Source organism: Cynocephalus volans, chromosome 13 (assembly GCF_027409185.1).
Source record: "Cynocephalus volans isolate mCynVol1 chromosome 13, mCynVol1.pri, whole genome shotgun sequence".
Taxonomy (NCBI): domain Eukaryota; kingdom Metazoa; phylum Chordata; class Mammalia; order Dermoptera; family Cynocephalidae; genus Cynocephalus; species Cynocephalus volans.
Genome location: NC_084472.1, coordinates 102,571,631 through 102,632,578, shown reverse-complemented (window position 1 = coordinate 102,632,578; position 60,948 = coordinate 102,571,631). Strand labels below are relative to the sequence as shown.

Genomic DNA, 60,948 nt, shown 5'->3' with positions numbered 1-60,948 from the left:
ACTGCAGGTGGTCTAGGGAACACACCTGAGGAACAAGAGCTCGCAAAGTAACACAGGGCAGCGTTCCCGTCCGCAAGCAACGGGCGCCAGCGGCCACGCCCGAGGCGACAGCTTGGGGAGCTACCGGGAAGGCGTCCGTCCGTCCTTCCCGCCCGCGGCCGCCCCGCCCTCTCCGCCCGCTCCCCTGCGGCGGCCTCTGCTTAGTCACGGTGAGGCTGCGCCCGCCCCTCGTCCCGCCCCCCCCCTCGTCCCGCCCCCTCCCGTGCGGCGGCCTCTGCTTAGTCACCGTGAGGCTGCGCTGGCCCCTCGCCCCGCCCCGCCCCCTCGCCCATCCCCGCCCCGCCCCCTCCCTTGTGGCGGCCGCTGCTTAGTCACCGTGAGGCCGCGCCCGCCCGTCCCGCCCCGCCCCCCACGCGCGCGCATGGCCCTGCTGCCCCGGGCCCTGATCGCGAGCGCGGGCGCGGGGCCGAGCTGGCGGCGGCTGTCGCGCGCCTCCCCCGGTCTCCCGCTGCCCGCGCCCGGGCCCGCCGGCGCCCCGCGCGCCCTCTCCCGCGCCATGGCCTGCAGGCTGGAGCCGCAGCCGCCGCGCCCGCTGCCCGCCGCCGCGGCCTCCTACGACTACTTGGTGATCGGGGGCGGCTCCGGAGGGCTGGCCAGCGCGCGCCGGGCAGCCGAGCTCGGCGCCAGGGCCGCCGTGGTGGAGAGCCACAAGCTGGGCGGCACTTGCGTGAGTACCGGGTCCGGCAGCCCCGACGGCTCACGGCCGCTGCCCTCTGAAGCGCTCCCGCCCGTCTCGGCGGGCGGCCCCCGGCCCCGCGGGGTCCCCTTCCCCACCCCGCGTCTGAGGCCAGGACCTCACCTGGTGCAGGTGAGACAAGCGCAGGGGTCTTGTCTGCGGCCCCCGGAGCTGCGCCGCGTCTGTCAGCGAAGGCCCTGGCTTGCTCCGTCTAACAGCTCTGCAGCCTGACTCCTCCAGAGGGGAGAGCGCTGCACCCGCAAACCTGCAGCTGGGGAGACGTCAGGCGGCCTGTGTGTAGGCGCGAGGGTGGGGGCGCGATGCATTCACGAAGAATGGAGATCCTGGAGATCTCCCTGCCATTTCAAGGGCAGAAGGATTGGCAGCAGTTGCTCCCATCCATCGCTGCGCTTTCGAAACCCCGAAGGAGTTAAAAATGCCGCTCCTGGGTTCAGCTGCCCGGGCTTCTGACTCAGTTGGTCCGAGGTGCAGCCTGGGCTTTGGGATTCCAGCAGCTCCGCAGGTGATCTGAATTGCAGCCAAGGTTGAGAACCACGGGCTATCTCGATAGAAGGTTTACTATTAGGTGATTCTCAGACCTTTTGCTTTTTTAGGGTTGTCTTGTTTTTGAGTGGATTTCAAAGCTACCAAAAAATGGGGCTGTGAATCCTGGTATTGAAAACTATTCATAATTTTTAAAAATAAGCTTTGTTACTAAGTTATTGGAGTGGCCTTTTCTATCACAAGATTTGGGTGAGGCACTTGCTGTTGATTATTAAAATGCTGTATCCAAGAGTAAGCTGGGTTTGGGGACGGGTTCTCTAAATTCCTTTGGAGACTGCTGTCTAAATTATACCGAGTTGAGAACTCCTTAAGGGCAGGGATGAGTTCCTATATTTGAGTATCTCTTATCATCTTAATAAAATGCCTTGGTCAATAACCGTTTGTGGAATGAATGAAACCAAGAATGGACAGCTATGAAAAAGGCCGATTGTATTGTTCAGTGCTCTTTTTTCAAATTCAAAATGTACGTGGGGATGAGGAGAAAGGAAAAATCCCTGTTAATTAACAACTTGAACTTTGCCACCTAGTCCAGTCAGACTACATTAGAAGTCTCTGCACAAGGCAGACTGAGGGTGCCACTCTGAGGTCCCCGGGGCTGCTGGTGAGAGTATTTGATGACTTCTCACCTCTATACCTCTCTGTACTTTTTTCTCTGTTTTCCTCTTTTCCCGTTTATGTCATAATTAGTTTGTGGCATCCACCGTCCTTGCCTGGTTCCCACTAGTATTAGTCAAGGAGGGACTGACCCGCTTTTAGGTTCCTGTTACGAATGTGAGTACACCGAGAGAAACTTCTGAGAACAAGGAGAGGGCAGCCCAGGACAGTCAGCCAATTACTGCTGCCTTATGGAGTGCCTGGCTTTGCTTATCTCATTCTGCAGCAAAACTTTTATTTTCATCTAAGCATTGATATCTTTGGGAAATCCTGTATTTAACATTTTAATGACATTCCATTAGGGCCCTTCTCAAACTGGTTTTTGGTTTTAAATTACAAGGAAGGGTGTAGGTATGCACTGAATATTGGAGAAGATATAACCAATTATATCTGGGTTTATATGAGACATAGGTTTATATTTGTTCAAGGATTCCAGATATGTGGGCTACCCACGGTTGCAGTAGTAAACGTGTGCAGTGATTTCCAAGCAGGTATAGGGAAAATTGAGGCTTTGTGGAATGTATCATTCCATTTGTTCATGTATTCATTTCTTGTATTCTAAGAGCTAAGTGCTTAGATTGGGGCAGGTAGAGAGAAAAGGGTAGGTATAAACATTTGTAAGACGAAAGTCCCTTCCCTCAAGGAATGTACAGTATGTTGGGGAGACAAAATGTAGACAACCCCAAAGTGGAGTGGTCTGTGTTGACTGCTGCAAGTAATAACACATCATAGTAGTTCAGAGAAGAGTTGGAATTATCACTTCTGCTTGGGCACCATGGGAAGATTTCATGAAGGAGACAGTATCTTTCTGAACCTCAAAAGATGAACACCACTCTTAGGGAGAATGGTCAGGGCAAAGGCATAGAAGCAGGTTATGTTGTATAATTGAATTTGGAGCAAAAGGTGTCTCTTTAGTAGAACTAAGATGGGAAGCTGATGGGTTGGTTTTGGTTTTTAAAAATGGAGATTCTGGAAGCACAGTGAACTGTTGAAGGTTTTTGAGCAGGGTAATGACACAAATAAAAGGGGTTTTGTGTTAAGCAATACTGTTGGAGATGTCCCTTGGGGAAGCCAAATAGAAGTTTTTGTAAGATTGACTCGCAAAGTAGTTTGAAATAAAATACATTAATTCTAAAGCTTGGTAAAGTTTTTAAGTTGCCAGGGATGAACTCATACAGAAGGTTCAAATAAGGGTCTTCTTCTAGCAGTGTTTATTTACAGGTAGTGGATTGTTTTATTTTTGTTCGTTCATTTATTTATTGAACTGTTAACAGAGTTTATGGGAGCCACTGTTTTGAGCCAGTGTATTAGTTCATTTTCTGTTGCTGATAAAAGAATACCTGAAACTGGATGATTTATAAAGAAACAAAATTTATTTCTTGGAGTTTTGGAGGCTGGGAAGTTCCAGGTCCAGAGAACACATCTGGTTAGGGCTTCTTTTTGGTGGTGACTCTCTATAGCAATGCAGGGTCCCATGGAGACCAGGGTATTACACGGTGAGAATGGCAAGAGCTAGAGAGCTAACCTTCTCCATTATTCTCATAAAGCTATCAGAACCACACCCATGACCACCATTAAACCATCAACCCATTACTCCATGAATGGATTGATACATTCACAAGGGCACCATCCTCGTGATCCAATCACCTCTGAAAGGTGCCACCTTTCACCACCATTTGGGGGTTAAGTTCCAACATGAGCTCGGGGGGACATTTAAATCACAGCAGCTAGCCTCCCACCCTAGGCCCCAGCAGACCCAGAGGTGTTCTTTAAAAACTCCATTTGTATTCTGGTGCATGAGCCAGACACAATGCTAGGGGCCTTGTGCAACACAGGGACTGTGTGAAGACTTCTACCCAGTGGAAGCATTAGAAGGAATCCAGTGAACCCTGAATAATTCTGAGGCTCAGACGACAATGAGTTTGGTCCTGGATTTGTTACATTTTTCTAATTTCATAATTTTGTGCTTTTGACGTAACCGGCCTAGAACACCTTCCAAGAGTGTTTATATGGTATGACTACTTGACTTGATTTTCTGACTCCACCTCTGTCTTCCTTTTCCAGGATGCTTTGTCTTCCTTCCTGTGATATGATGGAGACATGTATTTTCAAGATGAGTGACATGTGTTATTGCTATGGGCTGAATGTGTCCCCCCAAAATTCATATATTGAATTCCTAACCCCCAATGCAATGTATTTGGAGGTGGGGCCTTTGGGAAGTAATCAGGTTTAGATGAGGTCATGAGAGTGTGGCGCCTTGGAAGAGAGATCAGAGCTTGCTCTCTCTGTCATGTGACACAATGAGAAGGAAGAGAAGGTATTTGTCTGCAAGCCAGGAAGAGGGCCCTCACCAGGAATCCAGTCTGCGGGCACTTTGATCTTGGACTTTCCAGAAGTATGAGAAAGAAATGTCTGTTGTTTAAGCCACTTGAGTTAAGACGGTGCACCTGAGAGTTCACTTTTCTTTGATAGAATTTATCACTTTGAGACATTTGAAAGAAAAGAGGGGTAAGAAGCTCAGGTATGAGATGATCTTGCTTCATAATTGAAAGCAGCAGCAGGCTCCTGAACTTCTACAGGTTGAGCATTCCTAATTCCAAAATCTGAAATTCTCCCAAATCTGAAGTGCTGCCATGACTCCCCAAGTGGAAAATTCCACACCTGACTTCATGTGTTTTGTGTACAAAGTTATTATAAATATCACATAAATTACCTTCAGGCCATGTGCTTAAGGTATATATGAAACATAAGTGAAATTTGTGTTTAGACTTGGGTCTTATCCCTAAGATCTCTGATTATGTATGTGAAGATATTGCAAAATCTGAAAAAAATCCAAAATTGGAAACACTTCTGGTCCCAAGCATTTTGGACAAGGGATACTCAACCTGAATTAAACTTGTTAGATAAACTACAGAAAGAACATGTGTAGATCTAGCATACTGGGTTAGATGTTAAAAATGGGAAACAGAAAGAAATCATCTATTTTTCCCCAGAATTCCATTAAAAGTGAATAATCCCTTGCTGCTCACTGAGATTAAGTCATTTCTGATGGTAGAAAAGATATGAGTTGATAAACAATTTCAGCAAAGTTGCAAGATACAAAATCAACATGCAAAAATCAGTGGCACTTTTATACTCCAGTAATGAACTAGCAGAAAAAGAAATCAAGAAAACTAGCCCATTTACAATAGTCACCAGAAAAATAAAACACCTAAGAAAAAAGTTAACCAAGGAAAAAATCCCTACAACAAGAACTACAAATCCCTGAGAGAAATTAAAGAGGACACAAGAAGATGGAAAGATATTCCTGCTCTTGATTGGAAGAATTAACATTGTGAAAATGTCCATACTATCCAAAGCCATCTACAGATTCAATGCAATCTCCATCAAAATACCAATTATATTTTTCACAGAAATGGAAAAAACAATCCTAACATTCAGATGTAACAACAAAAGACCCCAAATAAAGTGATCTTGAGCAAAAAAATAGAGCTGGAGGCATAACTATCTCACTTCAAATTATACTACAAAGCTATAGTACCCAAAACAGCATGGTACTGGCATGAAAAGAGACACACAGACCAATGGAACAGAATAGAGAACCCAGAGATCAGCCCATATACCTACAGCTATCTGGTCTTCAACCAAGGCATCAAGAACAAACACTGGGGAAAAGACAGCCTCTTCAATAAATGGTGCTGGGAAAATTGGACATCTGTATGTAGAAGAATGAAACTAGACCCATACCTCTTGCCATATACCAAAATCAACTCAAGATGGATTAAAGAATTAAAGGTACATGCTGCAACCATAAAACTGGTAAAAGAAAACGTAGGGGAAACACTTCAGGAAGTAGGACTGGGCATAGACTTTATGAATATGACCCCAAAAGCACAGGCAACCAAAGGAAAAATAAACAAATGGGATTATATCAAACTAAAAAGCTTCTGTACAGTGAAAGAAATAATTAACAGAGCAAAAAGACAACCTACAGAGTCGGAGAAAATATTTGCAAAGTATGCATCTAACCAAGGATTAATATCCAGAATATACAAGGAACTCAAAACAACTTAACAGCAAAAAAAAAAAAAAAAAAAAAAGTAACCTGATTAAAAAATGGGCAAAGGAGCTGAATAGGCATTTCTTAAAGAAAGATATGAGAATGGCCAACAAACACATGAAAAAATGCTCAACATCATTTGGGAAATGCAAATCAAAACCTCCTTGAGATATCTCATTCCAGTTAGGCTGGCTGATATTGAAAAGACAGAGAATATCAGTTACTGGCGAGGATGCAGAGAAAAGGGAACCCTCCTACACTGATGGGACTGTAAAATGGTGCAGCCATTATGGAAAATGGTATGGAGCTTCCTCAAACAACTACAGATAGAACTACCATATGATCCAGTAATCCCACTGCTGGGTATATGTCCAAAGGAATGTAAATCATCATGTTGAATGGACAACTGTACTCCCATGTTTACTGCAGCTCTGTTTACAATAGCCAAGAGCTGGGACCAGCCTAAATGCCCATCAACAGATGAGTAGATAAGGAAAATGTGATATATTGATACAATGGAATACTATTCTGCTATGAAAAAGAATGAAATTCTGCCATTCGCAACAACATGGATGAACTTATAGAAAATTATGTTAAGTGAAATAAGCCAGGCACAGAAAGAAAAATCCCCATGTTCTCAGTAATATGTGGGAGCTAATAAAAATAAACAAACAAATAAATAAATAGAAAAAAAAGCCCAAAACAATCACAATAATTCTTTGAACTTGTTAAGAGAAGTGAACAGAAATGAAGTTGCCAGGGGGTAAGAAAGGGAGAGAGAGAGAGTGGGGACAAGGAGGAATTGGTAAAGGGCCATGAAAATTAATTACGTTGTATAACAATAAATTTTTTTAAAAGCAATAAAAAAATGGGAAACTGAAAGAAATCATCTATTTTTCCCTAGAATTCCATTAAAGATAAGTAATCCCTTGCTGCCCACTGAGATTAAGTCATTTCTGATGGTTGAAAAAATTCAAAGATCATCTTTGAGTTCAGTTTCTGAAGTCTCCAAAAAGCTAAATACAGTGCTTCTCTCATGATCACATGTAGATCGAGGAGAAGTACAAAGATTGCCAAGGTGAATTAGAACCTTCTGGGAGCTTTGTCTGTGCGGTTCACTTCTCTCCTACACAGTGGGTGGGAGGGGAGTCAGCTTGAAGTAAAGTGCTTTCTGACTGACTGCTCTCTTTGCCCCAGGGTGTGCAGGAGCTCATGTTCTAGTGTTCTTGCTGAGTGTACAGACTGTCGTAAAGAGAATCTGTGTTCCTGTGGTTTTGGCATGCCGTACACACCAGTGAGTGTTGGGTAGTAAGGGTTGATCATGTGGCAAGAGGCTTCTTGGCCACTAAGTCACTGTGAACTCTGCTGCACAGCGCCAACTGGAGAAGCCCGCAGGAGAGGTGGGGGTTTTGAAGGAGGCCTGAGAAACAGGCTGCTCTGTAGATTATTATCTAGAAAACAATTACTCAGCTACATGTAAATCATGCCCTAACTTGGAGGTGATAGTGTGTACCTTGATATTATGATGTCTGTGTCCCAATAAGGCTGAATGTACATTTTTAGATGTAATTTACTAAAAGAAGCTCAGTTAAAAGAAACTCATCAGTCTGTCAGTATTGACAAATGTCCCTCAAAACCCAGAAAATTACCTTAATTTGTTTTTTGGGTTTAGAATTTCATAAAATGGGGCCCACCTATATTCATAAGTGCCAAATAAAGGCATGGTCATAAGGGACGAGGTTATTTGAAGTAGGCAAACACTTTTGCTGAAATTTGGCTTTTGGTTTGCCTTGTGGATTGTTTAATTTTTTGCACAGGTATTAGTACAATATTGCTTTGCCATCCACCTCAAAACCCCCTAAATCTGCAGGGCCAGAAAAAAAAGGACTGCCTACGAACCCCTTAGTTTTTCTTTCTTTATAAAATGTACTTTGAAAAGTAGGGACAGAAAGTTTTCTTGTAGAGTGAAATTGAAGGAATCATTTGGAAATACTAATAACCTTTAGCATTTGTAAGTGGATTCCAGTCACAACTAATAACCATTTATTCTCTGGGTGTTGCAACATGAGAGATTAAATAGGATGTGGGATCCCAGATCCTTTTCGTTGTTGGGTACGGGGTAGGAAGTAGCCAGCCAAATATCACTGCAGTGGACATGAGGTAGTAGGGAGAGCTGACATTCCAGAAGAGTTTTGTCTCACAACACTCTTTCTAGGTCCCCCTGGATGCCCCAGAGTAACAATCCTTTCAAGTTTGATGATCCCAGGGACTGGGATGTTCAGGTTAATCTAGTGGGTTTAGCTTAAGTATTGAGCAAAAATAATTTTGGTTCAAACCTTTGTTAATACCTCTTGGAAATGTATTGGTTCATTTTCTCAATTGGCACAGAACACTTTAATTTTTTTCTCAAGCTTGATGTCTCCCTGAACTAACCTTTATCTAAGACGAAAAAGCCTTTGAAAATAGACACATGAATATTGAACATTTAATATGTGCCAGGGACAGAGCTAAATGTGTCCATACAGCAGCTTGTTTAGTCACTATTGATGTACGCTGAAATGCTACAGACAGGGACTTTTTATCTCTTTTGGTCACCAATTTTTTTTTTTAAGCTCCTAGAACAGTGTCTTCCACAAAATAGGTACTCAATGTATAGTTGCTAAAAGAATGAGGTGACAAATTGATGTTTTGCTTCGTGAATGATGACTCATTTGTTTTCTAAATGCTTTTTCATTCTGGTTTCAAAATAGATTTTAGGCTGAAAGAAGGAAGACAGAGGGAAGAAACTGGACAACTCTTTGGTGAGGGAAACCAGAGGAAGGAAGAAAGATAATCATACATCACTCTCATTTCAGAATTAAGTGTAACTCAGTGAAATAAAGCACCACAAAGTTAAACTTTCATTTATCTTGCTGAAATTCTGCTTTGCAAGGTGTATAGGAAAACTCCAGAATAAGCAGCATCGAATATATGATTAGGTGACATAGCACAGGTGACATTCTTGGCAGATACAGTTGCAAATTAACCAAGTTCTGTTTTTACTGCCAGCAATGTCAAGTTTTTACCTGTGTATTAGTCCATTTCTGTTGCTTATAACAATACCTGGAACTGGGTGATTTATAAGAAAACAAAATTTGTTGCTTATAGGTTCAGAGGCTGGAAAGTCCAAAGTCCAGAGAATGCATATGGTGAGGTGACTCTACAGCAGTGCAGAGTGTTATATGGCAAGAATGGCAGAGCAGAGAGGGCAGGGATAGTTCCTCATACACTCTACTTTTAAAGCGCTCAGAACCACGCCCCTGACCGCCATTACTAATCCCTTCACTACAGCACGGTCCTACAATCTAATCACCTCTTCTAGGCCCCACCTTTTAATTATCATGATAGGATTTCCCACCCTCTTAACAGTCACAGTAGGGGACCAAGCTACTAGTACATAAAACTTGGGAGACACAATCCATATCAACCTATCTAGGCAGAATTGAAAGAAAAGGGGCCAACCCTAGGAAAAAGGGTGAAACCCTAGAATTTTGCCACTTGTCTCACCAGACTCTGCACATGTTCTGTCCCTACACTGAACAGAAAGATTCTGAACACCAGTTTTGTTGGAATAGGAAGCTCTCGGAAATGGACTATTAGTCTGGAAGGGAGGCTGAGTTACAGGAGTCTCTCTGAGGATGGGTTTACTGACCAGTGCAAGCAACTTGTCTCTTCCTACAGCTTATTGTTGGTTAATGCCCACCTGGAGGACAGAGACCCTGTGAGGGAATCTCCCAGGTGGAAAGTATTGAATGCTTGGGGTCTTACCCACTGTGTGCACCTATGGGAAGCCAGAGCCCTGAGAACTCATCACACTAGGGCCCCAGTCTGGGAGGCACACTGCCTATGCTATAAGTTGATCCTGTTTCAGATAGGGAGCCCCCAGGTAATTTGTCTCCTTGCTTTTCCATATGCCTTGTGTGCACAGGGGAGCCAGCAGGCTGCAGCAATAATTCAGAGGTGTTAGTGTCATCAGATATATCATAAATTAGAGGGCTGGCTGGTTAGTTCAGTTGGTTAGAGCACAGCCTTGTAACAACAAAGTCATGGGTTCAGATCACTGTACCAGCCAGCCACCAGGAAGGAAAAAAATGTTACTGTAAATTAGAAATAGTGTTTTATATACATTATCTCTAACCTCCTCAAAATCTCTGTAATGGAAATATTATAATTCTCATTTTATGGAATAAGAAACTGAGCTTGGAAAGATTTGGAAACTTACCCACCTACAGCCATGAAGTGGGAGATCTGAGAGTCGCACTCCTACCTGGCTGAGCTGTGCTTCCTCTGACGACCTCACGCCCACGTCACTAGCTAGCAAAGGGGGAGAAGGGAGTGGCAGAGGGGAGGGCTGAGCACGACTGCACTGAGTTCTTCACTTCTAGCCTCCCAGCTTTGTAGGTAACTGCATGTGCTTTTCATCTCTTCCGAGTCAAAGAGGCATCTGATGTCATGTTGCGCTGGAGTGTAACTAGGTTTCCAAAAGCAGTGGGAACTCCTGGAGGCCTATTTCCAGGAGCTGCCGAAACAGGACAATAGTATTTCAGGGTCACAGGCTTTCTTTCCACCATTGTCCCAGGCCCTGAAGCACAGATTCTCCGGCCAGACACAAGCTCCCAATTTTCCACCACCCTCTTTCTCTGATTTCTGGCCCAAGGCTCCATGATTTTAGGGAATTGTAGTGCCCCTTGAGTTGGTATCTTGGATAGGGTCAGAGTCTCTCTCTGGCTAGGACTGTAGGCTCTGTGAGAGGAGGGACTATGTCCATTCAGTGCTTTGCCTTGCATAATACCTGGCACAAGTGGGTACTTAATCAGTACTTCTGAGTGAACAAATGACTGAAAGTTAAAATTTAGAAGCCAGAAAGCCATAACCTTCTAAAAAATAAACCAAAGTTAGTCATACACTCAGCATCAGTGTAAGAAATTCAGGCTATCTTGGCCCTTAGAAGAAGCATATTACAACATTTCTTTTAATTGCCTTAAATAACTTTAAAATAGCTTCAAATGTGTATCAGGAGTAAATTGATGATATGCAAGGGTGGTTCAGAACATGTAGTGCTTTATGACAGCTTGAATTGCTTTTATTGATTTTTTTTTTTCTATTTCTTTTTTGGCAGCTGGCTGGATGGTACCCTAGACCTTGGTGTTATCAGCACCATGCTCTAACCAACTGACCTAACTGGCCAGCCCTGAGCTGCTTTTAAAAGGTCCCTGGGAAGACTGAAGGATAGACAGAGTATATTTATTTAATATACTGAATCATCTCTACCTTTGGGGTAATTGGTTTTGGAGCCTGTCCTAGTTAACGTCTCTTAGTGAATTTAAGCAGTGAACTATAGGGCATAAAGGTGTGGTGTGAAGGGTCTGGGAAGCGCTTTGCCTGCCAAATGAACTTGAGAAGGCATGTCTGATGATAAAATGATCCCCCCAAGGGACTGGGATTCTTCTTCCCATAGGGATTCGACTGCTTCCTCCACCCTTACCACTTAAGAAGCACTTGTCTTCCTTTCTTAGAAATGGTTCATTCCATCTGTCCCCATAACTTTGTCAAGTACTTGGGGGTTGAGAAATAACATATCCTCAGCTTAGTCAAATGGAAGGGCAGTCTAGGTAGAAAGCCATAAATCATTCCAATTGTTAGTACAAAGTAATTTCTCTATAGTGTGCTTGTAGTGATGTTGTAGGTGTTGATTATTTTCTTAGGCTTGAATTCTGCACCCTTCCCTCAATCCCAGGAGTTCTGCTCCTGTTGCCTTTAGAATCCTTATTGTAGTATAACCTAATTTTTAAAAAATCTAAGTCCAAAACTAGACAGTATATGACCTGTCTCTTTCCAGGGGAAAAAAAAAAATCCCAAATAACCGATAACTTCAGACTAGAAACATAACTCATTCCTTTATAATTCCTGAGTGCAGAATAATAAATAGCAAATAATAGGATTATAATGAAATCATAGCAGGTATGCTGTTAACAGAATTTGGAACATCCAGAGGAACAGAAGATTAGTTTTCAATAAGAATGCCTCTTTCAAACTCTCATTAAGATTTTAAAAATTAAGATAATTTCAAAATCTCATTAAGATTAGAGATATTAATGAGATTTGGGCAGGTTTCTTTGAATCTAGCATGTCATATCGTGTGCCTTGGCAAGTACCTGCGTAGTTCAGATTTCACAACAGGATTCCCAGAAAACATTCTGTTTTAAGAGCTAGGCTTGTATTCTTGGAGCACATGGAAAGCCAATCTGTTTTCTTACAGTCAAGATCAGCAGAGCTACAATCACCTTATATGAATTATGTCTAGAAGCATTTGATTTCATAACAGAAAAAAAATGGTATTATAGACAAGAGGGATCGAAGAATCACTCATCTAAATTCCACTTCCCAAGTAAATCATTTTGGTTTATTTCTTTGTCTAAAAAAGTGAAACAAGTAATAAAAGACTACATTCCCATGATAAGGAACATGTACTCATATAGTAAAATATTAAAGTTTTCTCCCTCCGCAGAGAAACACTGTTGACTGAAGTAGAGCCAAACTGCGTTTAAATGCATATGTAGATATATACATATGTATATAAATACAAAGTGGATTGTGGAATATATTTTATTCTACAACTTTCGTTTTGTCATACAATATTGTATCTTAGAACTCTTTCCATAACAGTATGTAGAAATCTACCGTATCTTTTTGAATAGATGCAGAGTATTCCACAGGCTTAATGTACAGTAATTTATTTAATGCTTCCCTACTGATAGATAGTTAACTTGTCTCCAGTAATTATGATCATGCTTCAGGAAACACCCATACATGCATCTTTGGGCACGTGAGCATATGTGATTATTTCTCTAGGGTACATTCCTAGAAGTAGAATTGCTGGGCCAAACAGGACGTGCTTGCTAACACTGGTTATAATCAATCTTTTAAAATTTTACCAGTATGATAGATTAAAAATATTCCATTATTTAGATTATCTTTTATCTTTAATTCTTTAAAATGTAGTTTTCTACTGGGTCTTGTTTTCTTCACTTTTATTCCATAAGTATTTTTATATATACGAACAGTAGGAAATGATTATAGTCAAATATGTATTTTTACATAACACAATCATCTTTGCGCATTTAGCTTTTCTATATCTTGGTTACTTCTTTAAGCTAGATGCCTACAAGTAGTCATGAGTTTTATTAGTCCAGCTTCTGTTGCTGTAAGAGAATACCTGAGACTGGGTAATTTACAAAGTAAAGAGGGTTATTTAGCTCACGATTCTGGGGACTGGGAAGTCCAAGAGCATGGCATCAGCACCTGTTTGGCCCCTGGTGAGGGCCACATGCTGCATCACAACGTGGTAGAGAAGCAGAAGGGGAAGTGGACATGTGCAAGAAAGACCAAACACGAGAGGCAGCCTTGCTTTATAACAACCCGTGCTTGCAGTAACTAGTCCAGTGCCACGAGAACTAACCCAGTCTCCTGAGAAAGACATTAATCCATCTTAACAACGCATTCACCTCTAAAGATACCACCTCCTAACACTGCCACACTGCTACACTGGGGACCAAGCTTCAGCATGAGTTTTGGTGGGAACAACCCATACATATTCAAACCATAGCATAAGTCAACGTTATTTTTTAGAGATTTAAATGTATTTAGGTTTTCTCACATTTCTTTACTAATGGTTGCTCAGCATCCCAAGTTCTATGCCATATACCTCATACTGTCATGTGTTGCTTAACGACAAGGATATGTTCCAAGAAATGCATCTTTAGGCGATTTTGTCATTCTGTGAACATCATAGAGTATTACACAAACTGAGATGGTATAGCCTACTGCGTGGCTAGGCCATATGTCATAGCCACCGTGGTATATGACCTGTCGACTGAAAGGTGAGGCAGCGCATAACTGTGTTTATGGTTTTGGTGAGTATTCATTAGTGTCTAAGTGTTCAGTCTTTAGGCTGTGCCAATAGGGATGAGCAAATGTACTGATTTTTTAAGGATACACAGTTGATTAAGTGTGATAACTTCATTGTGGTGTCCAAGACACATCATTGGTGTCTTCCAGTCAGTATTTATAAGGTTAAAGGGTATCTGAAATACACATTAGATGGCAATAAGGGTTGATAATTTGCCCTTCAAAAAAGTGAGATAAATCTAGTTTTCCTTCTGCAAGCAGCTCCTCTGCTAGCATACACTGAATGGTTACCCATTCAGTCAAGTCTAAATTTCTTACCCTCAAGGCCTTGTAATGAGAGTCCTATTTAACTCAGCCTTTTTTTTTTTTTTTTTTTTAATTTTGGGAGTTGATCAAAAGGCAATAGATATGCACAAAAATGAGTATGTAAGGATGTACATTGCAGCTTGTTTATAAGGACCCTTGGGAGGAATTTCTAGCCTTACCAATATAAATAGTTATTTTCCTAAGTATCTGGTTAGTTTTTATTTGATGAAATCTTACAACTATTTGTGTTTTCCTTTGTGCATTGGCTGCTGAAAAGCTGGGTCAAATTTGTGGTCTGCCTCTAGAAAATATTTAAGACTTCATAGCACAGATGAATCTCACTGCTTGATCCATTGTCCTTTGCTCCTGAGGATAATGTAGATTTCCATTAGAGGTTTTGTTTAATGGGCCATCGTGGATGTTTATCCATGTACTTCATAGTAAGTTTCCCATAAATCTAACACAGCTGCTCAGATGGTCTGATTACCCTTTTTTTTTCTCTCTTTGGCTGCTTTTCTTGAGAAAATGCTGATTAGTAAAATTCTCTACCTCATCACATAAGGAAAACAATGTTCTTATCTTTTCCAACTCTATAACAGAAAATAGGAAGTAACTAAAGAATTTAGTTCACTGGGACTTAAAACTAGAGGGATTCTCCTTGCTTGATGCTTGCAAGTTTGTTTGATGGTTTGAGTTCAATATTCTTAAAGTATGCCCTTTTTTTTTTTTCCTAGGTGAATGTTGGTTGTGTACCCAAAAAGGTAAAATTTTTATTTTTCCTTCCTTCCACACTTATTTTTCTATGTGGTAAATCATGTTCAGAATAAGGATGTTTCTAAATATATCAGTTAATTCTTTCTGCAAAAAATAACTGAGAACCCAACTAAAAGTGGCTTTAGTGTCACTTATTAAGAAGTCTGGGAGGGCTGGCCATTAACTCACTTGGTTAGCGCACAGTGCTGTTAATAGCACCAAGGTCAGGAGTTGGGATCCCCATCCTGGCCAGCCACCGGGGCGGGGGAAGCCTGGAGATAGGCAGTTCCTGAGATTGGTGTAGCACTTAAGGAAGCGGAAGGGAGCCTGGCTTCTAACTCCTTGCCGTTCTGCCATCCTGGGTGTACAATCAACAGTGACCCTACCTGGTGGCCACAGACAGCTCCAGGCATGATGTTCTCATCCTGCAGTGTCTCTGCAGATTGCTTTATATCCTCCTGGTCAGGATTAAGCTACCCCTGCAGGAGAGACTGGGCAAATGGGTGGCATTTTCAGCTAGGAAGAAGTACAGGAAGGGCTGCTGGGGAGATAACCTCAGAAATACTAGCTCCTGGACACTAACTACATGACGCATGCAAAAGAAATTCATCCTGAACATTCACCATGTGGTAAGTTCTCACAGCGACCAAGTTCCTGTGATGGACACGTAACCAGGATTGGAAGCAGTGGTCCTGAACTTCTGACAGTCTAGCAGGAACAGAGACCGTCAGAATACCTCTGTAGTCTTGGCATGAAAGAAGAGCACCACCCATCTACACAGGATAACTTTTCCTCGGTGGGGAGGTCCAGACAGGAAATAAAGTTTGTATCCAACTCTCAGTGTTGATGTGACCAAGGTAGTAAGTAGATGAGGGCACCAGATGGATGTTTCTTCCATGCATGGCTCTGGTCACCTAGCCGGCGTCCTGGGTGACTGTGCAGAGTATAGGAGGTTTGCCGCAAGCCATTGGCTCTGTCACCTGCTCCAGTGCAATCTCTGAATCAGTTTTTCTCAGGGAGACTAGAACCATCTTTCTTCCGGAAAGATGTGTCAAGATTGCTGTGGGTTTTTGTTTTATTTTGTTGGTGGTAGTTTTTGGTTTTAAACACAGAAATATATCTCCCTATAAATAATTCATTTAAAAATTATGTATATAATTTGGGTGTCTCAGGGCCACTCTAAGGTTGAGTTTATCAAGTTGCTTGAATGGCATTTCTAGGTACAGTATATGGATACATTTGTGGGAAGTAGTCACCACCTTTGCTGGTCTAGAAATTCAAGTGTATTGGTTCACTCAGGAGTGATCAAACAGACCAGTGAATTGATTACCTGACATCACAAGGAATTGTTTTATGAAATGATACATTGGTTTATTAGTTCAGAGAGGGTGAGATTATATCTGGGCCTAGTAATTAAGACTGGTCATCTACACCACAGGATAGTTTTTTCTCAATAGGGAGACCCAGCCAGCAAACTAGATTGTTGAATGGAATCTTCTTAAGTATTCCCATTAAGTGCTGTAGCCTCATGGATTCTCTTTACCACATTATTGATTTTTTGGTCTTAGGAGCTGTGGCGCAGGTCACGTTGTCAAGGGTGAAGAATGAGTTTATTCGGGCCGAGCCCGTGGCGCACTTGGTAGAGTGCTGCGCTGGGAGCGCGGCGACGCTCCCGCCGCGGGTTCGGATCCTATATAGACTGACCGGTGTGCCGGTCACGAAAAAACGACAAAAAAAAAAAAAAAAAAAAAAAAGAATGAGTTTATTCAAAGAGAAAAAACCCCAGCAGCTCTTACTTCCAAAGCTGCCTTTTGCTTATAGTTGCAAATAATTTTACTCATTGTACTTTCAAAACATGTTACAATCCTAAGCTGATCAACTTTTGTTAGTGAGATTGAGTTTCAAATTGGCAGCTTTTTGGTATCTTGTAAGCAAATATCCTAAGCTTCTCAGTGATGCACACCTCAGATTAATTCTAGAAAGGGTTTCTGAATCTGTTCCCTAGTATAGGTAAATTTTTTTCTCTGTCTTAGGAAGATTTCTTTTTTCCTCTGGGAAATTTTTCCTCAAGTACTGTATTTCCTTTCCTTTTAGTCCTACTTTGTGGAATCTGTTCTGTTTGGAATTATGCAATTATGGATACATGAATTATGTAGATTAATTATAAAGTGGTTTTATGTCATTTAAACCAATTATGGTAGTAAATTCAGTGTTGATTGGTGCTACCTCATTATTTTAAAGATACCACTGAGCTAATTCTGCACAATAACCTGAATTTTTGATATTTTGTTCCCATATATTATGTTTCACTTACTCTTTCTGATCACATGTGATAGACATTTATCTTACATTTTTATGGAGCTCTATCGATTTCAAAGTGCTTTGCATTCTTGAGGATCAGTTGGTAATTGACTCTCAGTGGGTAGAACAGATGGAAGCCCAGAGTAACTCCCCCTGCCCCAGAGGCAGAGTGAAGCGGCAGTAGAGAAAGATCCAGAAGGATGGGCCTGCTTGGCCCCCACAACCCTGACTGGGTCTGAGCCTACAAGGTCAATGCAGTTCATGAAGACGTGCCCTCTCCAGAGGGTGTTTGGTGCTATAGAGTCACACATAATGTGAATTGGAAGTAAAATAAATAAGCTGCCTCATGATACAAGGTAATGCAATGTTTATTAACATAGCATAATTTATTTGTGGTATTGATAAATCTTCCATATGTATTATTTAAGATAGAGAATCTAGCGGATAAAATGGTTAATTCTGTTACATGAATTTCACCTTGATTAAAAAATCTAGCAGAGTCATCAATTTATTCACCTTTAAAAAGTACAAAGCAGACATCTAAGCCTTGTCAAAAATGGATCTAGAGTTCTGGATACCAATTTGAGTTGTTATCAGTTAGCATCAAGACCTTTACAGATTCTAGGCTACGTTCTGCAATAGATGCATTGAATCTTTGAGTCCCAGTTGTCGAGTAACATAATCCTTATCAAGAGCATGTTCTCAGTTACTGAATACCTAATAGGATTTCATTCTCATAAAAATTTCAGTCCTCAGCTTTATCTAATAGCTTTTTCTAAATCACTTTCCTGTAAAATTACAGATGTAATTCCATTTCCTGAAACTAAATCATAAAAGGGCAGGGCTTAAAGAAATCTAAAACTTCAAAAGAGAATGTATGCAATAATAAGTTTTAAAGGAAGGACTATGGGACCTATATCTGCTTTTACAGTGTTTGTAAGCTAGGTAATTTAACAGTACAAGTAAATATCCCCAACATTTCACAAGCCTCCCTATAAAATCTATCTGGTCATATTTCTGAACTTTCTCTTTTATTTTTATTTTATTTTGCCTTACCTTATTTAATTTTTGGTGGCTGGCTGGTACAGGGATGGAACGCTGGATTTTGGTGTTATCAGAACCATACTCTAACAAACATTCTCTTAAAATGTTTAGTTTTGTTTTTAATTTAAAGGTCAGTATTTGTACCTGCTATTACATAGTTACCATTCATTCATGATTTCTGTCTTCCCTCGGGACTCATGTACTACTGATTTGGGTACTTTTTTTTTTTTTTTTTTACAGGTAATGTGGAACACAGCTGTCCACTCTGAATTCATGCACGATCATGTTGATTATGGCTTTCAAAGTTGTGAGGGTAAATTTAATTGGAGGTAAGTGTGAATGCGGGAGGGTTTAATTTACAAATTAGATATTTTTCTTTCATAACCAAGTGAGCCATAAACTTTTTTTGGAGGAGGTATTGTGGTAAAATATACATAACATAAAATTTACCATTTTAACCATTTTTAAGTGTGCAATTTAGTGGCATTAAGTACATTTACATTGTTGTACAACCATCACTACTGTCCATTTCCAGAACTTTCCCACCATGCCAAACAGAAACTACCCATTAAACAGTAGTTCTTCATTCTCCTCTCCTTGAGCACATGGTACCTCTATTCTACTTTCTGTCTGTGTGAATTTGCCTAGTCTAGGTACTTCATGTAAGTCGAATCATACAATAATTATGCCTTTATGTCTGGTTTATTTCACTTAGCATAATAACATTTTTAAGGTTTGTCCATGTTGTAGCATGTATCAAAACTTCATTCCTTTTTAAAGTGGTATAATATTCCCTTGTGTGGATTCACCACATTTTCTTCGTCCATTCTTCTGTCAGTGAATTTTTGGGCTGTTTCCACCTTTTGGCTATTGTGAACAATGCTGCTTATGAACATTAGTATACAAGTATCTGTTCAAGTCTCTGTGTGCAGTTCTTTTGGGTCTATGTCTAGAAGTGGAATTGCTGGGTCTCATGGCAATTCTATGTTTAACTTTTCAAGAAGCTGCCATAAATTTTTTTTTTTTTTTTGTGACCGGTAAGGGGATCGTAACCCTTGGCTTGGTGTCGTCTGCACCACGCTCAGCCAGTGAGTGTACCGGCCATCCCTATAGAGGATCCGAACCCGCGATGGGAGCGCTGCTGTGCTCCCAGTGCCGCACTCTCCCGAGTGAGCCACGAGGTCAGCCCTGCCATAAATTTTTGAAGCCATCAAATTTGGAAAAAATTTAAGCAAATTCATTTATTTAAGAAATATTTAAGTGGCACTGGGCCAAAGCAGCAATCCTTGTCTTCTTTGCAGAAAGAGGATGCCACGTGAGCATTGTCCCTGGAGTGGAGTAAGGGTCTTAACTCAGGTGGAAGCAGATGGACACAGGGAAGGGACGGCTGTCTTCAGAGACACACACTCACTCGGACTCTTTTTGACAGTCTGTGATTCTGTGCTCCGAGGTGTTCGGGGACAGATGCCTTAGTTACTGAAAGAGGAAAATCGTGTTTCTGAGTACTGACTAAACTTTCATTGCAGTGTTATAAAGGAAAAGCGGGATGCCTATGTGAGCCGCCTAAACACCATCTATCAGAACAATCTAACCAAGGTGTGTATGCTGGGTTTTGAACTTTGAGAAGGAACCGTTCTCTGCTGGGACACGCAACCAAGCCTGGCCAGACTAAAATGTAGCCTTTGGATATTTCTCTTACTGTTTCTATTATTTTGTTTGTGATGAACAGTTATGAAGTCGACCTGTCAGAGCAGAAGCTTCTGGCCCGGTGGGCCAGTGGGCAGTGTGGGCCAGTGGGCAGTGTGTGCCAGCGTCGGAAGACCAGGTCTCCCCAATGGCGGCATCTTGAGTGGGGCTGGCCTCCACTTAGATTCAGAAACGAAACACATGCCAGACTGATTTGTGTGGCAGTGTGCCAGTTTATTAAATTCAGGAGCACTATCCGGTCGAAAACCTGCCATTGTTCACTCGCTCAGAACAATCTCATCCTTGGTAGCTAGATCCACTTAGGAGACCAAATTATGATTCAGAAGATTGTTTTTATGAATGAAGTTTGATCACAGAAATTGAGCAAAGGTGTGTTTGCCTCTAGCTGTGTTGTCCTTTGTTATCCTGAGGCCTTTTCTGCCTCAGTGCTCTGATGTCATGCCTCTTCCATTGGGGACCACACTGGTGACATTGACAAATTGTGTATCATGCACTTCTCCTTTTTCTTGACAGCAGATGTCGCACCACCCTTCACGTGTCTTTGTGGTCTCACTTTACAGTGTCTAAGATTCCCACATAGTTTAGGTTATATTCAGACCAGTAGATTCTTGATAATATTTGGTCCACTGTAGTTTCATCAGCAGCATGTTTATAAACCAGTTTTTAGGGTGAGTTACTTCTACAGATGGCTAACCTCATATACTTTTATGTTGATTCTTATTATTCATTGGATTTGTTTTTTGGAGTGTGATCTTTTCTGACCTTAAACCCCAATTCAGGGGGAAAATATTTAGGGGCCTGCAGTCCCCTATACAATAACTGCAGGAGATTTTGAGGCTCTAGAGGTGCATATAGAGACCACTTGCTATGCTAAAACACCCAAATCAATTTTCTTTAATGGAGCTAGCTAAAATACTTTTGCAAAAGAGATGGGAAAATTACTGAGGAATCAGCTTTTTGTTTGTTTGTTTTGGCAGCTGGCCAGTACAGGGATTGAACCCTGAACCTTGGTGTTATCAGCACAACACTATAACAGCACTATAACCAACTGAACTAACTGCCCAGCCCTCCCACCCCACCTTTTTTTTTTGGCAGTTGGGCAGTAAGGGGATCCGAACCCTTGACCTCGGTGCTATCAACATCGTGCTCCACCCAACTGGCCAGTCATGAGTCAGCATTTTTTAATACTTACAAATCTTGGTGTGTAGTAGAGCTTACTGTGACCTTATGGGGAAGGAATAACTTACAGTTGACCTGGAAATTCTGCGTAGGAAAAGAAACTCTTTGTCTAAGGTCCCAGGAAATGAAAATAAAAATCTCATCAGTTCCTCCCCCATACTGTTATCTGTGTCATCTCCACTCAACCCACACCTCTTTTTGTCAAGCACCTCACGGGAAGTTATTACCTCCTCAAGGAAGGTTGTTGTGGAGGCTTGTGGGTTTTGGCATTGATCTTGCTTCATCTTGTGTAAGCCAGGCACCTGCAGGAACAGGCCTCAGGGGGTGGTTGGAAAGAAGAAGATAACTCAGTTCAGAACCAAGCATGTTCCAAGATGTTAAACTGTTCCATTCTGTAATTATGCTTCTGTGATTCCATTATCTCTGTAAGTTGCCCACATTTGCATGCCAGTACATGGCATGGCTGGCAGAGCTTGCCAGCAGTCCCCAGGTTGAGGCTCTGGTACAGAGGATGCTGGTAAGAGCAGATCAGGATCTGTGTTCAGTATGCTTAGCATAGAACTTCATCGTCCTGTAATTTTGTGGTATTCTTCCTATTTTGTTTAAGAATACAGAAGCCTTGCATTTTCTTCTCGTGGCCAGAGTGTTTTTCTCTTGCCACTGCTCTCGTCAGCTTTTTTCTTTTGTCTTTCTTGGCCTTCTTCCCCTCATCCAGACACAATATTCTTTAATGTGTTTTCATTGCAAGTAAGGAAGACTTTCTCCTTCAACTCTTGGGGACAAAGACGTCATCTTTTTCCTTGTGGGAGTGACTTGCATATATCTTTTGTCTCCGGGTTTTGGCCCAGGATAGCACCTTTGTTTCTTCCTACTGTACACTTCCAGCATCTAATGGCAACCCTCTTAAGTATCAATTACCAGTCAGGAGTTCCGCACAAACTCAAACAATAGAATTGTCTTGGCATCTGCAAACCAGAAATCAAAATCGTCAGTAGAGACATGAAAGATCTGCTGGGTTGCAGCAGGTATTTTTGTTTTATCTCAAGAACAGGCTAATGTCATGGTTTCTGTTGCAGTCCCATATAGAAATCATCCATGGCCATGCCGCGTTCACACGTGATCCCACACCCACAGTGGAGGTCAATGGGAAGAAATACACGGCTCCTCACATCCTGATTGCCACAGGTGGTGTGCCCTCGCATCCTCATGACAGCCAGATCCCTGGTGAGTCTTCCAAAGGCAAATACTTGTTAACAACAGTCAGGATGAGTTTACCATTGCTTTCAGCCTTACAAGCCATGCCGTGGGATCTGCCTATACTAGTTCTCTCCCTTGAGAAAGGCTCTGAGGGAAGGTCTCTGAGGAACCTAAATGTAATCGGCTAAGTGGTAGCTGGTGATGGGACGAAGAAAGGCATTTCATCCAGCTCCAGGCTCAGGCATATTGCAGGTGACAGAAAAATCAGTGAGAGCCTCATTATTTCCTTTGCAGCATGCTATACACGGTTTCCAGCCTCAGTTTGTCAGATGGGTTGTTATTTACAAGACACATGATGTAGTTACTGTTTTGTTTAAGGGAGAGAAATTGTGTAAGGATTTAGCTTAATTAGCTAAATAAGCCTTCTTCGTGTGCATATTTTTCTTTCTTATTTAGAAAATTATAAGTGACTAAAGCAGTATGGAATCTCAGAGGTATAGTATCTGCCTTTGCATTTTATACGTGTGGGGGCTAATCCCCAGGGATGAATGATGAACATGCTGCTTTCTTCTCTCACACAAAACGTTGCCCATGTCTTTCTAACTAGATCATAAGGACTTTGCAGATGATTGAACCTAGTTTATACATCTTTTGAACTCTGCATGGATTGGTTTCATAAGACCCATGACTAACCCGAATTTGTATGGAAAATTTTGAGTGTGTATGCATTTATGCGTTTTTTCCTCTCTGGAGAGAGGATCTATAAATTTTCACTGGGTTTAAAAGGGGACATGACCCCCAAAGGTAAAAGACAACTACAGGTAAAAGATAGGAAGATACTGTTCTCAAGTAACTTAAAATTTAGTTAGGAATATTGGACCATAAGCATTTTTGATAGGAACAGTCTCTAAGATTTACTATTAAATGAAAAAAAGGGCTAAAATGGTGTGTATAGTTTGTTACAATTTGTGTCTTTTTAAAAAGGCAGGGAGACCACACATGTGCACTAGAATATCTCTTGAAAGATACTCAAAAACCATACTGGTGAGTTCCTCCAAGGAGAGGACTTAGAGGTATAGTGGGGGAAGAGATCACTATATGTGGGTCCTTCAAAAAGTTCATGGAAAAATAAAATTGAAAAATAATATGAATCTTTCCATGAACTTTTTGAAGTACCCTCATGTTTTACTATGTACTATTGTACCCTTTGAAATTAATGTATATTTTTATTAATTTAAAAAATATATAATAAAAACAAATGCAAAAAATAAAATGTAAATGTTTGAAGTTGATTGGCAGACAGTGAGGGTTGAGATGCTCAGAGTCAGGAGATTATTATGGGCTAGCATCAACCAGAAAGACTTCCTAGGAAGAGGGTCACAAACTGAGCGCTGTGTGCTGAGGAAGACGTGGCCCGAAGAACCCATGGCTGACAAAGGTGTCTTTGAAGGACAGCTGACCAGTCAGTTTTTCTAGCATTGAAATTCTTGAGGTGAATACTTTGAGCAGAGACAGGAATTGGGTTAGGGCCAAACTGTAGAGACTCAGCAAGCCAAATAAAGGAATCTCTAATTTTATGGCAACTGTGGCAAGTAATTATTATCTTATAAATAGAGCAGTGGTAAGTTCTAAGTGATAATTTTAGAAACTAATCTGACAATGACTTCAAAGGAGCAGAGCATAGGGAATGGAGACCAGTTAGAAAACTGTTGCAGTTGCCTGTGCAGGAGGTGGTGATGTGGTTCTAAGTTCGTGTTTGCACCTGCAGTGTGATGGGGAAATCTCACTTCAGTTCTGCAGACAGTTTGTGAACCCCTGCTATAATGCCAAGGACCAGAGAAGAGAACAGGCATAAGAGACACACAGGAGGAAGAATATTTACTGTATCTATTGATTCCAATACACTTTTTTTTTTGGTGATCTGAGCCCTTGACTTTGGTGTTATCAGCACCATGCTGTAACCAACTGGGCTAACTGGCCAGCCCCCAAGACACATTTAAAAAAAATATTCAATGTCTCTGAAATCACGATTTGATAAAATGCAGTGTATTTAATAACTGATCAGATACAGGGATTGGGGCAGCAGTGCTGAGAGAAAGAATCACAGATTGAGAACTCAAGGCTTTTTCTGGATTATGGGGGAAAGTGGTTCTTTTAACTGAAGTGGTGAGCTTGAGAGAGGGGACGTGGCTTGGGAGATAAGGTTCAATTCTAAATATCCAAGTTTGAAGCAAAGTGGAATTGTGTAGCGGGACAGTTAGACATGTGGAACTGGAACTTGGGGCGAAGGTCAAAACTGGAACTGCGCATCTGGAAGTCCTCCATGGTGGGGTTTGGTTGAAACCTTGGAAGAAACCAGCAGACAGAAGAGAGTCAAGGCTGCCCCGGGGCTTCACCTGCACTTGGGGTGGGAGGGTGAGCAGAGCATTTCATAAGAGTTGAGAAGATTTTAGTTCTTCAGAGAAAGTGTTTTGTTTTTGTTTTTGTTTGGTGGCTGGCCGGTATGGGGATCAGAGCTCTTGACCTTGGTGTTGTAACACCGTGCTCTAACCAACCGAGCTAACCGGCCAGCCCTTCAGAGAAATTTAAAAGTTATTTAGCCATCACCGCTCCTGTTTCAGGAGAGGAAACAAACAAAAAAAAAACATTGACTCAAGGAAGACTTGGTTGGCAGCTTCCCAAGTGGAGACTTTAACAAAACTCATCAAAACAGAGTGTGTGTTGGCTGAGAAAGTGTTTGGTTCTTGCATAAAATGCTGTGGTTATTTTACAAGAGCAGCCTTGCATGAACTATATTGCATTTTTCTACACAGGTGCTAGCCTAGGAATAACCAGTGATGGATTTTTTCAGCTGGAAGAATTGCCTAGGTAAGCTGACCTGACCTCATGGTTCATCTTCTCAGCCTGTCCTGGTAGCATTTCTTCCTCCTCCCCTCCCAACCATTTTATGTAGGCATTTCCTGAATTCTGTTCTCCTACCTCTTCCCTTTTTAAGACTCTGGATATCTCATTCACTACCCGCATGGATGTTTTAGTTTGTTTTCTGTTGCTATAACTGAATACTACAGACTAGGTAATTTATAAACAATAGAAGTTTATTTGGCCCATGGTTCTGGAGGCTAGAAAGTCCAAGATGGGGGGACCAACATCTGGTGAGGCCTTCTTTCTGCTTCATGACATGGCAGAGGGCATCGTGTGGCAAGAGGGCTTGAGCGTGCATGTCAGCTCAGGTCTCCCTTCCTCTTCCTATAAAGCCACCAGCCCTCTCATGGGGGCCCCACGCTGATGACCTTATCTAATCTTAATTACCTCCCAAAGGTCCCACCTCCAACCAACATGTGAATTTAGGGATTAAGTTTTCAACACATGAAATGTGGGGGACACATTCAAAACACAGCAGTAAATGACTCAAATCATTCCTGCTTTTGGTCAGGGGCCATTGCAAAATTTTTAGAACCAAAATCAAACACAGGATAGTTTTGAAGAATAAATAGTAGTCCTAAAACTGTCTTCTTTCTTTGGCTTTATACAGCATCAATTGGTAATGTGTCTAAAGTAGCTGAGGCTGGTTTACAAAGCAGCTAGTGCAGAGAGGACTCTGTAAATGAAGGCTCTCAGTCTCACAAAAATACATTTTCTGATTTTGTTGTCTATGTGTGTTTGTTAGAATAACCTTAGTAAACTTCTGACATTGATTTAGATTCACAGAGGGGAAAAAAGATAATGAGATAGATGATTTCTCTAATTTGAAGATCCTGCAAATTGCAGGCTTTCTAGGTTAGAGGGATCCTCCCTTCACTTTTTTCTTTTTTGGCAGCTGGTGGTAAGGGGATCCGAACCCTTGACTGTGGTGTTATCAGCACCACACTCTCTCACGTGAGCTAACCGCCAGCTGCTTCCCTTCACTTTTGATAAGAGACCTGGGAATAGAAGGAGGGACCCTGTGGGTCCAGAGACCGGCCTTTATTTCCCTCTGAGAAGCAGGCACTCTGCTCCCTCAGTGGTTGTTGCCTATCCAGTTTGAGGTCCCTAATCCTGTGTTTTTACAAAGGCTTTCAGGTTACGGTGACAAATAATCAATGCTTGTAACTTTAACTTGATTGACCTCGAGCCACAGACAGTTAATAAGGGACAAGAGGGCTGCTTTGCAGTTCCATAACTACAATGAAAATTTCCTGTTAAGGTATTCACACCAAGCAATCTTCTGACTTTGAGGAGTTTTGAGAAAAGCACACATTATTTTTAGATATGCTGTTAGGGCATGAAATGAGTTCAAGAACAGTCTTCTTTCCCTCCTGCTTGGTTTTAGGGTTGAAATGGCACATGTGAGGAGGTATCCAGAAATGTGGTCATGACTTACATGTTCATATGATATAATTCAACCTAGACCTACCCTCGGAGCAGTTTCAATGTAAATATCTTCGGTGATCTGAACTCTTGACCTTGGTGTTTGCCCATTAGATATTTTAAATCATTTATTAAGCTTGTATTGGTAACAATGTATGTTTAGCAAAGGTCTTTATGCACATTACATGCAAAGGTTCTCGGAACATAAAAAAATGAATTCATAGTTGATGTGTGATTTTTCTTTTTTCTCTTTTAAGACTCTTTTATCATTGTTACAGTGTTGATGAATAAATAATTGGGCAAGTAAATAAGTAAATTCTGTAGGCAAGATGCATGATTCAGTTTTTGCCCTCAGCGGGCTTATGGTGGGATGGAAGATGGACCCTATGGAAAGCTGTGGTCTGAGTAGTCCCGAGGGCCATAATGAGGTAAAGAGGAGTGTTTGGGGCATTCAGAGAAGAAATCATTCCCAGTGGAAGCGTTAGTGGTGAGTGGAGGGACTGAGGTGTCACTGGGAGCTGAAAGGGAAGCACTGAGCCCTTTGCAGTTCCCTTAAGAAGCCAGGTGGTTTCATGTCTCTTTCCTTTCTGTCCCCTCTGCTTGGACTGGACCCCAGCCTGCAACAGCTACTCTTCTTTCAGGATCTGCAGCATTTTCTGAGCTCTCTGCCTTGCAAGAACCGACTGTGGACCTCTTCCTCAACAGACTCGAGCATATTTCTCCCCTCAGAAATTCCTCAAGGGCAGGCACCATTACCCATCCCTTGTAGTCCACTGCTTAGCACAAAGTAGGACTTACGTAAAAAATGTTTGAGGAAGAAAGAGAAGATGGATAGAGGAAAGAAGGAGGGAAGACACAAAGGAAAAGAGGTCAACATATAACAGGAAAAAGGGTAGTAGAGATGGAATAGCTATTTCATAGGTTTTGAACTACAGATAGAGATTGGTCTTTTCATTCCCTCGGTTGTAGGATAAGAGGGTTGTCATTTCTAACTTGTAGCCATTTGATTCTTACTTCATCCTCCGTCCAGAACATAAGCCTTTGAAGGCCGGGTACCTTGCCTAGATAAAGGTTCCTTGTTCTTCACTGATTATTTACTTCTTACTCAGCAATGGTGGAAGACCTCGCTGAAGCTTTCAAGGTCTCCATCCCCGAATAGGGCAACTCCAACTGAGGGCACTTAGTCTCTAGGTTGCAGGTGGAAATAAACATTATTGCTCTAGGGCCAGGATCAGAACTTCTCCACCATTGACTCAGGCTTTCATCCAAGCATTCATCTAATGCTTAAGATTCTTTTTTTTTTTTCCTTGGGTGTGTGACTTATTGTTTTTAATAGAAAAAATAAACAAAATCACAATGATGAAGCCCAGAGGGATGGGGTCAGGATGTCATAGGGCCGGCTCTTTTTTAGACCAAAATTTATTCACAGAGTTTAGTATGACTGCAGATCTGCCCTACAAGTTAAAGTGGCTTCTTAAACTGGCCTTTGGTCATATTGCAAGGATTGCTCATATTGCAACTGGTTATTGATGGAGGAGAAATGCCAAGTGGAGAACAGTGGTGCCGAGAATCATGGCCCCGATTTTAGTTTCAGGTGCAAGGATCACTGCATGAGGACTCACCTGTGGTTTCAAAGGTTTTTGTTTCCATTCAGAAGATATGAGGCTTAAAAAAATTATTATTATTATTTATTTTTTTTTTTTCTGTGGCTGGATGATACGGGGATCTGAACCCTTGACCTTGGTGTTACAATACCGCTCTCTAACCAACTGAACTAACCGGCCAGCCCCTAAAAAACTTTAAAAACAACTAAAAATATATTTCCTTTCTATGAAGGGATATTCTACTTAATATTGCAGTGTGGTATCATGGATTGAATCATGGAACAGAAAAAAATAGATTAATGGGAAACTGGTGAAATCTAAAGTCTAGGGTTTAGTCAGTAGTAATGTACCAATGTTGATTTGTTAGTTTTGACAAATATACCATGGCTATATAAAATGTTGACTTTAGGGAAAACTGAGTAAGGGGTATAAGGGAAAGCTCTGTACTACCAATGCAACTTTTCTATAGATTTAAAATTATTCCGAAATAAGTTTATTTAAAAATATTAACACTCTGCTTTCATTTTAGCCGCAGTGTCATTGTTGGTGCAGGTTACATTGCTGTGGAGATAGCTGGGATCCTCTCAGCCCTGGGTTCTAAGACATCATTAATTATACGACATGATAAGGTAAATTCTTTTTTTTTTTAAAGGTGTATTGGCAAATTATTTTATTGCCTCTCGGTCTTTTGGCTAAGATCAAGTGTAAATTAATTTATTTTGATCACCATAGACATAACATAACTATGTGTCGTCTAACTTAAGTATGTTTAATTGAAGATTTTAATTTGGAGAAAAGTAAATTTATAAAATTAAAGTTTTGAAGAATGTTATCAAAGAGAAATCTAAGCTTAACAGTAAAAGCTGTGGCAATCTATCACATTGGAAAAAGGTGGGTGAGGGTTTTATTGAAAGCCTGGAAAGAAACTAATGAATGTGAATAGCCTGGGTTACCTAAGACAGCTCTTTTTATCCGTTGAAGGCATGATAAGCATTTTATCTGTCTTTGCCTAATCATTAATATAGTATTTGGTTCATAATATGAGTATAATAAATACTTGTATCATTAATGGAATCATATTACATAATGAGATATAATTTATTTCATCTTCCTTAATCCTTCTTAATTAGCTCTGCCTGGAAAAGCACTGCTGAGTTTTATGCACAATTGCTTTTCTTTTCTTCTTTCTCTTTTTAGCCTCCTGTAATTCCCTGGGTTATTTTATTTTATTTTTTAAAATTTATTTATTATTATTATTATTATTATTATTATTTTTACATTCTAAGATGATGTTGTGGAGCAGTTGGGGAGGAGGGAAAGAGAGGAAAGGGGAGGGAGATAGGGAAGAGGAGAAACGAGGAAGGGTGAGGCGTTGTCGAGGCCCATGGCACCCCCTCATTCCTGCAGAGGAGCCTAGGGGGCTTCTGGTGGTGGCTCGGTCATGGCTGGGCTGGATGTGGACTTCAGGGGGGCACAGCTGAGGCCCTTGGCCCCCCTCACCCCCGGGAACCTGGGGCGCTTCTGGCGGCTGCCTGGTGGTCATCGCTGGGCTAGATGTGGACATTGTGGGGGGCATGGCTGAGGCCGTCAGGCCCCCACTGCCCCAGTTCGGGAGCCTGGAGCACTTTTGACTGCAGCCTGGTGGTCATTGTTGGACTGGATGTGAACATCAGGGGCGTGGTTGAGGCGCTTTGGCCCTCCCCACACCCTGGCTTGGGAGCTCGGGGGCCTCTGGTCCTTCTAGGTTTTACAGGTGTTCTTTGGTGGTGTCGGACCTTTACTAGTTAATATCAGAACTTTGTCTCTGATCTGTGGGGTTTTTGTTTTTTCTTTCAGTTCTGTGTTGGATTATTCGCTATTCCCACCACTTAAACTCTGCTCTAGAACTAATTTGTTGTCCTTTGCTTACTTCTAAAATGGGGGAACTTCCTGTGGGGACCAGCACTTGAGCCCTGTGGTTGAGATAAATCGCTCTTTGCTGCTGAGTCCCTGGGGAAGGCTTTTTCTGCAGCTCTGGTTTTAATGGTTGACCTTGTATGTACTTCTGGGTCTCTTGAGGTCTGGTGCACCTGGGTTGTGTGGAAACTCTGGTCTGGGCTTGAGTATTCATCAAACTGCACCCCTTGTAGATCTGTATTCCTGACCAGTGTCCACTGAGTGGTCCTGTGCTAATTGGAGGTCAGATCAGCTGACCATGCTGTGCCCCAATGTTCCCCCAGTGGCCCATCTACTCCTCTCACCCCCACACTCCAAACACTTCCCATGGGATGGGCCATTCTCCGGTCCCTTGCAGTGACTCACCAGCCTCTGACTAGCTCCTTATTTCAGTTGTCTGTGGCCCCTTGCTTCTGTGTGGGTCCATGGGAACCCTGTTAGTGGTCCTGCTGGCCTGGGGGCCACCAAGGCCCTCTTCTCCCCTGCAACCTCCAAGCAACTTCATAGGAAGAGCACAGCAGTAGTTTTGCCAGCTCTTGCTCCGTGTGCTCACCAGGGCCAGCCTTGAGATGGTTGGAGCGGTCCTTTTTTTTCTCTCATCATGGGTTCTCCCACCTTCATGAACTCTGTAGGTCTCTCCTCCTCTTCCCCTGAGCTCTAGTGGCCCCAGGTTGGCTGTTCTTGCTTTTTAATAGTTGTAAATTGTTGGTTGTGGGAGAGGGTGACAGTAGGGACCATCTATTTGCCATCTTGATTGGAAGTCTGATTAGGTAAATTCTATCCTTTTCCCTTTCTTTGCTGTTGATTTTTTTAAAAAATCTAGTGAGAATTTTTTCTTATGTTATATTAAATACTAGGGTGCAAAGGAGGTAGAGGTCAGTTGGCCTGTTCCACACGGGGCTGCATCCAAGTTATTTGAAATAGGCCATATATCTCTCCCAGATGCTAGTTGATGACAATGATTTTGAGTTGATCAAACTGGCCAGTATTTTCATCATGAAGTGGTAGATAGTCATCAGATGCCCTAAGAAAGAGATATGCAGGCTTAAATATAAATACTAATTAAATTAAACAGACTGTCAGGTTCGTTTCGTAATTCTGGAAATCAGTTTCATATGATCACATAGTGTTGGGTTAACACTTTGTTCACTAAATTCCTTGCATTAAAGGGAAACTTGTAGAAGATGAGGAAACTAAGGCCAAGAGTGGTTTTGTGGCTGCTAATTAGTATCAAAACTGGGAGTTTAAGGTTTCAGGAAGCCCAGGCCAGTATTCTTCCTGCTTAGATGCCACCGCTGTGTTTGTCATTGCTTGGTGAAGTGTTGCTTTATTTGTGTGGTTGATTAATCCTCACTGAGCACTGCACCACATTAGGGCCTTCAGAGAGACATGGTGTGGGGCAGTAGTAACAAGAGTGCTGGCTGAGGAATTTGGTCCCACTGCTGGCTGTTCCTAACAAGCATGTGACTTGGGCAAGTCATTTCATGCCTTTGGGGCCTAGTTCTACAGGGACAGGATTTATCAGACCCCTGACCACTCTACTGCTATAATTCTGATTCTTACTGGAGGAAACGAATGCAGACAAGGGATACTGACAATTCTAGTCAGTGTCTTCTCCAAGGAACTTTCTCTTCAGCTTTGAAACTTGTCATATAATTAACCCTAGGAAATTTATGTCCTGAATATAATGTTTTTCATAAGTAAACATTATTTTGCACTGCTAGAATATCTCCAGCAAATGGGAAGGAAGGGGAAAGGCAGAGAGATAGCAAGCCTGAATTTAATGAATAGATAAGTAAATAAACCACAGCAGCCTGTCAGTAGAGTGGATACTTCCTGCATTTGGAAAATTGGCTCATTGGCAGAGAGCCACATCTGCTTGGACTTCCTGCCCTCTCCTGTCCCTAGTGCATCAGGCTCACCCTCCCTCTTGGCCCTGTCCTCATGTATTAGTCCATTTCTGTTGCTTATAACAAAGTGCTTGGAACTAGGTTATTTGTAAGAAAACAAAATTTATTGCTTACAGTTTCTGAGGCTGGGAAGTCCAAAGTCCAGGGAACACATTTGGTGAAGGTCTTCTTTGGTGGTGGCTTTACAGCAAGACAGGGGTCTCACATGGCACAAAGTGACGGAACAGAGAGAGTGATAGTTCCTCATGCACTCTCCTTTCAAAGCCTTCAGAACCATGCCCATGACCATCATTTTTAATCCGTTCACTAGGCATGGTCCTCAGAATCTAATCACCTCTTCAAGGCCCCACCTTACAATTACCATAATAGGATTTTGCAGCCTCTTAACAGTCACAGTGGGGATTAAGCTACTAGTACATAAAACTTGGGGGACACAATTCATATCACCTGGTGTAACTCCATTCTAGAACTACTCTGTGAATAACTTGTTCCCTCCCACCTTAACCTTGCCTAGGGTGTGTTGCACGTGGGTTATCACTGATAAATCTCCAAACCAAGCTAGATAAGGAGATTTTGCTAGGGATCCTTCCCTTAAATCATATTGGAGGGAAACTTGGCCCTGAAATACTAAATGGGGAAAGAGAATTTCTGTTCCCTGGACTTACAGAAAGGATAAGCAAGCTTGGAAGGACAGGAATGTGACAAGGATAGTAGAGGCCTGAAGGTTGACTACCCATTTAACTCTAAAACAGTAGTTGGTCAAGTCACATGTAATACAGACATATGTGGTGACAAGGAACATAGAAGATTTATTAAAATGCTCCAAATATGGTTATGCATGAAGGAGGGTTCTTTTTTTTTAAGGAGGTTATAAGAGGGAGAATAATACTGAAATTTCCGTCCCAAGTTTGTAGCATGTCTTTAATCAAGTTTTATTCCTTTCCCACCACCCATCCCTATGTTTGTACACAGGTACTTAGAAATTTTGATTCAATCATCAGTTCCAACTGCACTGAAGAGCTGGAGAATGCGGGCATAGAGGTCCTGAAACACTCCCAGGTGAGTGCGCCCGGGGCACGCTCACGGCCCTTATCGTCGGTGGGGCAGGAATCCCACTGTTGGCTTTTGCTTCCACCCGATTAGCTTTATAAACACAAACTCTGTGTCTGCCGCCACCAATTGATCCCACTTCCAGAGTGGTAACCCGTATTTCCTTTCTCCTCAGAAGCTGTTTTTCACATTAATGTATTAAGGAAGTCCAGGTGTCCAAGATTGGAAACCTGGCAGTTGAATTTAGAACGAAACTTTGATTTTTGTGCTCAGATGCCTTATTGTACATCCTTCTTTTTCAGATTTTTATTTTTCAGGAAATATCATGGCATCTATTTTTAAAGCATACCCTTTTGGGTTTTGTGGATGGAAAGACTTACAGAGTACTTTACTCCTCAGGGAACCGCTTGAATTTCAGCAGAATTTCAGCAGCTCTCACTCCCCTCCGCATTCTGATTAAGACTGTCCGGGAGAAGCAGCCACCGTTCAGTGTGGGAAAGTTTCCCAGTGATGCTGCTGCAGCCACTTCCAAACCACTGTGCTTGGTTTAGTGACTTAAAATTTTATCACAGTTTTTAACAAGTACACTTTAAAATACATTGATTCTAAGCTGAAGCAGTAAGATGGTAATGAAAGCTGACATTCTGGGCCACTGGCTAGAAGATTTGGGGCAACCCAGGAAACAGGCTTGGCTCCAGGGAGTTCTAGTGTTGGTGGCCTTTGGGTAAAAGTAAATGTCTGTGTCAGCATGTAGGATTCAGTGGGGATTTTTTTTTTTTTTTTTTTTTTAATATTAAAAGTTCTAGCTTCCTCTTTATCTGCATTTCTCCCCCCAATACACACACTTACATTTTATTTGCCAACAGGTCAAGGAAGTTAAAAAGACTTCATTGGGCTTGGAAATCGCTGTGGTTACTGCAGTTCCTGGTAGGAAACCCACCTTGACCACGATTCCAGATGCTGACTGCCTGCTCTGGGCCATTGGGCGGGACCCAAATTCCAGGGGCCTGAATTTAAACACACTGGTAAGCTGACTCAGTCTGCCTCAAACATTCTTGAATGTTTTAGTATCCTTGTGATTACACCCCTCACCCCTACCCCCAAACACCCAAGACTTGGGTAGGTTCTATTTGATTATTTTCTCTTTATTCCATGTATTCAGTTTGTCAGCAAATCCCATTGCATCTTCCTTTGAAATTAAAAATAAATTATTTTCCTTTTCTAGTGTCATCCCCCTAGATCAGGTCCCTGCCACCTGTAGTCTAGATTGTCCAGCAGTTTTCTGACTGGCCTCCTCCTTACAGACTTCCTTTTTGCTGTGTGATATCCCTTTGAGGTCCTATACAGATCCCCTGTTGTCCCATAGTATCTAATCCAGGTTGCTGGGTGTGTAACTTGTCTTGGACATTGGTCCTCAGGGATGGGAACACATGTGAAGCTGTCTCTCTCTCGGCTCCACCAGTGCTATATATGCAGACGGCATTCTTTGTTCTTTAAAATTTTGAAATAAAATCTAGTATAATAGCTTGGGACCTGGTTCCCAGAGTTTGACCTAGATTTGAAACCTAGTTCTAGTACTTACCTGTTGCATGGCCTTGAGCAAGCAGATTAATTTCTCTAAGTTTCTCAACTGCTTCATTTACAGATGGGAATAAAAATAGCGCTGGTCTCATTGAGTTATAAAGAATAGTAAATGAGAAAGTACATGAAAAGTAATTAGCTTAGACCCTGGCTTACAGTATGAACACACGTGTTAACCTGCTGTTGATATTCATGACGATTTTTCTGATAATGTTATGCTACTCTATTAGTAGTAATAGAATATTTTATGTTTGAGCCTTAGAGATTTGATGGGGCCTCTTGAGCAGTGTGTAACATTTTGATTTAAGTTCTAATATTAATTTATTTTATAATGTAGATTTCTTTTTCATTTCTTTGTAAGGTTATTTTTCAACAATTTTAAAGAATAAAACATCCAGGGAGATATTTTGCTTGTTTTTAATCTTATCGTTCAATGACATTTAGTAAAACTAGTTGTCTATTTGTGTATTAACAAAACTAGTCATCCAGCTTTTTACCTTCAAGGGATATTTTGCCATTGTACAAACTCGGTAGGTCCAGTTTTTAACTATAATTGCTGAATTTTTAAAAAATGAGGCAAAGAAACTTTTCAGTCTTATTCAACGTAAGATACATTTATATAATGCAAATTGAATGATTACTATGTGCTAGGTCTCGTCAATGCGTTACTAATCTAATTTAATCTTGCCAACAACTCTTTGAGGGGTAAAGATGAGGAAACCAGGAGCACAGGGATGGTAGATAATTCACCAGGCTGTAAACTCTGTGGGGTAGGGAAGACATCTATCTTCCGTACCACAGTATTCACAGTGACTTGGTTAAAGTTTTGCTTGTAACAGAAGTTCAAATATTTGTTGATAAAGAGGTGGTTAAACAAAGACTCATAACTAGCAAGTGGCAGAGTTGGGATTTGAACCCTGAGTTATCTAGCTCCAAAGGTTGTGTTCCTAACAACTACACTACCCGCTGCCTACTTCTGTTATATGTATTTATGACACTGGAGCATATGCACTTAGGATTTGTAAATCCACAAGATAGCACAACACCTCTTCATAGAGCAAAAGTTAGGCTCAGCATATAGGAAAAACATCTTGGTTATGAGAAACATCAGTATGTTTTAGAGTAGAATGCAAAAATTACTTGGATTTTTATAGCTGAAATGGTAAACTTCAACGAAATGTGCTTTCGGTGACTGCCTCGGGCTGAGCCCCCTACAGTGTGAGCCAGCCTGCTCAGGAGGAGCGCTTCAGTGGAAAAGCTGCAAAGCGCTGGACTCCGCAAGGGCTGCAGGCAGCACACCTGGGAGTTGAGTGATTTCTTTTCATGTTTACCTCGCTAGTAGAATTGTACAGAGTAATGCCAAATTCTGTTAAAACACCCAAAAGTTGGGTAAAATATTTACCTTTTATATTGAGCAAAAGATATGAAACTTACCAACTTTAAATGTTTTTCATGTTGTAGTTGAGTCTTGTGGTTTGGAGATTCAGGCCAAAGAGGTGCTGATGTGAATGAGGTAGATCCAGAGATTTGATCTGCCATTTTTAGCAGATGGGCCAAATACTTATGTGATGTCCCTTTATAATTTCAGGGGATTCAAACTGATGACAAAGGTCATATCATAGTAGATGAATTCCAGAACACCAACGTAAAGGGCGTCTATGCAGTTGGCGATGTGTGTGGGAAAGCTCTTCTCACACCAGGTAACGTTTCTTCCTTTCTTGGTAAAGCCATACAGCTCTTCACAGTCAAATCCACTTAAACAAAGTTAAGAGGACAAGTGTCTTTGTGTCTTCAAAATGGTAAAAATGTATTGATATAGATGTTGGTTGAGTACCTGGCATTTTGTGAATAATATTCATGTTTCCATTAAAGACGTAAAATACTTAGTGAAGACTGAAATTTTCATATAGATGATATGGTCACCCTCCGAAGAACTCTGTAAGTTAGAGTCAGATGTGTGTGTGGTGACAATGGGAGGAGGTGGCTTTTGGAAGAAGTGATTTAGATTGGCATTCTTGTATGACTATTTGGTCTTGATGCAACCAACTCCAACCCCCTTTTCCTCCCCTTTCCGGTACCTCAACCCCCTTCCTGAGTTAACTAGCACCATTTCTTTTTTTTTTTTTTTTTTTTTTTTTTTTTTTTTATTTTTTTTTATTTTTTATTTTTTTTTTTAATTTTATTTTGTCGATATACATTGTAGCTGATTAATGCTCCCCATCACCAAAACCTCCCTCCCTTCTCCCTCCCCCCCTCCCCCCCAACAATGTCCTTTCTGTTTGCTTGTTGTATCAACTTCAAGTAATTGTGGTTGTTATATCTTCTTCCCTCCCCCCCCCGATTTGTGTGTGTGTGTGTGTATGTGTGTGTGTGAATTTATATATTAATGTTTAGCTCCCTCCAATAAGTGAGAACATGTGGTATTTCTCTTTCTGTGCCTGACTTGTTTCACTTAATATAATTCTCTCAAGGTCCATCCATGTTGTTGCAAATGGCAGTATTTCATTCGTTTTTATAGCTGAGTAGTATTCCATTGTGTAGATGTACCACATTTTCCGTATCCACTCATCTGATGATGGGCATTTGGGCTGGTTCCAACTCTTGGCTATTGTAAAGAGTGCTGCGATGAACATTGGGGAACAGGTATACCTTCGACTTGATGATTTCCATTCCTCTGGGTATATTCCCAACAGTGGGATGGCTGGGTCGTATGGTAGATCTATTTGCAATTGTTTAAGGAACCTCCATACCATTTTCCATAGAGGCTGCACCATTTTGCAGTCCCACCAACAATGTATGAGAGTTCCTTTTTCTCCGCAGCCTCGCCAGCATTTATCGTTCATAGTCTTTTGGATTTTAGCCATCCTAACTGGGGTTAGATGGTATCTCAATGTGGTTTTGATTTGCATTTCCCGGATGCTGAGTGATGTTGAGCATTTTTTCATATGTCTGTTGGCCATTTGGATATCTTCCTTAGAGAAATGCCTACTTAGCTCTTTTGCCCATTTTTTAATTGGGTTGCTTGTTTTCTTCTTGTAAAGTTGTTTGAGTTCCTTATATATTCTGGATATTAATCCTTTGTCAGATGTATATTTTGCAAATATTTTCTCCCACTCTGTTGGTTGTCTTTTAACTCTTTTAATTGTTTCTTTTGCTGTGCAGAAGCTTTTTAGTTTGATATAATCCCATTTGTTTATTTTTCCTTTGGTTGCCCGTGCTTTTGGGGTCGTATTCATGAAGTCTGTGCCCAGTCCTATTTCCTGAAGTGTTTCCCCTATGTTTTCTTTAAGAAGTTTTATTGTCTCAGGGTGTATATTTAAATCCTTAATCCATTTTGAGTTGATTTTAGTATACAGTGAGAGGTATGGATCTAGTTTCATTCTCCTGCATATCGATATCCAGTTATCCCAACACCACTTGCTGAAGAGGCAGTCCCTTCCCCAGTGAATAGGCTTGGTGCCTTTGTCAAAGATCAGATGGCAGTAAGTGTGTGGGTTGATTTCTGGATTCTCTATTCTATTCCATTGGTCAGTGTGTCTGTTTTTATGCCAGTACCATACTGTTTTGGTTATTATAGCTTTGTAGTATAGCTTAAAGTCAGGTAGTGTTATGCCTCCAGCTTTATTTTTTTTGCTGAGCATTGCTTTGGCTATTCGTGGTCTTTTATTGTTCCATATAAATGTCTGAATAGTTTTTTCCATTTCTGAGAAAAATGTCTTTGGAATTTTGATGGGGATTGCATTGAATTTGTATATCACTTTGGGTAGTATGGACATTTTCACTATGTTGATTCTTCCAATCCAAGAGCATGGAATATCTTTCCATCTTCTTGTATCCTCTCTAATTTCTCTCAGCAGTGGTTTGTAGTTCTCATTATAGAGATTTTTCACCTCCTTGGTTAACTCAATTCCTAAGTATTTTATTTTTTTGGTGGCTATTGTAAATGGGCAGGCTTTCTTGATTTCTCCTTCTGCATGTTCACTATTGGAGAAAAGAAATGCTACTGATTTTTGTGTGTTGATTTTGTATCCTGCTACTGTGCTGAAATCATTTATCAATTCCAACAGTTTTTTTGTAGAGGTTTTAGGCTGTTCGATATATAGGATCATGTCATCTGCAAACAGGGACAGTTTGACTTCATCTTTTCCAATCTGGATGCCCTTTATTTCCTTCTCTTCTCTGATTGCTCTGGCTAGTACTTCCAACACTATGTTGAATAGGAGTGGTGAGAGTGGGCATCCTTGTCTAGTGCCTGTTCTTAAAGGAAAAGCTTTCAGCTGTTCCCCATTCAGGATGATATTGGCAGTGGGTTTGTCATATATGGCTTTAATTATGTTGAGATACTTTCCCTCTATACCTAACTTATAGAGGGTCTTTGTCATGAATGAGTGCTGAACTTTATCAAATGCTTTTTCAGCATCTATAGAGATGATCATATGGTCCTGGTGTTTGAGTTTATTAATATGGTGTATCACATTTATTGATTTGCGTATGTTGAACCAACCTTGCATCCCTGGGATGAATCCCACTTCATCGTGATGAATAATTTTTCGTATGTGTTGCTGTATTCTGTTTGCTAGTATTTTAGTGAGGATTTTTGCATCTATATTCATCAAGGATATCGGCCTGTAGTTTTCTTTTTTGGTTATATCTTTACCTGGTTTTGGTATCAGGATGATGTTTGCTTCATAGAATGAGTTTGGGAGATTTGCGTCCGTTTCAATCTTTTGGAATAGTTTGTAAAGAATCGGTGTCAATTCCTCTTTGAATGTTTGGTAAAATTCTGCTGTGAATCCATCTGGTCCTGGGCTTTTCTTTGTTGGGAGCCTTCTGATAACAGCTTCAATCTCCTTTATTGTTATTGGTCTGTTCAAATTTTCTACGTCTTCACGGTTCAGTTTTGGGAGCTTGTGTGTGTCCAGAAATTTATCCATTTCCTCCAGATTTTCAAATTTGTTGGCGTATAGTTGTTTATAGTAGTCTCGAATGATTCCTTGTATTTCAGATGAATCAGTTGTAATATCGCCTTTTTCATTTCTAATTTTTGTTATTTGAGTCTTCTCTCTTCTTTTTTTTGTTAGCCATGCTAATGGTTTGTCAATTTTATTTATCTTTTCAAAAAACCAACTTTTTGATTCGTTGATCTTTTGAATTGTTTTTTGGTTTTCAATTTCATTCAGTTCTGCTCTGATCTTAATGATTTCTTTCCGTCTGCTAACTTTAGGATTGGATTGTTCTTGTTTTTCTAGTTCTTTAAGGTGAAGTGTTAGGTTGTTCACTTGCCATCTTTCCATTCTTCTGAAGTGAGCATTTAATGCAATAAATTTTCCCCTCAATACTGCTTTTGCAGTATCCCACAGGTTTTGGTATGATGTATCATTGTTTTCATTAGTTTCAATAAACTTTTTGATTTCCTGCTTGATTTCTTCTTGGACCCATATGTCATTAAGTAGAATGCTGTTTAATTTCCATGTGTTTGCATAGTTTCCAGAGTTTTGTTTGTTATTAATTTCTAGTTTTAATCCATTGTGGTCTGAGAAGATACATGGGATAATTCCAATTTTTTTGAATTTATTGAGACTTGATTTGTGACCTAATATGTGATCTATCCTGGAGAATGATCCATGTGCTGATGAGAAGAATGAATATTCTGAGGTTGTTGGGTGGAATGTTCTGTAGATATCTGCCAATTCCAATTGGTCTAGAGTCTTGTTTAGATCTTGTGTTTCTCTACTGATTCTTTGCCTAGATGATCTGTCTAATATTGACAGTGGAGTGTTCAGGTCCCCTGCTATTATGGTATTAGTGTCTATTTCCTTCTTTAGGTCTAATAGAGTTTGTTTTATAAATCTGGCTGCTCCAACATTGGGTGCGTACATATTTATGATTGTTATGTCTTCTTGATGGATCAGTCCTTTTATCATTAAGTAGTGTCCCTCATTGTCTCTTTTTATGGTTTTTAGGTTAAAGTCTATTTTGTCAGATATAAGAATAGCCACTCCTGCTCGTTTTTCTTTTCTGTTTGCATGGTAAATCTTTTTCCATCCTTTCACTCTTAGTCTGTGTGAATCTTTATGGGTGAGGTGGGTCTCTTGTAGGCAGCATATAGTTGGGTCCTGCTTTTTGATCCAGTCAGCCAGTCTGTGTCTTTTAATTGGGGAATTTAAGCCTTTAACATTAAGAGTTGTTATTGAAAGGTGTTGATTTACTCCTAGCATTTTATTGGTTGTTTGGTTGTCTTAGGTGTCTTTTGTTCCTTGCTTTCTGATTTACTGTTTGGTTTCTTTGTTTGTTGGTTCCTTAGGTTGTAGATAGTGTTTTTGTTAGCTTGTTTTCTCTTCATGAATGCCATTTTTATTGTACTAGCGGGTTTAGATTTTTCTTAGGTTTTTATGGCAGTGGTAGTTATTTTTCGGGAACCAAACCCAGTACTCCCTTGAGGATTTCTTGTAAGGGTGGTCTTGTGGTAGTGAACTCCCGCAGTTTTTGTTTGTCTGAGAAATATACTATTTGCCCCTCATTTCGGAAGGATAGCCTTGCAGGGTAGAGTATTCTTGGCTGGCAATCTTTGTCTTTTAGTATTTTGAAAATATCATCCCATTCCTTTCTAGCTTTTAGGGTTTGTGATGAGAAGTCTGATGTTAACCTGATTGGGGCTCCCTTATAGGTGATTTGACGCTTCTCTCTTGCAGCTTTTAAGATTCTCTCTTTGTCTCTGAGTTTTGCCAATTTGACTATGACATGTCTTGGAGAAGGCCTTTTTGGGTTGAATACGTTTGGAGATCGTTGAGCTTCCTGGATCTGAAGATTTGTGATTTTTCCTATACCTGGGAAGTTTTCTGCCACTATTTTGTTGAATATGTTTTCAATGGAATCTCCATTTTCCTCCCCTTCTGGAATACCCATGACTCGGATATTTGAGCGCTTGAGGTTGTCTGATATCTCTCTCAGATTTTCTTCCATGTCCTTGATTCTTTTTTCTTTCTTTTTGTCTGCTTGTGTTATTTCAAACAGCCCATCTTCAAGTTCAGAGGTTCTCTCTTCAACTTCGACAAGCCTGCTGGTTAAACTCTCCGTTGTGTTTTTTATTTCGCTGAATAATTTCTTCAGTTCAGCAAGTTCTGCTACATTTTTTTTCAGGACATTGATTTCCTTGTATATTTCCTCTTTCAGATCCTGTATACTTTTCCTCATTTCATCATGATGTCTAGCTGAGTTTTCTTGTATCTCATTCAGTTTCCTTAGAATTATCACTCGAAATTCCTTGTCAGTTATTTCAAGGGCTTCTTGTTCTATAGGATCTAGAGTATGAGATTTATTAACTTTTGGTGGTGTACTTTCTTGATTTTTTGTATTTCTGGTGTCTTTTTTTTGGTGTTTATTCATTGTGGCAGGGGGTTTCACAGTCCACCGGTTTGAGACTAATGACTAACTAGGATGTTGCTGTGGTTGCTAATTTGGTATGGCTCCCGCCGTGACTGCTCAGTTGGCCTCTAGTGTCTTGTGTGTGTGGTTGCCTCGGGTCTTGGGCTTCTCCGGGGATCCACCTTTCTGGTCAGCTTGTACTCTGCTGGGCTGGTGGATCACGTACCACAGGGTGTGTGATCTCTGTTGAGCTTTCACTTTCTGTACAGGACTTCTCCCCGTTCCGTGTGCTCTGGCCCAGGCTGTTAGATCGTGCAGTGGCGACCCCACCGGGTGTGTGGTTTCTGTCGAGTCTCCCCCCTCTGTGCACACTGTGCTGGGCTGGGGCGTGTCTTCTGCACCCCTCGTCTATCAGCTGGGCCTTCAAGACCCTGCTCAGCACCGCCTCGCCCAGGAAGTCTATCAGGTTTCTGCTAGGCACAGACAACCGGTCTCTCTGGGTGCCTTTGTAGCACTGTGTAGATCTTTCTCGGGTCTTGTTCACCTTTGTATCCCCCCGGTATAAACCGAGTCTAGTGCCTGCCTGCAGCCTGCTCTCCGGCAGGTTCAAGCGGACCTGGGAACTCTCCTACCACACTATTCCCAACCAGAAATTCGTTAGGCTTTTTTCCAAACTGGTGGTCGCAGAGATGTTATCTGCCTCCCAGTAACAGGAAGTTTACCGGGGCGGAGTCCAGGGTGTGGTGGAGTGACAGTCGGCCCGCCCGTACTTTCTAGCCCTCCCAACACTGGTCGGGACGCCCCACACCCCCAGCCCCGCCAGAGAACCGCGGAGGGAGTGGGAGAGGAGGCCGGCCCGCAGGGTCCGGAAAGCCCCGCGCCAGGCCAAGCAAATAGGCTCAGTGATGGCCGAGCAGGGCGGAGCTGCCCGCACGTGGGAAAATGGAGGCAGCACCGGGGCAGTGAGTGGCCTGGTGGTGCAGGCGGGAGCCGCGTGGGCCAGGGATCACTCACAGTGCTGTGCCAGGTCGGGCGCTCGCTCTGTCTCTGGTTTGTTGCCTTCCGTGTTCTCGGCGCTGCCGCCTCGGGCTGTTCAGTCGCGGCGCCGCTCGGGCGCTCCCAGGAATCTTCTTTAATGCCGGCCTGAAACCTCGAATCCTGAATAGGGCAGCTGGCCGCCTTCAGTGCGGCCCCAGCCTCCGGGATCCTGGCTGCATCCACAGCAGCCCTGGCGCCGTGTTCCCTGTTTCAAGACTCGCTTTTGCAGCTAAGAATCAGTTCTTTTCCTGCTCCACACTTCAAAGCTGTTGCCTGTAAATGAGGCAGCCTCTCCTGCCGGGGGCAAAGTGGCGTTGAGCCCCCACGACCGGCCAGCAGCAGCAGTCCTCCCTTAAGAGATGGCCAGAGGAAGGTCCACAAGTTTCCCGGCTGCCTGAGGCCCAGTGGCCACCTTTTCCACCTCAGCTACTCCGCGCCAGCCGCCGCAGCCGCCGCCATCTTGAAACCGCCGAAAGGTCTTCAACTAGCACCATTTCAAGCTCTTTGTCCCACCTCCATCGTTAGTGACACTTGTACCCCTGTAGTACCTCACCAGCCGTATCAAAGTGTTCCAGGTCTTGCCTCAGGATGGAAACACACCCCACCCAGCCTCATACCTGAATCCTTTCAGCTCCTTTAGGAAGCTCTCTCTCTTTTGTAAAATTTATTTATTTTTTTAATTTAAAAAAAGTTGTATACATTTGTTAGGTACAACATGATGTTTTGAAATATTTATACATTGTGGAATGGCTAAATCAAGCTAATTAACATACACATTACCTCATATACTTGCCTTTTTTTGTGTATGTGTGAGAACACCTAAAATCTACTCTCTTAGCAATTTTTAAGTATGCAATACATTGTTATTAACTATTGCAGCTACCATGTTGTACAATAATAGATTTCTTGAACTTACTCTTTCTAGCTGAAATTTTGTATCCTTTGACAGGAAATTGTCTTAACAAAAGCAAAATAACAAGCAAAGTTTCAAAAACTTTATAACATGATCTAATAGTTGAAAATTATGTCAAAGTGAAGAAAATATCTTATGTATCCTATTGAAATCTTATTTTGGGAAAAAAACTATCAGTTTGAAATCAGTAAAGTAACTGATGCTTTTACTAAACTCAGGCTTTTATTGGCTGGTTAACTCACTTGGTTAGAGCGTGGTGCTGATAACATCAAGGTCCAGGGTTCAATTCCTATACCAGCCAGCAAAATAACCCAAATAAATAAAAATAATAAACTTAGGCTTTTTTATTTTTAAAGACTGTTAGGAAAGAAAGAAAAAAACAAGATGAGGAGAATAAACTTTTAAGTTAAAAAAAAAAAAAGTGAAATGAATAGGGTTATAAAGTAGAACTGAAGATACTCGAAACTAATATAGTTTGTTCCATAAATACTGTATCAAAAAGTTATCATGCTATAATCCTCATTAAGTAGATTAACTGCCAGATAATTGGGAACTTGTGAATGTGTCTTTTTTTTTTTTTTTTTTTTTTTGGTCATAATGTAATGTACAGAATTCACATAAGCTAGTAGCTTTGAAATGTTCACTAAGGTATTGATTTGTCTTTATTATATTGAACTAGATGTTATAATGAATATTGGCATAAAACTTTGTCAGAACTAGTGTTTTAAGCCAAATGGATAATTGGTTAGTGGAACAATTCTGCAGTGTTACAGTGAACAATAAGATAAACACTGATTTTTAAATATCTTTGTAGTTGCAATAGCTGCTGGCCGAAAACTTGCCCATAGACTTTTTGAATGCAAAGAAGATTCCAAATTAGACTATGACAACATCCCCACTGTGGTCTTCAGCCACCCCCCGATTGGGACAGTGGGACTCACGGAAGGTAAGTATTTAAATACGAAGGTCATTTATGGTTTCCTTTCCCGCCCCCCTCACATCTCCCCTGCCACAACTTTTAACCAGATCTCTGTCGGCTTACTAAATCTATCTAGCCCTCCTTTTTATACTTATATAACTTTTATAGTTAGACTCTTTTTTGGTTAGCCTCTTATCACAGTTCTAGTATCCTCCCCAACTGCTAATACTTTGAGAGTACAGGTCCCTTCCCCCAGACCGCCTTATCTCTTTGACTTCATTAGCCTTTTTATTAGAACTAATTTAAAATTAAAAGAAAAGTTGCAAAAATAGTACAAAGGACTCCAGTATACTTTAACATTTTTGCCTTATCATTTTCTCACCACACACGCACTTCAGTATATATTTCCTAAGAACAAGTTTGTTCCTTTATCTAAACAGTGCAATTTTCAAAATGAGAAAACTTCAAAATTGATGCAATATTGCCTAAACTTTAGATATTATTCAAATTTTACCAATTATCTCCAATAATGTCATTTTTAGCATTTTTTTTTTCAAGTCCAGAATTCAGTCCAGGATAATATATTGCATTTGGTTTGCCTACCTCTTTGGTCTCCTTCAATCTAGAGACAAAATTCCTCAGCCTTTCTCTTGTCTCACAGCACATCGGCATTTATTTTGCAGAATGTCCCTCGTTTTGGTATTGTTTGATATTTCCTCATGATTTGATTCAGGTTATGTATTTATGGCCATCTGTTTCTCTGATAGCTCAGTGTAATGGTTTAGTTTTTTGAGAGATCCTTTTTTTTTATGTGCATTATAGATGAGGCCATTCATAAATATGGAAAAGAAAATGTGAAGACCTATTCGACCACCTTTACTCCTATGTATCACGCAGTTACCAAAAGGAAAACAAAATGTGTGATGAAAATGGTGTGTGCCAACAAAGAGGAGAAGGTACGGAACAATCCCATGAGCCGAACTGTGCTCCCTGCAGTTGACAGGGTCCATGGTATTTTGGTGGCATGGGGAGGAAGGAGACCAGACTGCCTTCTGGTTAAACTGGGCAGTCCCACCTTTATCTGTTATTTATATTTTGGGGTTCTTCATGATACTTCATTTAGAAAGGAGGTTCCACCCCTTTAGAAAAACTAAGGGGGAAAGATCAAAAATGATCAAAAGCTTGTTATCATTGACCAACAGGCCAGAATAGATCGGAAACTCAGAAACACTGCTAAATGTAAGAGTTTAAGATAAATTTAAATTTAATGTAATAGATTAGTGAAGAAGAGGAAGTTTATTTAAAAATTTTTTTCTAAGATAACCTATTTTTAGTTTAAATTTTTGAGAAGCCGCCAAACTGTTTTTGGTGGCTCCACCTTTATTCCCCCCAAAAGTATAACCTCGCGGCTGTGACAGAATCACCGAGGAGAAACATTGGCACTGAGACATCCCGTGATGGAGGATTTCTCTTGGTCAGGAAGGCACAACTGCATAGCTGTCTGAATAATGAATGGCCTTTACTCTTGAAAGAGGGGAGCAAAGATTCTCCAGACAGAGGGATCCCTTGTGCAGATGAGAGGGCATGGTGGCTGCGCAGGACAGAAGGAAAGCCGGCGGAGCCAGAGCCAGACAAGCCTGAGGGAGCGCTGTCTGAGATGGGCTGGAGGGGGATGTCGAGGCAGGACTGCACAGGGCCAAGGAGACTGTGTCATGATGGATTGGGATTAGGAATGTTGTTAGTCTTTTAGGGGGGTTTTAAATGTCATATATCTGTCATGACAGTATACCTAACAAAAAACAGCATTTTAGAAATTTTCCTCTTTTTTCCCAGGTGGTTGGGATCCATATGCAGGGAATTGGGTGTGATGAAATGCTGCAGGGTTTTGCTGTTGCAGTAAAAATGGGAGCAACGAAGTCAGACTTTGACAACACGGTTGCCATTCACCCTACCTCTTCAGAAGAACTGGTCACACTTCGCTGAAAATGCAGACACTTGTGTGGCTGGCACCTGGACCAGCAGAACTTCTGCAGTGAACCAAATAATCCTATTTCCTTACTGTTCCAGTTTTATGTGTTTTTTAAATTTTAATCAGGATCTTCTGATAGTGGAAAGTTTTAGTAAATAATAGAACCTATGTCATCAGAGGTTTGTTCTGTAATCCAGGATTGATTTTTATTTGATCACATGTCACAATCATTAATATGGTAAAAGTTTTTTATTAACAGCTCTGTACTAGTTGTTTCTTTTTTATGTTTCAGCCTCATCCCAAGTATAAAACTACATGAAGTACAATTAAGTTAATGTACTTGAATGCACATAGCTGCTAATTTTTATAGAGGAAGATGATGGCAGCTCTTCATACTTAAATAATGCAAGTGCACAGAATCCCTGTATGTTTTTCTTTTTTTGAAGCCAGTACTGTGCTCTGCATATTGCAAAGCTGCTTCAAGAATGTGACCTTTCTCTAAAGGCATGTAACATAACAGGCCTTGTTCCCTTATTTTATTCTTTCTTTTGTTTTAAATGATTAAAAATTGTATTTTTATGAGATGAAGTGCATCAAATTTGGGAAAGATTTGAGAAGGTTGGTTCAATATGTGAGCGACATTTTAGACGTGATTGCTGCTTTCAGAAGGAGAGAGAATTGAAGACTTCTAAGTCCCTTCTCTCCTAAGAGTTCATAGTTCAATGAGTAATTTCAATATTTGTATGTGTTCTTATCATTTTATTTTTTTCTGAAAACTATTCCAAAAATTTGAAAATAAAATCACAGCCTTTCTTCTTATAAAATTTGATATTATGAACTTACTTGGTACCAGTTTATTTTCTAAGAATGTTTCACATTGGAGGATCAAATGCCAACAGATTTTGGGAGTAGAAAAGAGATTCTCTTTTAAAATTGAAGATCAGAAGTACAAAGAAACATTTAACAGATTAATGATTGAGTTGGAAGAAAAGCCTAGAATTCACTTGGGTTTTAAACATTTTATTTTCATTAGTCTTTACCAGCTAGTTAAATTTGTAAGCTAGTTAAATTTAAATTTGTCCGTGGTTTTTATCAGTTGATGTAGTGCTGCTAATTCTTTTATTATGCTTTTACTGAATGTCTTTCTGATCGCTCATGGCCAGTTGCTGCCCTGACTTCTTAAGTAGGCCTAATGCCAACAAAAGAAAAATATCACATTAGTAACTAGGTTATGTATTTGTGGCCTGACAAGAAACTAGAATCCAAAACCTGGACATGAACAGATGTAGCCTCTCTCCCCACCCCACCCCCTTTCCCTACCAGCCTAAAAGATAGTAGGCTAACAGTTCTGGGCTCTGCTGTCCTGGTGGAGATCTCACTCTGCACAGGCCCCAAACTTGAGGTATGCCTCTCTCAGGAAAAGGGGAGGCCCCAGTAGTCATATCCATTCTAGAACCATGTGCTCTTGATCTCATTTATACTTTGTGCTGCCGGCACACTGGTTCTGTAGTAAACCAACATGAAAATAACATCCGAGTTCTAGTCTGCATTTTCATCTGTCCTCACACTGGCCCAGCCCTTGAGGTTAGGTGGCCTAAAAGCCTCTGTTGCACAAAGTGCTGGGGAATATAAAGATATGGCAAGGCAGCACATTGTAGGTGCTCAGTAGATATTTACTGAAGGAAAGACGTATACTTGCTTTCAAGTAACCTTATAGTGTACAAGGAGAGAAAACATTTCTGTTCAAGTAACAGCTAAGCACAAGATGAGCATTGGGTTTATTGCCTAAAATGGGACACTTTCAAGAGTGAAAGGGGGCACTATTAATAATTGGGACTATATGAGCTGGCTGGATGAGCTCAGTCGGTTAGAGGGCAGTGTTACAACACCGCGGGGTCAAGGGTTCAGATTCCCACACTGGCCAGGCACTGAAAATAAAATAATTGGGACAATAGCCACAAATTGGTACTATCCCAAACAAATGGGACATTGACACCCTACTTACACGTTGTTAGGAGTATACAACTTCAAAGGAGGCAGAAGTGCCCTATTGCTTGGGAAATTGAGGAAGGCTTTAAGAAGACACCTAGAAAGAATTTTCAAGAAAATAATGACTGAAAAATTTTCCAAGTGTGGAGAAAGATGACAGCATCCAGATAGAGGAAGCTCAAAGGTCACCAATCCAATTTAGTCCAAAGAGGAACACCATGAGACACATTACAGTCAAATTATTAAAACCAAAGACAGAATACTGAGAGCAGCAAAAGAACACACATGACAGTCAGTGGAGCCCCAATACTTCTGTCAGTAGAAACTCTACAGACCAGAAGAGAATGGGATGATTTATTCAAAATGCTGAAGGAAAAAAGACTGTCAGCCAAGATTTCTGTATCCAGCAAAACTAATCTTCAAGTATGAAAGAGAAAGAAATTCTTTCCCAGACAAACAAAAGCTAAGGGAATCCGTCAACACTAGACCTTCCCTACAAGAAATGTTAATGGCAGTTCTTCACTCTGAAAGAAAATGATGCAAAAGAGTAGTAAGAAAACATCTGAAGATACAGACAACCTCAAAATATTCCAGTGTTGTAAGGGTGGTGAATAAACCACATATATCCTTACCATAAAGACTGAAGGATAAACTAATAAGACATTAACATATGCAACAACCATATAAGAGACAGGCAATATTAACAGATACAACCTGGAACAACAAAATGTCAAAAAGTAGGAGGGGGACATGGAGGAGGGAAGGGCACCAAAGCATAGAGTTGGCTTTTTTTTCTTTTTTATTAGATGTTATCACCCTAAGATAATTTGTTATAACTATAACATGTTTTTTGTAAGCCTTATGGTAACCATAACACAAAGCTTATGAGACATACTAAAAACCACTCAACCACAGGGAAGACAGTAGGACGAGAAAAAAAGAAAAGAAGGATCTACAAAACAACCAGAAAAAAATTAGCAAAATGGCAGTATTGAGTCCCTATATGTCAAAATAACCCTAAATGTAAATGGATTAAATGCCTCAATTAAAAGACACAGAGTGGCCGAATGGATTATAAAACAAGAACCAACAAAATGCTGCCTATAAGAAACTCACTTAAATAATAAAGACATACATTGGTTGAACGTGAAGGGATGGAAAAAGATATTTCATGCAAATGGAAACCAAAAAAGAACAGGAGTAGCTATACTTATATTAGATAAAATAGACTTCAAGCCAAGGAAAGTCAAAAAGGATAAGAAAGATCATTATTTAATGATAAAGAGATCAATTCAACAAAAGGATATAACGATTCTAAATATATATACACTCAACTCCAGAGCACCCAGTTACATAAAGCAATTACTGTTGGACCTAATGGGAGAGATAGACTCCAATACAATAATAATTGGGGACTTTAATACCCCACTTTCAGCAAAGAACAGATCAGACAGACAGAAATTAACTAGGAAACAGAACTAATAGGCTGACTTGACCTAACAGACTTTTACAGAACATTTCATCCAACAGCTGCAGAATACACATTCTTCTCAGCAGCACATGGAACATTCTCTACAATACACCATATGTTAGGGCACAAAACAAATCTCAACAAATTTTTAAAAATTGAAATCATATCAACTACCTTGTCTGATCACAATGGAATAAAACTAAAAATCAACAACAAAAGGGACACTAGAAACTATATGAATACATGGAAATTAAACAATATGCTCCTAAACAACAAATGGGTCAAATAAGAAATCAAGGAGGAAATACAAAAATTTCTGGAGGCAAATGAAAATGAAAACACAACATACCAGAACCTTGGCATACAGTAAAAAAAGTTCTAAGATGGAAGTCTGGTGGGCCTCAGCCCCACTTACTGCCAACCACAACCAGGCCAGCAAAGGAGCCAGAAGCCCCAGGGGTCCTGAGATAGAGGGCTGAGGGCCTTACCCCCCCCCCAAACATCCTAGAATGTACTTATTAGCCACATGTGTTTCTAGGGGGTCTGTAACTTATCTGCTCATGTCTTTCACCAAATTTTTGCTTAGATTTTTCTAATTCATTTTTAAGAGTTCTTTTTTCATTAAGGATGTTAATCTTTGTGTTAAATTTGTTCCTTATCAATTGACTTTAAAATTAATTTGTGATGTTTTCCTTCATTTCTATGTTGAGAAAATAATTTTCTATCTAAACATTAAATAAAAAATAAATAAAATGTAAGTTCATAGCAATAAATGCCTAAATCAAAAAAGAAGAAAGACTGCAAATAAACAACCTAATGTTACACCTCAAGGAGCTTGAAAAACAAGAACAAACCAAACCCAAATCAGTGGAAGGTGAGAAATAACAAAGTTCAGAGCAGAAATAAATGGATTAGAAATTTAAAAAACAATACAAAAGATCATTGCAGCAGAGTTGGTTTTTCAAAAAGAAAAACAAAATTGATAAAACCTCAGCTAGACTGACAAAGAAAAAAAGAGAAGACTCAAATAAATAAAATCAGAAATGGAAAAGGAGACATTACAACTGATACCACACAAATACAAAGAATCATAAGAGACTATTATGACCAACTATGTGAACAAACTGGAAAGCCTAGAAGAAATGGATACATTCTTGGACACATAAAACTTTAAAAGAGTTGAATCAAGAAGAACTAAAAAACCTAAACAGACCAATAAAAAATAATGAGATTGAACAAATAATAAAAAGTCTTCTAACAAAGAAAACCCCAGGACCAGATGGCTTCACTGTCAAATTCTACCAAACATTTAAAGAACTAATGCCAGTTCTTCTCAAATTCTTCCAAAAAATTGAAGACGAAGGAATACTTTGAAACTCATTCTATGAGGCCCACATTACCTTCATACCAAAACTGGAAAAAGAGACAATAAAAAAGAAAACTACAGACCAATATCTTTAATGAACACAGATGCAAAGATACTCAACAAAATGCTAGCAAATAGAATCCAACAGCTTATTAAAAAGATCATATACCATGATCAAGTGGGGTAATCCAAGGGATGCAAGGATAGTTCAACATATGCAAATCAATGCATGTGATACATCACATCAACGGAATAAAGGGGGAAAAAAAGTATGATCATTTCAATAAACATAGAAAAAGCATTGATAAAATTCAACACCCCTTCCTGATAAAAACACTCAACAAATTCAGTATAGAAGGAGTGTATCTCAACACGATAAAGGCAACATATGACAAACCCACAGCCAATATCATACTGAATGGACAAATATTGGAGGCTTTTCCTCTAAGATCTGGAAAAGACAAGGATGCCCATTTTCCTCACTTTTATTCAACATAGTACTAGAAATTCTAGCCAGTGCAATAAGGCAAGAGAAGGTAATAAAGGGCATTCAAATAGGAAAGGAGGAAGTCAAACTATCCCTATTTGCAGATGACATGATCCTAAACATAGAAAACACTCAAGGATCCACGAAAAAATTACTAGAACTAATAAATGAGTTCAGTATATTAGAAGGATACAAAATGAACACACAAAAATCAATAGTCTTCCTATTTGCCAATAACACAATAGTTGAAGAAGAAATTAAGAAAATAATCCCTTTCACAATAGCTACCAAAAATATAAAGTACCTAGGAGTAAATTTAACCAAGAAGGTGAAAGATCTCTACAATGAAAACTATAAAACATTGGTAAAAAATATTGAATAGGACACAAATAAATGGAAAGATATCCTTTGTTCATGGGTCAGAAGAATTAACATCATGAAAATGTCCATATTACACAAAGCAATCTACACATTCAATGTAATTTCTATCAAAATACCAAAGAGATTCTTCACAGAAATAGAAAAAACAATCTTAAAATTTGTATCAAACCACAAAAGACACCATACAGTGAAAGCAATCTTGAACAAAAAGAACAAAGTTGGAGTATCACACTCCTTGACTTTAAAATATGCTATAAAGCTATAGTAAACAAAACAACTGGCATAAAAACAGACAAATTGAACAGAGAGCCCCAAAATAAATGCACACGTGTGTAGCCAACTGATTTTCACCAAAGGTACCAAAAATATATAGTGGGGAAATGATGGCCTCTTCAACAAATGATGCTGGAAAAACTGGACATCCACATGCAGAAGATGAAACTAGATCTTCATCTCTCACCATACACAAAAATAAATTCAAAATGGATCAAAGACCTAAATTTAGGACTTGGAACCATAAAGCTACTAGAAGAAAACACAGGAGAAATACTATACAAATTGGGAGTGGGCAGCACTTTTTTGAGCAAGACTACAAAGGCACAGCAACTAAAGCAAAAGTACATAAATGGGACTACATCACACCGAAAAGCTTCTGCACAGCAAGGGACACGGTTAATAAAGTGAAAAGACAACCTACAGAATGGGATTGTTTACATGTACACATCAGAAAAAGGGTAGTATCCAAGATGTATAAGGAACTCAAACAACACAACAGCAAAAAACCAAATAACTCAATTAAAAAATGGGCAAAGGACCTGAGCAGACATTTCTCAAAAGACATACAAATGGCCAACACGCACAGGAAAAAAGTGCTCAACATCACTATCATCAGGGAAATGCAAATTAAGATCACAATGAGATATCTAACTCTGGTTAGCATGGTTATTATCAACAAGAAGAAAAATAACAAATATCAAATGCTGGTGAGGATGCAGAGAAAAAGGAACTCTCCCACATTGCTGGTGGGAATGTAAATTGATACAGCCACTGTGGAGAACAATATGGAGGTTCTTCAGAAAACCAAATACAGATCTACCTTAAGACCCAGCTATCCCACTACTGGGTAAATACCCAAAGGAAATGAAATCAATATACTGAAGAAACAAACTGCACTCCCATGTTCATTGCAGCACTAGTCATAATAGCCAAGTGATGGAATCAACCTGAATGTCCATCAATGAATGAATGGATAAAAAAAATGTGGTATATATACACAATGGAATACTAATCAGCTATTTTAAAAAAATGACATCCTTTCATTTGCAGCAACATGGATGGAACTGGAAACCATCATGTTAAGTGAAAGGTCAGGCACGAAAAGACAGATACTACGTATTCTCAGTCATATGTGAAATCTAAAAAAAAAAAAAAACCCAACAACAAAGTGGTTCTTGTAAAAGTAGAGAGTAGAATAATGGTTACCAGAGGTGGGGTGGGGGAGGATGGGGTGGGAGGAGGAAAAGTGTTGTATTAGTCCATTTTGCGTTGCTATAACAGAAATACCCTGGGTAATTTATAAAGAAGAGAGGTTTATTTGGCTTACGATTCTGGGACAGTTACATCTGGCACAGGCCTCAAGCTGTTTCTACTCATGGCAGAAAAATGGCAGGGAGCAGGCAGGGACAAGCAGATCACATGGCGAGAGGAAGCAAGAGAGAGAGAGAGAAGGTGCCAGGGTCTTTTAAACAATCAGCTCTTGTGGGAACTAACAGAGCGAGAACTCACTCACTACCCACCTCCCCCAGAGAGAGCATTAATCCATTCATGAGGCATCTGCCACCATGACTCAATCAGTTTCCAACACTGCCACATTGGGGATCGGATTTCTACATGAGTTTTGGAGGGGACAACACATCCAAACTCCATCAAGCGTGGACTAAACTATATGCTGTTTGCCCTAGGTGAATCATTGTGCAGTATGTGCACATATTGAAACAACACACTGTACCCCACAAATATGTACAAGTAAAAGTTAAAATATTTTGAATTAAAAAAAAAGTTTAAAGAAGAAAATAAATATAAATATAAATAAAAAGAGAGAAAAATGCTGTGTGGAATACCCTGGTGGTGGATAAGTAATTCTGTAGGTCCATGGACGGTAGCTTGGCAGAAGCACTGCGTTCAGGGAAGGCAAATCTATGATTAGAGTGCTTATTCCAGTAAGAAAAAATGCTGCCCCTTCCATGATAGGAGCCGTCCTATGTGATCAACCTGCCACCAGGTAGCTTGCTGATCATTCTGGGAAATGGTGCCATATTGGTCTCAGTGTTGGTCTCTGCTGCTGGCAGATAGGGCTAGGTTGGCCCTGGTGAGTAGAAGTCCATGTGCTGAGCCCATGCATAACCTCTGTCCCTGTCACCATGGCTACTTTGTTCATGAGCCACTTGGGTGGTGACAGGAGTAGCTGGGGAAAGAGGATGACAGGTGTCCACAGAACGGGACATCCTACCCACTTGATTATTACAATCCTCCTCTGATGAGGTCACCTTTGGTGGGCATTGACATGAAACACAAGTGTCTTCACGTTTTCACCCATTCAGGGTGGTCTATCCACATATCTCTTCCCCAGACTTCCTTGTCACCAATTTTTTAAAAAAATTTTAATTGAATCAAAATTGATTATACATACTTTGGTGGTTCAATGTTGAGATATGTTGATCAAGTCAATATTACTAGCATATATATTGTTACAAATTATACTTATTCTTTATGGCCCTTGTCCAATCTCTCTCCATCCTCTTCTCCCTCTCCCCTCCCCTCTCTAACTACCCTAGATTTCTTCTCTCCTTCTGAAAGAATAATGGTTACTCTGTTGCTTTGTTGCCCAGATGATCTGTCCAATGCTGAGAAGTGTGATCAGGTCCCCCAATATTTTCATAGAGCAGATGCTTCTTCTGTCACTCTGAAATAGGCTTTGTAGAAAAGACATCCTCTTTTTGTCTTTGGTCTCTGCTGGTGACTCTCCTTGTGTCAATGCACTCCAGTGGCTGGTGGACCATCTGCGTGGTGATTGTGGCATCTAGCTGCTTTTGTGGCAGCCATGTTTATTGTGGTGGCTATGGTGGGCTACCCACATGGAGGTGATGTTTTTGGCATGCTCCTTGGCACTGATGGTGTGTCTGGTTGTGAGGAGTGTTTGGTCCCCGGCTCCATACCCCAGGTTCCTGGGTGGGCACTGAGGTGCTGGTGGTGTGCCTGGTTCTGGGAGGGGGGATCCAGTCCCCAGCTTCATACCTTGAGTTCCTGGGCAGGCACTGAGGCACTGGCATGGTGTGCCTGGTTGTGAGGGGGGGTCTGGTCCACAGATCCATGCCTCAGGTCCCCAGGTGGGCCCCTAAGTGCTGGCAGTGTGCCTGGTTGTGGGTGGAGGGACTGGTCCCCTTCTCAATGCCTCAGGTCCTCAGGCAGGCTCCAAGGCACTGGCACAGTGTGCCTGGTTGTGGGACGGGGGTCCAGTCCTTGGCTTCATGCCCTGGGTACCCGGGCGGTCCCCGAGTCACTGGCAGTGTGGCTGGTTGTGGGGGGGTCCAGTCCACTTCTCCATGCCTCGGGTCAATGGGTGTGCCCTGAGGTGCTGGCACAGTGTGCCTGGTTGTGGGAGGGGGATCTGGCCTACTTCTCCATGCCTCAGGTCCCTAGGCAGGCCTCGAGGTGCTGGCACAGTGTGCCTGGTTGTGGGAGGGGGTTCCGGTCCACTTCTCCATGTCACGGGACTGGGCAGCCCCGAAGTGCTAGTGGTGTGCCTGGGCTGGAACTAATTTTTTGCCCTTTGCTTACTTCTAAAACTGGGGAACTTCCTGTGGGAACCAGTACTTGAGCTAAAGTACTTCCTGTGGTTGAGCTAAATTACTGTTTTGCTGCTGTTCCCCTAAAGAAGGCTTTTTGTGCAGCTCATTGCACAAAATGGTTTAATGGTTGACCTTATAGGTACTTCCGGCTCTCCAAAGACCAGGTGCATCTAGGTTGTGCAGTAATTCTGATCTGTGCATGAGTTTTTTCATCAAACTGCACAACATGCAATTCTGCATTCCTGACCAGTCTCCTCTGAGTGGTCCTGTGCTCACTGCGGGGCAGATCGGATGTCCTTGCTGTGTCCCAGTGTTCTCCTGTGGGCCTGTCTCCCCCACTGCTGGTGCTGCAAACACCTCCCATGGGACGGGCCGTGCTCCGGTCCCTTGTGATGAGTCACTGGCCTCTGAATGGCTCCCCTTTTACAGCTGTTCTGTCTCCTTGCTCTTGCGTGGGTCCACGGGAACACTATTAGTGGTCTTGCTGTCCCGGGGGCCGCCAAGGCCCTCTTCTCCCCTGCTACCTCCAAGTAACTCCATCTGAAGGGCACATGTGCAGCTTCTGCCAGCCCCTGCTCCATGTGCTCAGCAGCTGGAGCCTTAAGGCAGCCACAGCTGGAAATGCTCAGAGTAGTTTTCTTTCTCTCATCGTGGTTTCTCCTGCCTTCATGAACTCCATACATCTCTCCTCCTCTTCCCCTGAGCCCCAGCAGCCCCGGCTTGGCTGATGTTATATTTTTATAGTTGTAGATTGGTTGATTTGCAGGAGAGAGTGACGCTGGGGACCATCTATTCTGCCATCTTGACTGGAACTCCCCTTGTCACCAATTTTCTAATCCTGTTTCTTCTAATTCTCTGACCATCCAGCCAGACCATTGACCACTGACCATGAACTGGTATAAAACTGCACTTCTTCCAAGCAAAATGAACAACCACTGGGAGGATTTCCCCTCCCCACGGTCCTTCAGGGATGCCCTACAAAGGAAAGGACACAGCGGTCCACTCTCAGGTGGTGCCCGCATACCAAGCAGGGACATCGGCAAACCCATCTCAGTTTTTCTCTTCTCCTTTCAACAGATCATAGGGAACTCCCTGTGAGGCCACAGGTGCAAGCTGAAAGAAGGTAGTGTCACAAGAGTAGGACCAAGGCTATTTGAGCCACTTCTTCATGTAACTTACTTGTGCCTTCAGGGCCTGCTCAGACTCCATCTCACATATGCCACTTCCACTTGATGATGGAGTGCAGTTGTGCATGCCCAACTTCATGGCTTGGCATCAGATAAAACCCAGCTGGATGAATCCACCCTGTGGGATTCATTTTCCACCCCCAGCATACAAATATCCTATCAATAGAGTTGTTGCTACTTCTTATTTACTAGGTCCAGTCAGCATAATGTCATCAATGTAATGGACCAGTGTAATGTCTTGTGGAAGGGAAAGGCAATCAAGATCCCTGTGAACTAAATTATAACATGGGACTGGAGAGTTCATATTTCCCTGAGGTAGGACAGTGAAGGACTATTGCTGGTCTTGCCAGCTGAAAACAAACTGCTTCCGGTGGCCTTTATTGACAGGTATAGAGAAAAAAGCATTTGTCAGATCAATAGCTGCATACCAGACCATAGGGGATATGTTACTTGCCCAAGCAGTAAAACCACATCTGGTACAGCAGCTGCGATTGCAGTAACCACCTGGTTAAGCTTACAATAATCACTGTCATTCTCCAGGATCCATCTGTCTTCTGCACTGTCCAAATAGGCAAGTTAAGTGGGAATGTGATGACAGTTACCACCCTGCCTCTATCAAGCAGATGGTGGCACTAATATCTGCAGTCCCTCCAGGGATGTGATATTACTTTTGATTTACTATGTTTCTAAGTAGACGCAGTTCCAGTGGCTTCCACTTGGCCGTTCTCACCATAATAACCCTCACCCCACAGGTCAGGGAACCAATGCGGGGATTCTGCCAGCTGCTGAGCATGTCTATTCTAATTATGCATTCCTGAACTGCAGAAATAAACACAGGACGGGTTCAGGGATCACGGTGAGATGGACCTGAGCTAAAATTCTGTTGATCATCTGACCTCCGTAAGCCCCTACTCTGACTGGTTGGCCACAGTGACCTTTTGTGTCATTTTGGAATTAGTGACAGTTTAGAGCCAGTGTTTCTGAAAAGCCTGATTTTTTTCCCCCAATGCACAGTCACCCTGGTAAAAGACCCTAAGTCCCTTTGGGGGTGGCTGGGAGAAAGATTAACAGTGTACATTTTTTTGCAGCATAGCACGGTCCTTTCTCAAGGGGATCTGGCCTCCCATTTATTCAAGGAGTCTAGGTCTGTAAACTGGAGTTGATTGAGGGGCTGTGAGTTTGTTTTTATGATTCAGGTTAGATTTTTGTTCACTTGACCTGGAATTCTTCCAAACATACAGGTAATGTGACAGTCCCATAGAGTGGCCCATCTATTTCCCTTCTCGAAACACCATGCTCCACTAGTCAGTGCCAGAGGGGGCTGCTGACACTGCTGCTCATTGCAGAAATCACACGCACCTTGCCTCTGCCAGTTAGTCGCTGCCACTTGTCCCTGGCCTCCCTGGAATCACGGATATTCAATGAAATTTTATGTCCCACAGGAGAACAATATGACTTACCTGTGAGTGTCAGGTCATTCTCAGATGTCAGGGGCTGTTTTTCTTTCTCAGGAGGTTATTAGCGAATTGCAATTTCAATTTTAGTTGATTGGTAGGGAGAAAAAGCAAAATAAATGTGGTTGAAAAGATACTCCATGGTGAGGAAGAAGTGACAGCAACCTAAAAGCCTTCATTCACCCATTCCGAAGCGTTCACTGTGTGCACGTGAAGGCTGAGCTCGGAACGTAGCAATAGGACTGCTAGGGAGGACGGGGGAGCTGTTAGAAGATGAAAACTCTGTGCATGTTTTTACCGAGGGGAGGAGGCAGGATGCAAGGGGTGGGCAGAGGACTGATGGTGCTGCAGCAGAAGGTGGTGATTAAGAAAAAATAGGTTCTTTCAGAGAAAACCCTGAACATTTTTAAATGCTTTGTTTTTCATTGGTGTGGGCAAAAAGATCTATTTGCTTCAAGATTAGGGATACTGATGTGTTTACCCCCTTAACACCATGCCAACCTCGAGATAGATCCACGGTTCCTCAGATGTACAATCCCGAACTTGAAAACTGGCCCCAACCTACCTCTCCACCTGTCTCTCTTCTCCAACTGGAAGGACGACTCATCCCTCTCTGCCAGCGCCCTGGGTCTGGTAGGGACAGCCTCTGTGCCATTTCTGGCACCTTCTCTTGTCGCCTGTGCTTTGTCTCTGCCTGTGGTACCTGCTCACCTGGTGAACCTGACCTTCCTTCTGTAGTGCTGACCTCCTCTCCCTCCTGCCAAAGCCAGCTCGTGGTCCTAGTCTCAAAGCGTTGGAATTATATCTCCTAGAGCACTTGTCACAGGCAGACTTGCACTCTGCGTCTTTGGAAGGTCAATCTTGTCATCTTTGCTAGAAGAGAGACTCCTTGAAGACAGAAAGCAGGTCTTATTCACTCCAGTATTTTTTCTTCCTTACACTCAGACATAATTGATGATCCATGATTCCTTGTGGAATAAAAATGTACACCAGGGACAGGCGACTCAGATTATCCCAAGACACTAAACCTCTCCCTATTTATAAAGTTAACACTTTTAGACAGGCCTGTTCACCGTTCAGCTAACATTTAATGAGTGCTGACGATGCACCAGGCCGGGTACTGGGTATACACACTGATGAATAAAAGACGTGGCTCTGCCCACGAGGAGCTTACACTCTAGGGTCTAAAACTTTTAGGGAATTGTTTAGAAAACGACTGCTTCAGTTTACCAAAAATATTTCACCATAATGAGGCAGGATTCTAAGACAGCTGTGGAGATTCCTGCCCCTGATGTTCGTGCTCTGAACCGTCTCCTCCCTTGAGTGTGAGCAGATTTGTGACTGTGAAGGGATATTACTTCCTTGATTATGTTACACTGTATGGCAGAAGGGCTTCTGCAAGCGTAATCAAGATCCGTCATCAGTTGAGTGGGTCTGATGTAATCAGGTGAGCCCTGACAAGAAGTCAGAGACGTGAGATGTGAAGGCAGGCTCTCCTGCTGATCTCAAAGAAGCAACCAGCTATGTTATAAACTGCCTCAGCAGGGGGCTACGTGGCAAGAGCCTGACATAAGCCTCTAAGATCTGAGCCTGGCCCCCAGCAGACAGCCAAGCAAATGGGGACTTTGGTCCTATAGTGTCAAGGAACTGAAATCTGCCAGCAACCAAGGAGCTTTGGAAGGGGAG

The 60,948-nt window shown here is 41.4% G+C and overlaps 1 protein-coding gene across 1 annotated transcript; it reads left to right on the top strand.

Moving 5' to 3' along the window:
• The first annotated feature begins 421 nt into the window (after positions 1–421).
• GSR (glutathione-disulfide reductase) lies at positions 422–47,903 on the top strand. Its single transcript, XM_063077030.1, has 13 exons — positions 422–727; positions 15,002–15,028; positions 18,606–18,694; positions 19,892–19,961; positions 22,328–22,475; positions 25,262–25,316; positions 28,929–29,028; positions 33,217–33,303; positions 34,161–34,319; positions 36,464–36,575; positions 45,006–45,137; positions 45,933–46,066; positions 46,944–47,903. The coding sequence occupies exons 1-13, from the start codon at positions 422–424 to the stop codon at positions 47,091–47,093; spliced, it is 1,569 nt and encodes a 522-aa protein (XP_062933100.1). The 3' UTR covers positions 47,094–47,903.
• Positions 47,904–60,948: the final 13,045 nt, after the last annotated feature.

What these genes read in the sequence shown, in the direction of transcription:
- GSR (XM_063077030.1), top strand. Translation starts at nt 422, where the DNA reads ATGGCCCTGCTGCCCCGGGCCCTGATCGCGAGCGCGGGCGCGGGGCCG. An exon ending in TAATTATACGACATGATAAG is followed by an intron (nt 29,029 to 33,216) that starts GTAAATTCTTTT and finishes GTTTGTACACAG; the next exon opens with GTACTTAGAAATTTTGATTC. An exon ending in AGGTCCTGAAACACTCCCAG is followed by an intron (nt 33,304 to 34,160) that starts GTGAGTGCGCCC and finishes ATTTGCCAACAG; the next exon opens with GTCAAGGAAGTTAAAAAGAC.